Raw genomic sequence first — 72,089 nt, forward strand, 5'->3', positions numbered from 1 at the left:
GGCAGTGCTTGATCATTAAGGGCTGAGAGGTTAAGTGTAAGACCATTTAGGATAATACCTGATGGGCTAATCTTGCACCTGCCCACAGTCCCTGGGTTTTTATAAGATGGCTTGACCTAGGGACCACTTAATGTAAATGTTGGGCCCATAGGGTCCATGTGATGGGCTCAGGGGTTTACTGAGCTTTTCAGTGAATTCGACTGGGTCTTGTAATAAAGGCTGGGCCGAACCCATGTGGCTGGTGTGTAGATCAATGCTTAGGTCCCACGCCATACAAAGAAGCCCAACTAGGCAGCAGATTGGAAACTAGTTAAGCATTGTACACTTAAATGGGCCAAAAGCCCATTTCGAGCTGGGCTGATGTGATCACCCATCTATGGGGCGTATCTGGGATTAAAGTTAGAAAAGGATTGGGCCTTTTAACCTTATCCACTCTGGGAGACCAAATTCAAATTAGAGTTGAATCTAGTAACCTCCTGATAAGATCAGGAGTAAGCTAACTTAATCTGCAAATAGGATTAAGATCATCCCCTATCCAAATACTGATTTGGATTGGGATAACTCCTAATTAGGAGGTTTCTTAATCAAGAAGAAAAGAGGAGAAACCCTAAGAGAGATTAATATCAGATTTTGAACCTAGGGTTTGAGAAAGCAAGAAAGCATCCTGCGAATAGAGATTGGATCTCATACAGACTCCAGAAAGAAGAGAAGCTATTCAGCCATCTTCGTCCCAGGAGTTCTCCTCCAGCTGTCGCCATTCTTCCTTACAAGATTTGATCTTTGAAGAAGAAAGAAATCAAGAAATTGTTTCTTAACATCAGTTTTGTAGAAAAGACTGAAAAGATCTGGTGCTCAGAGTTTCCAGAGGATTCTTGCGAAGGATCCAGTGTGTAGGACACACTCTGTTGGTTCCGTTCCACATACAACTGTGTCATTTTCAGCAGGAGCGGATCTTGGTATCCTCTTTGGGCGTGAATACCAACTATGGGAGATACTGCTTCTCTGGATCAGGTATAATTCCTCCCTTTTCCTTTTGGTTCAGATCTGGTTCGATTATGGTTCAACTATGATCCTTGAATATTGTATTCTAAATTTAGGGAATATGATTCCCAGTTGGAAGAAGGTAGGAAAATTTTTGAAATTCGCCCACCCATTCCGCAACCTTCATGGCGTCCATTAGATGGATCCTACCATTCTTTGGTTGAATTCGGATCACCCCCTTATCCGATCCAATGTGTTATATATTTATAAACATAAATATATATATAATACATATATATATATATGTTATTTATTTATTTATAAATACATCATTTATATTTTATTTTTATAAATTTGTTATATTATTTATATTTTTATAAAAAAACATGTATATATATGATGAAAATAATTAAAAAATACTTTTTTTTGTTTTTTCTTTATTTAAATTGGTATATTTTATTTTTTCTTTTAATAACTTGTTAATTTTTAAAGAAAATAAGTCAGATCAAATCAGATCCGAAGATCTGATAGGAATAAAATTCGGATTGAGTCCTATCAGATCCAACATGAATAGTGTTAGATCATATTCGAATCCGATCCAATCTGTTTGCATCCCTAACAGTATCCTCCATCAACAGAGCTCTCTCATCGATGTTCTCTGGGGGTGGCTCCAAGTTGACGTCAACATGTTGCTTGCCTTTCCCTTTTAACGCAGCCACATAACATTTTTGTGACTCGAGCTGGTCATCGCACATCACTTCGACTCCATGGTCTGTTGGGAACTTCATCAACAGGTAGTAGGACAATACCACGACTTTGAGAACGTGCAGGATAGGTTGGCTTAGAACGCATTGTAGGGCGAGGCAATCGCTACGACCAAGAAATCATGGTTGAAATTCACTTGGTTTGGTGCCAAGCCCATTGTCACTGGTACATTAATTCGGCCTAGAGGTCATACTACTTCTCTACTAAATCTGACGAGGGGGACATTGGCTAGAAGTAGGTCTTTCCTTTCCAATTCCATCTGCTCGAACAATTCTAAGAAAAGGATGTTCATCGAGCTGTCAGAGTCGACTAGAATCCGTTTTACCTTGAAATCATTTATCACTAACTTGACAACAAGGTCATCATCATGTGAATACTGGATCCCGTGAGCATCATCCTCAGTGAAGTAGATAACTTCTTCAACACGGGGGTGCTTCAACGGGTTCTCTTCTTCATGCATGAGCTCCTAGACTGAGTTCTTGCTTGCCGACGTGCTGCAACCTACACTATGAACCCACTCGTGATCATTGATGACACCACGGAGGGGCCGCCCTGCTGGAGGTGGGTCACGTGGAGGATGGTCTCTGGTTTAGTCCCTGCTCTGCTGTAGCACTTCTCTTGGTTGGTTGGCAAGTCGGTCATGGTCTTCTTGCTTGATGAATTTTTTGAGGTAACCTCAGCGGACCAGCTCCTCAATCTCGTCCTTGAGGTTATGGTAGTTCTTGGTGTCGTGGTTGTTGTTGTGGTGGAAGTGGCAATACTTATTATGGTTGCAATTTTCTGGGTCTCCCCTCATCTGAGGATTTGCTGCTCCTATAGGGAGCCCTGCTTCTTCTACATGGTGACCTACTATGCCGATTGCGGGGGGACCTACTGTGCCATGGTGATCTGCTCTTCTTCCTCTGTTTGTTGCTCCTTTATTCATCTTCTTATCTCTTTCACTTTTTGCTCAGCTCTAACCAGGACCCGAGCGCTTCTTCGGCCTTTGTGAACTTGGCTGCCTGGTTGTGGAACTCCTCCATGGTGGCTGGAGGGTTTAACTCGACCTCCCAACGCAAGTCAGGGTTCCAGACACTATTGACTATCGCGATGAGTTCAATAGTCGAGTTGAGGTTTGGGATCTGTAACCACTCCAGGTTGAACCTCTTGATGTAGTCTCGGAGCTTCTCATTGGGTCACTGGACTTTAGGAGGCAGGTCACCGATTTCGGACACCACTTGTCGGTCGCTAAGTGGGTGGTGAAGAGATTAGCAAATTGGCTCCAACTCTTGATTGAACCTGCGACCAGTCCTGAGTACCACATCTGAGTTGTACCCCAAAAGTGGTCAGGAAGGCCATGCATAGGCTCACATCATTGGCCCCATGAAGTAGCATCAAGGCCTAGAAGCTGTCAAGGTGGTCAATCAGGTCAATTGTGCCATTGTAAGATTCTAAGTTGGGGGCCTTAAAGTCTTTAGGCCGTGGGGCCATGAGGATCTCGGTCGTGAACAGCGAAGTGTGGGATATGTGCTATGCCGACAAGGTAGCAATCTGGCTTGCTTTTTTTCTTTCTTCTTCCTTCTTCGCCTCCTCGTCATCCTTCAGGGCGAAGTGGCTCCTCCCTGCGACACAACGTGTACATCTATGGCACCTCCTCCTAGATCCCTTAATTGAGTTAGTAGTCTCGGATATCGCAGCTCAACTCGATTCCATAGCGAGGGCTTGGCTCTGATCACTATGACGACGAGGCAAATCCAGTACCTAGTTCTGATTCTAGTCGTCGGGCTCCTAATTCTGGTTCGCATTTTGACCAACTACCTGGAGTTGTTAATGTTGTTGTTGTTGCATCCCAGCCATTTCTGCGAAACGACCCTCCTCCTTTGGAGGGTCGGGATGCTAAGTAGGGTCAGTGGCATAGTGAACTGCCCAATGGTAGCGGTGGGGACCTCAATGTGCATTACAGGCTGGTCCTGCCTCCTTGTGATTGCACCGTCAATATGTGCATTGTTGGCATTGCTAACGGGGTTGTTGCTAGAAGATGCCATTGATTATTGCTAGGGATGTGGTGAGAATTGGCTTTTGTTTAGCGGTTCCCATAGACGACTTCAATTGATGTTGCACGATCTGGTAGCTCCTTGTTGGCAAATAGCTCAAACGTCGGGCTGGTGAGGGTGCCTAGCTGAGCTGCAAAGAACAATGTCAGAGTGTACGGGTTGTTATGCTCAAGGTGGGAACTCCGATGCTTAAGTTAGCAAATTGGTGAATAGCTTAGAAAAAAAGAAAGCTAGTAGACTTCGAGAGCTAAATCACGCATGCCTTTTCTACGGAAGGGGATGCCTTTATATAGGCTAACTACCATGAGCTCCATGAAGCTTATCTGAGATTTTCAGCCCGTCTGATTTGGAGGTGGTTCCATGTCCAAAGACGGATTCCATGTAAGCTGATAACACTTATCTAGTCTTGTCTGAAGCAAGCAGGACCAAGATCAGCTCTGTTGATGTGTCATCGTAATCCCAGGGGATTCGAAGATGGTAACTTGCTCAAGAAGGAAGTCACTCATCACATCAGGTAGGTCACTAGCTGGATCTGGGCTGGGTAGACAGAGTTAGGTCACCTCTTCACGCTGACCTGACATCTCCCGAGCTATTCGTAGGTCATCTTGCCGAGGTGGTGCCAAGGAGGTTGAGACAGGTGCCAAGTGTTTGAGGTCTGCTTGCATGGTGTCGAGATGCCAATTGATGGTTCTGTAGTGCCACATGTCATGATATCATTGGAGGACCAAATCACCCCTCATCAAGAACCAAGCCAAATCCATATACAAGTATGGAACGAAGAGTTGGGTGGGATATCCAACAGATGGGACGCAAACTTGGTGTAGAAAATGATCAAGCAAAGTTGCTTCATGTTGTAGCTGGCCTTGTTCTCCTTGGATGGTTTGAGGAAGCACCCAGTCTTTTATCAGAACTGGGAGTAGTGGATCAGCTACTGGATTGCCTGCATTTTTCGGTTCAAGAATCAGATCCCACGTGTTGTCTTGAGGAAGATAATGAAGTAGAGCTTCTATGAGAGTGTTGTGAGATCAGGAAACCAGAAGAGACCCAAAGACTTACCCAGAATGATCTTGTTTGATTTCTTGCTATAGCTGATTTTAATTGGCCCAAGAAAAGATAATTTTATCGGAAAACTCCATAGCTTTGCCATTGCCAACACCTATGGCCATGCACACTGAGAACCCCCGACCCTTCTTTATGTTCTCTAGGTATTTGAAGTTGATGAGTGAGCTTTGTCCAGACTCATGAGGATGGAAAAGTACTTTCCATGCATGGAACCGCCCATGCCGATCCAAAACAAGAAGAACAATTGCCTAGTATTAAGGATAATGGTGACATGTCACCAGATAATCGCATAATCCATACATGAGATAGACTTCACTCTACTTAATCACATGATCCATACATGCGATAGACTTCACTCTACTTAATCTCTAACTGCTCTCTTATATTGATAGTTCTACATCTCTCCCTAGATAGAGTCCTAGTGTAACTCAAACTAATCTCCTAACTTGAGTATTGTACACAAACTCTAATAGTTATGTTGTATTCAAACTTAATCTATTTATCTACAAATAGACCAAGGTTCGATTAACCCAACCATTCAAACCATTCTCAAAATTTTGCTTCTTTATTTCAAACTTGGTATCAAAGCAAAATTCATCATGTTGTCGATTAATAGTTCAATCGGAGCAGCCATCAACAGTCTTGGATCACACATTATTTGCCCATCAAGCTGAATTGCAACAATTATCTTCTTTGGCATGCACAGCTTCTACTAATTGTCAAAACCCATAAACTCATGGGAATGGTAGAAGGAAAAACTCCTACTCCTCCTGAAGAGATCGATGACCCAAAGGATCCATCAAGGAAGATTTTCAACCAAAGTCGTAGGTATGTATCAGCCATAGGTATGTCTTCATAGAAGGCGTTCTTGCGCAAGTCGTAGGTATGTCTTCATCAGCCGAAGTATGGGGTGCATTAGAAGATTCGTTTGCTTCACACTCGAAATCCAAAATTCTTCAACTAAGGAGAGAACTTCAAAGTCTCAAGAAAGGTACTCTTTCTATTTTTGAATATATTAAAAAAGCCAAAGGTATTTCCAATAATGTTTCAGCGGTTCCTGAACCTGTTTCGAAACAAGATCTTGTGCTATTTATTTTGGCTAGACTTGGACATGAGTATGAATCAATTATTATTGCTATTACTATTCAATCTGATCTTGATGAATTAAGAATTTTGGATATTGTTGGTCAATTACTTAACCATGAATCTTGGCTCTGAGAGAATCACTCTGTTAAGGCTGATGATAATGCTTCTACCAATCTTGCCTCCTTTGGCAATAAGAATCACTCTCAGCAGCCGTGCAACAACACCTAGTGTGGCCAAGGCAGAGGTAGTCGTGGTGGTTACACTGATGGCTCAGAATGTGGTAGAGGGCGCAACACCATTGTTTGTCAGTTATGTAACATTCATGGTCATGGATTTTGGAATTGTCATCGCCGATTTGATATTTTTTATCTTGGTGGTGATCGTCAATCTGCTCTGAATCCCACTTCTGAACCATCAGATGTTCACACTAGTAATTCATCTAAATTTGATCCAGCTTGGTATCCGAACTCAAGAGAGACATACCACATCACATATGAACTCGACACCCTTCAGGTTCGATCAGACTATGGTGGGCCTAATCAGGTGAAAATTGGTAACGACGCAAGTTTGCAAATTAAGAATATTGGTTCTTCTGTTATTTCTCATGGGGATCATAAATTTCATCTGCAAGATATTTATCATGTTCCACCAATTACAAAAACAATTTGCTGTTATTTCTCATGGGGATCATAAATTTCATCTGCAAGATATTTATCATGTTCCACCAATTACAAAAACAATTTGCTATCAGCAGCAAGTTTATGGGTGTGTCCAATGTGGAGCACGACACCCTAGAAGAGAACTTTATATTAAACAAAGGTAAAAGGACTAAATTGTCCTTAGAGTACAAGGGAGGATAGTTTACAAGAAGAAAATAAAATACAACAAGATGTAAATTATAGAAATAGCCCTCTCAACTAACTCTCTTTATCTCATCAGTTTGTCCATAGGAAAAAGTGTTGTGCCCACGTCATAGCTTTCGTCAAGAGATCCGCAAGTTGGAGCCTAGAGGACACGTGGGGAAGAGAAATAGTACCAACTTGAAGAAAATCACGAATAAAGTGACAATCAACTTCAATGTGCTTTGTGCATTCATGGAAGACTGGATTGGAGGCAATCTTGATGGCACTGGCATTATCTGCAAAGAGGGGAACTGATGGCGGTGACTCCTGTAGTATATCATGTAGCAGAGCCCTAAGCCATATAACTTCACTGCATATGGAGGACATGGATCTATATTCAACTTTAGTAGAAGATTTCAAAACTGTAGATTGTTTCTTACACTTCTAGGCAATGAGGGAGTTACCAAGAAAAACACGCCATCCTGTAGTAGAACGTCTAGTGTCTGGACAACCAGCCCAATCAGCATCAGCATAGGCAGTAAGGCCGGTGGATGAGGAAGAGGAGAAGTATAAGCCATGAGATAAGGTTCCCCTCAGATACCTAATAACCCGATGAATTGCAGACATATGAGGTTGTAGTGGAGATGAGACAAACTGGCTCTCTATTTAGACTGCATACGATATGTCCAGCTGAGTGATCGTAAGCTATATTAAGCTCCCCACCAATTGTCGGTATAGAGTAGGATCCTCAAGAGGAGAGCCTTTATCCTTGCTTAATTTCAAATTAACCTCTAAGGGAGTATCAGCAGTCTTGGAGTCACTGAGATTAGCCAATTTGACAAGATCCATTGCATACTTATGCTGGTTGACAAAATAGCCGTGGGAATTATGGCTTACCTCAAGTCCCAAGAAGTAAGTTAAGGAGCCCAAATCCTTCATCTTAAAGGATTTGCTAAGGAGTATTTTCATATCAGTGATTCCCTCTACATCATTTCCTATAATACTTATGTCATCAACATATAGGAGGAGAAGAGTCACACCCTGATTCTGATGCAAAGTGAAAAGAGAGTGATCAAAAGGGCTTTGAATAAATCCTGCATCAATGATCACAAATCTGAATCTCTCAAACCAGGCTCTGGGTGCTTGTTTCAGGCCATACAGAGACTTCTTGAGACGACAGACAAACTGAGGATCAATGCCATATCCAGGAGGAGGTTTCACGTAAACTGTTTCCTTCAATTCTCCATGAAGAATAGAATTTTTCATATCCATATGATGAATTGTCCAGTCTTTAATTGCAAAGATGGCTAAGAAAATTCTGACTGTAGTTATTTTTGCCACAAGAGCAAACGTCTCCTCATAATCTATCCCATATTCTTGTTTATAGCCTTGTGCAACAAGTCTAGCCTTGTATTTATTTAGACTTCCATCTGACTTCAACTTTACTAAGTAAACCCAACAGGTTCCAATGAGAGAGGCTTCAGAAGGAGCCTTGACTAATTCCCAAGTGTCATTCTCAAGAAGAGCTCGGATCTCAGAGTCCATGGCACCTTTACAATGTGGGATTGCTATAGAATGTTGATAAGTCTAGGGAATATCTGTGGTGGATAAGACAGCAGAAAAGGAACTATGGTCTGGAGAGTAACCATAGTGGTTAGGAGGATGAATAAATCTAGAAGAGTGGCACAATGTGGGTGTAGTGGGTTCAGGTGGCGGGTTAGAATAACTTATAGAGATGAATGGTGTAACTGGATCAGCAACTGATGTTGGAGAAGGCGGAGGGGGCATTGGAGCTAATGTGAAGTAGGTCTAAAGTTGCTGCACAGGTGATGTTGGAGCATGTGGAGGATCTGTAGAATCAAAGTTGTACAACAAAGAGAGATATGTGCTCCAGAAAGATGTTATTACGGGAGATCCTGACACGACGAGCTTTGGAATCGTAACACAGGAATCCCTTACGGTCAAGGTTGTACCCCACAAAAGCACATAATGATGCCTATGTAGTCTGCATGTCGGTAAAGATCCCATTAAGGAAGCATAGAAAGAGGGGGAGGAAAGAAGGAAGAGAACTCAAAATATAAACAAATAAAGACATGCTAAAAGAAGCAAATCTTAAGTAAATCCTAGTGTTTTACCATCTTTCGTTGCCGCTTGGATCCAAAGATGCTTATGCCCATCGACTACAAACACAGAATTTAAACTATGTATTTATTGACTTCTTAAAATTAGAATAGGTATCCCATCTTATGGAGTGTGAGGATATGAGCTGTGTTGATGGCAAAGTTGCAAAACACCATTATGTTGAGAATGTTGATCTACTAAATTAGGTTCTAATTAATAACACCTTGGACAGAGGAAAAAACCATTGATAGCAAGCAATCTTATTTAATATTTATAGGTCAAGATTTAATTCAAGCCTTGCTACTCATCCTTTTTCCGTGGCAATCTTGATAAGTTGGCCTACATCTTTCTAATGAATACCTTAAACCCCAAGTCCATTAAAAGAAGCAAATATTAAGTAGCTCCCAATGTTTTACCATTTTCTTTCATTTCTACTTCAAGCAAGGCAATGATGGCATTATCTCTAATGGAGGGAGGCTTCAAAGTAGGAGTCGCCCCATACAATATACATCATCAATTTTAGAGAATACCATTCTGATGTAACCGTTTTTGGTCACATACCATTTTTTGTGATGTATAAATTTTTTAGCTAAGTACCTCATTGTTTGACCCGGCGGTGACGTGCCTTGGTGATGAGCTACTTAGTGGCGAACTGCTTGGTGATGAACTGCTTGGTGGCGAACTGCCCGGTGGCGAGCTCCCTGGTGGAGAGCTACTTGGTGACGAACTGCCGGGTGGCGAACTGCCTGGTGGCGAGCTACTTGGTGACGAACTGCCGGGTGGCAAACTGCCTGGTGGCGAACTCCCTGGTGGCGAACTGCCTGGTGGTGCTCCCTGGTGGCGAACTGCCTGGTGGTGCTCCCTGGTGGCGAACTGCCTAGGGGCGAGCTGCCTGGTGGCGAACTGCCTGGGGGCGAACTGCTACTGCCTGATGGAAAACTGCCTGATGGCGAACTGCCTAGTGGCGAGCTGCCTGATGGTGAACTGCCTGGTGGCGAGCTGCCTGGTGGCGAACTGCCTGGTGGTGAACTCCCTGGTGGCGAACTGCCTGGTGGACTTGTCACTTGACTTGCTCCTAGGCCGCCTACAACTCAGAGGATGGTGGAGCTCCTTGGTGCAGTGCAACCCGACTACCCTCCGCGTGAGGTGATTTTCTCTCCTTTGTAGGCGGCGGGAGCTGAGGGACCTATGAGAACTGAATCAAAGGACCCGGGGTTATCTTCCCGGCGGGGACTCTCCGATGCCTAAGTTAGCATTCTGATTACAAAGGGATTGGAGAGAAATGAGAGAGCTAGAGAGCGGGGGTTACCCTCCTTTTTCCCCCTCCTTGGCTTTGGGGGTCGGAGTCCATATATAGTGGTGCCCTCGCGTGTTAGTTGGGTGAAAAGCCTTCAAACGGTAAGACATCATATCCCGTCAGAACCGGGGTACGGTGATGAACTCCTCGAGGTTGTCAAGCTGGCGCTTGTGTCAGGCTGGCGCTTGTGTCAGGCGGCCAGGTCAGCGCCTGGGTCAAGTTCTCAGGTCGACGCCTGTGTCAGTCGGCGGGTCGGTGTCCAGGCCAGGTTGCCAGGCTGGTGCCTGTGCCTGTCGGTGGGTCGATGTCCGGGCCAGGTTGCCAGGTCGGCGCCTGTGTCCGGGCCAGATTGTCAGGTCGGTGCCTGTGTCAGTCGGCGAGTCGGTGTCCGGGCCAGGTTGCTAGGTCGGCGCCTGTGTCCGGGCCAGGTTGCCAGGTCGGCGCCTGTGTCCGAGCTAGGTTGCCAGGTCGGCGCCTGTGGCAGGCTGATCTGGCCTGGTCGCGCAGGTCGCGCTAGGTCGCGCGCAGGCTGCGCCAGGTCACGCACAGGTCGCGTGCAGGTCGCGCCAGGCTAGCCAGACCGGTGCCCGGGGGGGGACACCAACTTGGTAAGTTGTTGCCTGGGTGTTTACCTAGTTGTCACGAGGTGCCACATGTCGCAATTTCACAAGAGGACCAAATCTGCCCTCATCAATTGCCCCCCACTCCCGAGCTGAGAATAACTCAGTGAAGGGAGTAGATTTCTTTTGGCCCGTAAGTCGACGAGCTATTAAGTTTTGATCCAATTCCTTAGGCTTTGGGAGCTGCCTGTATGTGGCGAGCTGCCAGTAAGACGAGGGGGTCTCCGCCAGTTCAGTAGTGTAGCCCTTAGGCTCTAGGGCAAATTATGGTTCACTTTTGCTGATTTTGTTCCTGTTGAGGAAGCGACTGGATATTTAGCAATAGTGTGGCCCGCAGGCTTTGGGAGTGACTCGTAGTCTACTCTTCTTTGACTTTTGCTCGTGCCGGAGAGGCGATCGGGCCTTAAGCAATAATGTGGTCCGTAGGCTTTGGGAGTGACTCGTAGTCTACTCTTTTTTGACTTTCCCGTGCCGGAGAGGCGACCGGGTCTTAAGCAGTAATGTGACCCGTAGGCTTTGGGAGTGACTCGTAGTCTACTCTTTTTGACTTTCCCGTGCCGGAGAGGCGACCGGGTCTTAAGCAATAATGTGGCCCGTAGGCTTTTGGGAGTGACTCATAGTCTACTCTTTTTTTACTTTTGCCCGTGCCGGAGAGGCGACCGGGTCTTAAGCAGTAATGTGGCTCATAGGCTTTTGGGAGTGACTCGTAGTCTACTCTTTTTTTACTTTGCCCGTGTCGGAGAGGCGACCGGGTCTTAAGCAGTAATGTGGCCCGTAGGCTTTTGGGAGTGACTCATAGTCTACTCTTTTTTTACTTTTGCCCGTGCCGGAGAGGCGACCGGGTCTTAAGCAGTAATGTGGCCCGTAGGCTTTGCCTGTGAGGTGTCGAGCTATGATTGTGCTGCATCAGCTTCGTAATGCCGGTCACCCACTCCTACAAGAAGCTACTAGGAGCTCGACCTTCGGGGGCAGCACTACTAACTTTAGGTCCCCAGCTCACACGGGAGCCTTGGAAGGCTCGACCGGTAAGGGCGCCTATGTAGTCTGTTGGCCGTCAGAATCCACGAAGAGCTCATCTTTGTAGGGGGGACCTTGCGGAGAGGACTGATGAGGCATTATCTGAATTGAAAGTAAGGTTGGTAGAGCTACTTAGTCTGTTAGCTCCCTGCATAGTTTTTGAGTTCATAAAAAATGTAAACTATAAAGTTATAGCTTCAAAAATGTGAGGACTTAGTTTTGGTAAGATGAGAACTTAGCTTTTGTAGGATCAGAACATAGTTTTTCGTAGCGTGTTCCCACAGATGGCGCCAATTGATGTAACTGTTTTTGGTCACATACCATTTTTTGTGATGTATAAATTTTTTGGCTAAGTACCTCGTTGTTTGACCCGGTGGTGACGTGCCTTGGTGATGAGCTACTTGGTGGCGAACTCCCTGGGGGAGAACTGCTTGGTGACGAACTGCTTGGTGGCGAACTGCCCGGTGGCGAGCTCCCTGGTGGAGAGCTACTTGGTGACGAACTGCCGGGTGGCGAACTGCCTGGTGGCGAGCTGCCTGGTGGCGAGCTGCCTGGTGGAGAGCTACTTGGTGACGAACTGCCGGCTGGCGAACTGCCTGGTGGTGCTCCCTGGGTGTGAGCTGCCTGGTGGCGAACTCCCTGGTGGCGAACTGCCTGGGGGCGAACTCCCTGGTGGCGAATTGCCTGGGGGCGAACTGCCTGGTGGCGAACTGCCTGGTGGCGAACTGCCAGGTGGTGAACTCCCTGGTGGCGAACTGCCTGATGGCGAACTGCCTGATGGCGAACTGCCTGGTGGCGAACTGCCTGGTGGCGAACTGCCTGGTGGAATCGTCACTTGACTTGCTCCTAGGCGGCCTGCAACTCAGAGGATGGTGGTGCTCCTTGGTGCAGCGCAACCCGACTACCCTCCGCATGAGGTGATTTTCTCTCCTTTTGTAGGCGGCGGGAGCTGAGGGACCTGCGAGAATTGAATCAGAGGACCCAGGGGTATCTTCCCGGCGAGGACTCTCCGATGCCTAAGTTAGCATTCTGATTACAAAGGGCTTGGAGAGAAATGAGAGAGCTAGAGAGCAGGGGTTACCCTCCTTTTTCCCCCTCCTTGGCTTTGGGGGCCGGAGTCCTTATATAGTGGTGCCCTCACGGGTTAGGTGGGTGAAAAGCCTTCAAATGGTAAGACGTCATATGCCGTCAGAACCGGGGTACGGTGATGAACTCCTCGAGGTTGTCAGGCTGGCGCTTGTGTCAGGCGGCCAGGTCGGCGCCTGTGTCCGGGCCAGGTTGTCAGGTCGGCGCCTGTGTCAGTCGGCGGGTCGGTGTCCGGGCCAGGTTGCTAGGCCGGTGCCTGTGTCTGTCAGCGGGTCGGTGTCCGGGCCAGGTTGCCAGGTCGGCGCCTGTGTCCGGGCCAAGTTGTCAGGTCGGCGCCTGTGTTTGTCGGCGGGTCGGTGTCCGGGCCAGGTTGCTAGGTCGGCGCCTGTGTCCGGACCAGGTTGCCAGGTTGGCACTTGTGTCCGGGCCAGGTTGCTAGGTCGGCGCCTCTGTCTGGGCCAGGTTGCCAGGTCGGCGCCTATGGCAGGCTGATCCGGCCAGGTCGCGCAGGTCGCGCGCTGGCCACGCGCAGGCCGCGTGCAGGTCGCGCTACGCCAGCCAGACCGGTGCCCGGGGGGACACCAACTTGGTAAGTTGTTGCCTGGTTGTTTGCCTAGTTGTCACGAGGTGCCACATGTCGCAATTTCACTGGAGGGCCAAATCTGCCCTCATCACATTCTACGATAGTTTACCTACAAAACCAAATTAAATTAAATAAATTTATATATAGAGAAATAGAACAGGGTAAAAGAAGAAGGGCGGAACCCCTGTTTTAACATCCGACAATGAAAATTCTGTCTATAAGACTGTAACCCACCTCAGTTAAACTTGTTGCAGAACCTAAACTGAATCTACAATTTTAACTGCAAAACCAAACTATTTTGACATCGAGAAGAATAAGGGCGGAGCCCCTGTTTTGACGTCCAAAACAACAACGGAAATATTGTCTGTAAGTCGCATTAGTTTACCTATTACAAAACTAATCCACCGTAGAGCTTGATTGTTGAAAAACCCAAACAAAGATTTGAAAGAGAAGACGGAGTGGGGCTTGATTGTAGGAATAGAATAGAATGGGATGATAGCTTAAGAGCAAACTGAGTTTATTGTGGAGCTTGATCGCTGGAACAGGACGATAGAATGGGAAACGATGATAGCTCGAGACCAAACTGAGTGAGAGAGACATTTGGAATACCCTGGCGGGAGATGCTTCATAAGTCCAAACGCCTCTTGCGCGTCATTGGACTTCATTGTTATTACGTGGATTTAAAAAAAAGAAAAAAAATTCAAATTTTGAGAAATTAGGAAAGGGGTAGGAGAGACGTGCTGACATGGTACGTCCAATTTTAAATATATAATTTAAAACTTGATTTTTTGATAATATAACCTTAATAATGACACTAAAATAGTCAATTATTTATATGCATTTTTAACCAAAATTACCTTATCGCTCAAATTTATCATTTTAAGATAAAATGTAATAAAAATTATAAGAAAATTGGAAAATCTTTTTTTTTTTAAGGCTTAAAGCATATTTCATTCCTTCAAGAAATTTATACAAAGAATTATCAACAAGGCCAACAAAAAATTCAGATACAATAATTTCTACAACCGAAAGAATTTCTACAACCAAACAAAGGTGAATTAAAATCACCAATAGAAATAGACAAGCACAACTCCAATCCACCACAAGCGACAAGTGAAACTGTAACCAACAAGGGAGGTCGCCAATCCGCAAAAGACGGAAAAGCCCCATACATTACAACTGCTACCAGAGACTGTAACCGCCATCCATAACTGCTTTCGTCCGAGAATTGTGCCATGAACTGCATTTGTTGGAGAATCATGAACTGACTCAATCATGGACAGCAAGATGTGAAGCAACATCCACCGGTGTCAATCGCTCGGCAAAGGATTCAAGAGAAGTAACCCCAAGTCAAAACGCTTGTAGAAAGAAAAAAAAAAGTACAAAAAAGAGGCGAAAAAGAACAATGAGAAAAAAAAGAGCAAACAAACAGGGAAAGACGACAGAAGAAAAGGAGAAACCAAATGGGAGAGCAGAGAGAAAGAACAAAGGTGAAACCAAATGGGAGAACAGAAACGAAGAAAGAAAGCGAGGGAGGAGGGGAACAAAAGGAGAACAGAGAGAAATGGAGAACAAAGAAAACAAAAGAACAAAGAGAAAGGGAACTCCCGGAGGGAGCCACCCCAAAATAAAACTCTAAGGCGGAAGCAGACAAGGAACTGAGAGAACAAAAGCCCCAAGAAAACTCGAAAGGAAGCCTCTCTCGAAACAGAGAGAGAACAATATAAGTGCCAGAACGTAAATTTACAAATTCAATTACATTTAGAAATGGGGACAAAATGACAAAACCAGAACCAACATAATCGGTTTGGTTCGGTTCGACCAGTCGGTAAGAACCGACCTATTGACAGTCCTCATACCGCGGAGAGCCTGCAGTTCCGCGGGTTGGAACGTTTCTGAGACGACCTCTCTTCACGTCCGCTTCTCCAGTCTCCACCTATTTGCATTTTCAGAGAAGGAGCTTTATTGCTGCAGCAACCACCATTGAGCGGTATGTTTTCCTGCTCCTCATTCTCCTCCTCATACAAAGTTAGCATCACCTAGGGAAGTCCCAAGTTGTAGCTTGCGGCTGCAGCAGAATGCCAACCATTTTTACGCCCTAACGGCTTCATTTGGAACTAAAATCTGGGCGTAATGCGTAGTATGCAAATTGCCTCCCAGTACCATTGCGAGTAGGTTAGGGTTTTTCACTTAAATCTCATCTCCGTAAACCACGAGACTTGACTGATTTGAATTGAATATCTCAAGGTCGCGCTCTACGTGGGAATTATGACTTTACAGGAGGCTTTAGGATTTTCTTTGTTCGGATAGGTAATAATTTTTCCTTTGTTCTGTAGAGAAGATTTTAGGTTGTTAATTGTGCTTTAGGTAATAATTATTCTCTTATTTCAGCTCTATAAATCAGTTTGGTAGGTTTCTAATCGTGGCTTCTCAGAAAGAGTTTTATATTAGTTGATTTTGATCCGCAGGGTTATGCTTAAGAAATAGAGGCTGATTTAAAGTGATTTGTAGTAGTATTGTGCAACTTTAGGTTGTTCTATCCTCTTAGAGCCTATGAATACATCCATTAGAAACGTCCTTATGTCTTGTTATGTACTGTAGAAGCTTTCCTACTTGTTTGTGGGTCAGTTAAAGGTTTTGTTGTCAACCTTGTGGCTCTGAAGGTTTTGAAAAACTTGGTTGTTGCTGGACAGGGTTGAAAGGTTGGTGAGTTCATACTATGTCTTGTTAACAGTGGGATGGTTGGATATAGTTGGTACCCAATTGTGGTTCTGGTGCTGTAGTGGGCTTGAGTGTTTCAGCTTGATCAATCAGGACTACAAATTACTATGTCAAACTAACTTGTAACAGCTTACACTGTAAATTATGTATTATAGATCAATAAATGCTTTGATCGCTACTCATAAAAAATAGAAGAACTTTGGAGAAAGAGAGATACCTATCACCCTGTTGTCCTGTACCAAAAAAAAAATCTATAATTCAACAGTGCATAAGCTTATTACAGAGTTTTTGTGAACAAATAGCTTCTGTCACCTACTTGTAATGTCACATTGTTGAATTGTATCATGTGTTTGCATCCATTTGTAACTCACTCACTTGCCACTTCCTAGGGTTACATCATGAACTTGTTATCTATTTCACCTTTGACCCTCAACTAAATACTATGTAAAAAATTAAACCCAGTTTAAACTTTTGATGTGAAAGTTTGAAATTGCAAAAATATCCCTGCTATCTATTTTACTTTTTTGCGTTAGTTAATTTGTTAGTTTGACTTAACTGCTTCATTTTTTGCATTGTTCCAAAGTGGAATTCTTTTTGGTGTGTCTTTTGGTAGGCTTTCTCTGAACAAGTTGAGATCCCCTGCCAACAAAACACGTTCCAACACCTTTCCAACATGATCTGACACTGCACATTTCACTATGATACTGGGACCTGCCTTGTATGAGATGTGTGGTGTCAGATCATGTTGGGGAGGGTGTTGGAATGTATTTTGTTGGCAGGTGATCCGGATTCCCCTCAAAATCCAAACTCCAAAGTACCCTTAGACCCAGGTGAAGGTGGGATTCAATCCCAAGCCTCTGCTACAACCAGCCACAAGGGGGGCGGGGGGTGTTAACTTTGCCATCTGCCATACTTACAATTAAATGGATACAGTGATCCTGGAGACCATAATTATGCAGTAATCTTAATTAATGTCCTTAGACAATTCCATTGTCCCTTAAATATTTAGATGCTTCTTTTAATTGATTTTGCTTTTAGATACTCTTACCTCTAGCATTTGTTTGGAACTTTGCTTACTGATACCCTACTAGACAGTAGTGGATTTAGACACTTTCCTTGCTCAAGCTCTATTGAATGCTATTATATGTTAAATAGTAAATATTTCAGTTTGCATGGTATCACATTCATTCTGTTAGCTTTATAAGGATTTACAAGCTATGTTCTTGCTGTCAAATCCCATAGATGATAATTTGCTTTGCTGTTGCATGACATGGGGCATTTTGGAGGACTTAAAAAATGACTTCTGAGGGCATCTATTTTCTACTTATAAGGATATTCAGTGACATATTCTCTATTAGGTTTACATGGGGTTCCTACAATCAGAGAATCCCAACATGTGAGGGGACTTAACTTTAATGGATAATTAGGAATGGAAGGTGGGGTGATTCTGTGTTTTTCTGCAATTTTTTTTGGTTGAAATATATGATTTTTTTAAAATAGTATCAAATACTGTGTATTTCTACTTTTTTGCTGAAATATATATATATATATATATATATTTCAAATTTGTATCAATTTATGTATTTTTCTGCAATTTCTGATTTTTTTTGGCTGAAATATATAAATTTTTTAAAATTTTTACAATTTTCTGTGTTTTTCTACAATTTCTTCCTTTTGGGGCTGAAATAAATAATTTTGCTAAATTTTTATTAAAACAATTTCTGTGTTTTCCTACATTTTTTAAATTTTTTATTAATTTGTGTCTTTCTGCATTATTTGTTTTTTTCTATGTTTTTTCCGGTTCTTTCCACATGGCATATGAATATGGAATATAATTCTGTTTTTCTAAAATTAATCACTTTGGGTGAATGGGTCAAAGTGGGTGGGTTATGTTGGGCAGAGTTGCAACCCAATAATATGTAATTAATATGTGTTACTATTGAGTGTGGGTGGGTAATGGATGGGTCAGTATTCAACATGCATCCAACCCAGCCTAACCTCCTCCATTTTCCACCCCTACTACTGTGCAAAAGAACTTGGCATTTATGATGACTGGTTGGTTGAAAGTTTTAGGATGTCATCTTTTCTGTTCCTATTTTTTTAAGATCTATGCCTTTCCAAGTCAAATCAAAATTGGAGTTGCTCTGTTCTAGCATTTCAAGTTTGATTCATAAGGCAGACAATTAGAGATAAAGCACTGTTAGCCCCTAATCAAGTACTGTATTTCTTAATTCTTATTACTGGCACACCTTTGCTTTCAGGGTGCTGTGCTCCATTTTTAAATCTTTCCTTCATAAAACCATTATAAATTTCATCTAAGCAATGGTAGAAGTATTGGAACTTGGAGACTGTTTTAACTCCCCCACCCCCACATGCAACACTCAACCTTTGAATCTTAGTCATCTTCAGAAATTCCTAAAATTGGTTTTGTAAGTATGTTAACGCTAATTATGTCATGTATAAGTTTTTATCATTTGCAAGCAATTCCTCGACAAGTAATTGGAGCAAACCCAAATAGAGCTCTTCTAATATGCATTCTTTTTGTTAGGGTAGAAGCCATCACAGTGAATCAGTTGACTTCAATGAGATTTTTTTTAAGATGAATAAATAAGAAACTATATTAATGATAAAAAGATACAAGTGTCTTGAGTGACAAGATGTCACCACCCAGCAAAACAAAAGAGAAGCTACAATATAACCATACTAAAACAGACCAAACTCAAAGCCCATACAAAATTAAACTGACAAAATAGACCATAAATTTGAACCAAAATCTTCTTTTTTTCTGCCAATAAATTCTGGAAGAATTAAGATTAATTTTGATTGATTGTCGCCATTAATTTTTCCTTTCTCTTCATCTTTCCATCAAAAAATCTTCTATTTCTTTCCTTCCACAGCTCCCAACAGACATCAAAAGGAATGCAGCTCCAGATGATTTTTACTTTGATGTTTCCTAATAGCCTTGGCTACGCTTCAAAAATATCTGCACGCTTAGCAGAAGACCAACCATCAATGCTGAAAAGCTTGAAGAAAAAAGCCCATGTTCCTTTTGCAAAATTGCAACTAACCATTAAATGCTAATCTGCTCAGCATTATAAAACCTCTCTTCTTCAGGTTGTCTTGTGTAAGGACACTGCCCATTGACACCAGCCATGCAAAAGCCTTCACTCTTGGAGGAATTGGTTTCCCCCAAATTCCTTTGAGAGAAGAAGATTCTACTTGATTCCTTATTAATGCATTATAAAGAGATTTAACAGTAAATCTTCCATTCTTACACTCTTTCCACCACTTTTCATCTGCCACCTCAGGATCAATTGCCTTTTGCAATACTGACAGCAGCCTTGTACAGTCATCAATTTCCCAATCCAACAAAGGTCTCCTAAAGTATATTATAGAATGGTTATCAATACATTTATTATAATTTTTTTTGTATGGAGATTATAGAATGGTTATGGATTCTCTTTGAGGCTTTAATTTATTATATTGCATTCATTTAAAGATGAAGAGTCTGAGGTTTTTGGGTTAGATGGTTATGATTGAAGTAGAATATCTTCTTTGAGGGCCCCAATTCAATGCTACTTCCAGTAAGATCTAGGATGGTTGATGGGGTCATATTCTCCTTGTTCTAATAATGCAAGTACAACATGTTTTTTTTACAAATCAGAAATAGTGTTTTCAGTTCCATGGTGCACGCTTGTGGATGACATTGTTTTAATTGATGAAACTCTTTTTTTTTTTTTTTTTTGAGAAATGGTGAATATTATTAATAGAAAGGATAAGATAAGGCTGCTGAGGGAGAGATTTCCTCAACAGCCAAATACAAGTAGCCAGTGAGAGTAGCCACTCATCCTCCCCACATAAACAACAGCGGTTAACAAGAGTCATTCCTTTCTTCCTCAACACACCTTAGAAGGATTAAATGCAAAATTAAGCTTATGGACTAATGCCTTAGAAACAAGAGGTTTTAAAGTAAGTAGGACTAAAACAGAGTTTATGACATGTAATTTTTTTATCAGTAACATAAAACTTTCATTAATTAAGAAAAGGTTTAATTACAAAGGTGGGGGAAGGTAAACCCTCTTACCTCACCCCCAAAAGGAAAATTACAGTGTAGCCCAAAACAAATGATTTCTTTCACCCCCTGTTTAGCCAAAGCATCTATAAATGAATTGGCACATCTTTTAACCCATTGGATATGCACATCTATTCCTTGAGTTAACCACTTGAATTGCCTCCGTTCATTAATGTATGTCCATAACCCATCACCTGTCTTCTCCATCCAGCCAATCACCACTTGTGAATCTCCTTCAATAATCAACCTGTTTATATTCAGCTCCTTAGCCCTTTTCACTCCGTCCAACAGAGCCAGAATTTCTGCTCTCAGTGAATCCCCAACTCCAATTACTCCTGAAAAAAGAGCTATTACCGAACCTACCTCCAATCTGAAAACACCACCAACCCTGGATGACCCTGGATTTCCTTCACTGCTCCCATCAAAGTTGAGTTTGATGAAACCTTCCATCGGGGGGTGCCACAAAGGATGGACATTGATTCTGCTTGGCACTGAGACTGCTATTTCCTACCAATTGTTCACAATGGTCTCTGTTGGAACATCATCAAATGGGTTCATTGTCTTTACCCACTGTGCTACCCTCAAAGTAATCACTTCTATAAATGTGTCCCTGCTTCTTTCTTTTTCAGCTAATATCCTTTGGTTCCTTTCCTCCCTAATCGTCCAACAAACCGCTGCCCTGGTGCACCTCCACAAGATATTTCCCCTCTCCGTGATCTGACTACCAACAGAATAGATGAAGAGGCTTCGAATGCTTGACGGGGGAGTCCACCTACAACCAAATAAAGAGAGAAACCACTCCCAAATAGATGAAATAAAAGGGCAGGATATAAGTAAGTGAGGGCATGACTTGCTTAAGATTAGAGACCAAGAGATGTGAATGACATGTAAATTTAATAATAACAAGAGCGTAAATGAAGATACACTTAGGATTAGAGACCAAGAGATAAATCAATGTGACCATTTCCAGTACGTTGGTTCAATAATTCATAACAATGGACAGATTGAGGAGGATATCACCCAAATAATTAGAACATGATGTGCAAAATGGAGGGGCGCATCTGGACTTTTATGTGATAGGCAGATACCACTTAGATTAAAGGGAATTCTATAAAACAGTTGTAAGGCCTATGTTGTATGGAGCAAAGTGTTGGATAATCAATAAACAACATGTCCAAAAAATGAGTGTGGCAGAAATGTGAATGCTAAGACAGATGAGTGGAAAAACTAGAAAGGATAGAATTAGGAATGAAGTCATCCGTAGGAACCTAGGAAGGGTGCATCTGGACTTTTATGTGATAAGCAGATACCACTAAGATTAAAAGGAATTCTATAAAACAGTTGTAAGTCCATCTTATGTTGTATGGAGCAGAGTGTTGGGCTGTCAAGAAACAACATGTTCAAAAAAATGAGTGGCAGAAATGTGAATGCTAAGACGGATGAGTGGAAAAACTAGAAAGGCTAGGATTAGGAATGAAGTCATCTGTAGGAACCTAGGAGTAGCTCCAATAGGTGATAAAATGAGAGAGTAGACTAAGATGGTTTTGTAACATGCATAGAAGATCAATAGCTCCAGTTAGAATAAGTGATCTGTTACAAGTTGAAGGGGCTAGAAGAGCTAGGGGTAGAGCAAAAAGGACATGGGTAGAAGTAGTTAGAAATGATTTAGACACTAATAATTTAACAATGGATATGGTGTTAGGTAGAATGGATTGGTGAAACAGGATTCATGTAGCCAGATCCCATATAGTTGGTTAAGGCATGGATGATGATGATGATAAATAGTGTTTTCAGTTGGGTTTTGGCTCTAGACAATTGATTAAGCAAAAGACAACTCCAGAGTTTTGATGTAAGTTGCAGTTTCTGGGCCTAATTCAAGCCAAGTTGAAATCACCATGAAGCAGTGCATGCTCCAAGTTCTTCAAAAAGCATTTAACCTTCTCCAAGTTCTTCAATCCTCAGTTTAACATTTGACAAGGATTCTGTACTGTAGTTCTTATAAAAAGACTATTATATGTATGAATCATCAGCTACATGAATCCTGTTTATCCATTCCGTTCTGTTTAAAAAAGGTATGTATATGTATCAATAAAACTTGAATTTATTTCTTCTTTCTTTTTAGTATGTACGTTATCTTGAGTTGTCAGGCTGAGCTAACATAATTTTTCAGTGGCACTCAGCTGACAATACCATGCAAAACGTAAGAAGCGCTATCCTAAGGCATGTTAGAGTTCCATGTTCTGCAAAGCAATCATTGTTCATTGAAGAAGGGAATGCATTAGGCAGACTGAGACGTCATATGTGTGCAGTAACAACTTCCAGCTCTGATGATATAACGACCCGAGTAATAGGACTGGTTAAGAAATTTGATAAGATAGATGCAGCCCAGGTAATTAGCTTCTACTTCTATTCTCTTCTTCTGTATATCTGATCATTGTTATTTATTTGTTCTCAGATGATAAGAGTCTAAAGGTAGCATAACCAATTGGATTGGGTTTGAGCCTTATTTGTTTGTCGAAACCATAATTCAACCAAGTAATGTCGTGCTTCTAATATGAGACTGCAAGTTTAATTTTGATCGCAGCTTACCAACCAGCTTCATGCATGGCCCAGGGCAAAATTACAAAATGGAGAAAGCTGATTCCAATTGCATTTGAACTTTTAGCAGGTTACTGAAACAGCTAGTTTTGAAAAAGACTTGTCCTTGGACAGCTTGGACAAGGTGGAGCTTATCATGGCCTTTGAGCAAGAATTCTCCATTGAGATCCCCGATGAGGCAGCAGATAAATTTACTTGCTGTGCTGATGTTGCCAAGTACATAGCATCTGGAGGTGGAAACAAGATTCCAGAAAATTCCTAATGGCTGGAAATTTCTTTTCAGTCCTATATATTAGGACTTTTCAGGTGTTACCATAATCTTGTCCGACAAGTAACAGTGTAATCGTCGTTTAAGCACTCACTATGATTCTTAAAAAATACTTTCATATCATTTATTCATGGATATTGTCAATGTGACCAACTTTCTCCTTGTTCCAACGACTTGTTCTGTAGCTACATTACTTGATTCTTTGATAGGGTTCAGGTCCGTTCGAACCTGAACTGGGAAATATCTCTGTCTGGCTTTCCTCGAGATCGGCTTCAGTGCAAGGTCCGTTCGAACAGCCTTTACAGCCTTGCACTGGGAAATATCTCTGTCTGGCTTTCAGTATCTGTTTCATTTGCATTTTCTTTAAGAGCTTAAAACTATGGAAGCAATGTAATTCAAAATTGCTAGTAAACCCAAGTTTCTCTTGCCCGTGGATACTTGTTCCAATGGGTTCTCTCTTACTGCTGCCATGCAAGGTTCAAAATATCAATACAGGGCAATACGTCCTATCGGCGTACCGGCCTGTATTGGTACTGTTTTTTTTTTTTTTTTTTTTTCTGGATCAGAGGGGCTGGTCTATCCTCTGAACCACTCGTCGACCCAAAACACCCTTTGTAGGGGCATATAGGGAAGCCTCTGATACGATTCGTATCGGCCAATATTAACTGATATGTGACAATATTTTGAACCTTGCTGCTATGGAAGCTCCAACTGCGAATGAGAGAATCAGGACAATAAAACAGCTCCAGAAACCGCTCATTTTCTTTGTTTATGAGCTCGTTCTTTTTTGTTTCCGAACTCCAAATAAAATTGAAGGCGCAACTCAAATTGTAAATCGTTAGGAATAGCAGAGATGAGTCGATAGAAATTAGAATTGTCATTACTTGAGCTTTCACATTACGATTCTCCCTAAGACCAGGATTTATCAACGTCAAATTCGTCCCGTAGTTCAAATTATCGTAATGCCCCAAGTACGGAATATTTTCATCAATGTTTACTTGAGGTAGCATGTACAGAAACAGAATTATATCTGAACCTCTAATATATGCCACTATGCATATATTTGTTTGTGGGTATGTCTCAGAGAGAGAGATTGCAAATTTGAGTACCCATCTAACCAAGAACCTTATTGTCACCATCACATTGGCAGATTTCATAGTTATAATAGGAGGTCGACGTTTCAGTCCAATTCTGATTCTTTCTTCTAATTTTAGGTTTTAAAACCAATTCTTTAGAAATTGAAATGAAAGGATTCAAAAGAAGAAAAAAAAAAAAAATTCTATTGTAATCTTTTATATTTTGCATCTTATCGAATTGTGAGCCAACCACATTCATAAATTATTGGAAAGCAACTTGTCATGTCCAAACTTTGCCAGATCTGCAGTTTCTATCCCAAAACTAATAATAGAAAAGCAATAAAACTTATATCACTGGAATTTGAGAAATTTTCTGTTGAATGAATCACATCTCTTATATGATATGTCATGTAGGTGCATAAATAGAGGCCGCGTTCTGCGCACCCGTGGGTGCACTGGACGCATGAACTTGCGAATGAGAAATTGACACGTTGACCAGGCCAATATTAACGTGGTCTAGTCGGCTCAATTGGACGGTTCACGCGGATACGAACCGGTCTGGGACAAAAGGGCCTCATTTCTTCCTTTCTGTTTTGCTCTTTCCACCAAACACTACCCATACAGCAAACCCTTCCTCCATCAGCGGCGATAGAGCTCCGGCGGTTCATTGACGACGACAAAAAGACCTCCGGCGGTGACGTATTCTTCTTCTTCGACAAGTAACTTCGGTGGTAAGGCGAAGCTACTCAAGAGGGAGACACCAAAGGTTCGAAAGAGAGTATTTGTTTGCCCATAACCCAGCTGCTTGCACCATGATCCTTGCCACGCACTCGGCGATCTCGCCAGCATAAAGAAGCATTTCAGAAGGAAGCACAACAATCACAATCAAGCACCTGGGTGTGTGGCTGTGCAGCTGTGCCTGAACGGTAAGGTCTCTGGTGTTTCCACTCCCCTGTCGACTGGAAGAAAAGCCGAACAGACTGCCACCGAGAACACTACGCCGTCTGAAACCCGAACTAGCACCTAGTGCTTGAACGGTGATGTCTCTGGCGTTTTGAAATGGTAAGGTCTCTGGTGCAAAGGCAAACCTTCTATTACTCCTCCATTGTCGCCCCGAACTAGCGCCTAGCACTACCTGAATGGCAAAGCTTCTGATGCAAAGGAAAACCCTCTATTCCTCCTCATCGCCCATGAAAATGCGATGGCATGGACTTCGGCTTCTTCCGGCCATAATTTCTGGATGGATTTATAAATTAGGGCTTTAGCTTCTTCAGGGCTTCAAAAATCAAAAATCAAATTCCATAGATAGAAGAACACATTGCCACCAGAGGTCTCATTGCCACCGTCGATCAACCACCGGAACTCTATCGCCACCGATGGAGGAAGGGTAGGGCTCGGTGGAAGGAGCTCTCGAAGGGAAACAAAATCGAAGAAATTTGTCTGTGTTCCAGAACACGAACCGGTTTATTTTTGCGTGAACCATCCGATTGAACCGATCGGAGCATGTTAACGCTCAAACGGACATTAACATTGGCCTGATCAACGTGTCATTTTCTCATTCGCAGGTTCACCCGTCCGGTGCACCCACGGGTGTATGGAACGCGGACTCTTAATTGGTTTTTTTGAGAATAAAAGGAAAGAGCAGGTCCTTGTTGTCTTATGCAGAAGCTTTCACAGGCCCCCACCCCAAGACCTTGCTGTATGTTGGGAGTTGGGATGGTCACACTGCTTCATATGGGTCTCATCTGCATTAATGGGTGAATGTTCAAAGTAGGAATACCGCAACCATCATTTACAGCAGAGGTACAAAAACATTCCCCAACACAATGGCGCATGGTCCCCCTCTTGAATCATCCACGATGAGAATGGGGAATTGGGAATTGGGAAGGGACATCCCCGAGTTTCATTTCCCAACATGAGTCATAGAGACTCCATGCTCTAGTCAAGATGACGAGCTTCTCCAAGTTCACCTTCAACATCTCTGTATAAGTAAAGCCATAAGCAAAAGCGCGTCTACTTTTTGAGTTTTTCTTCTCTAAGGGAAAAAAAAAAAAAGATATCGTGTTTTCTTTTCTTTTTTTTTTTTTTTTTTGGTAGAAGAGATGGTGTTTTCTTATTCTCATCACACAAAGACATCCTTCTACCCGTGTCCACCTGCTTGCACTTCGCAGGGTGATCCAAGACGTATCAATCCTTAGACTGTATTTGGTTCCAATGCAAATGAATTTATTCGGATGCAAAACTGTAGCAGTGCAAATGATTTGACTGTACTTATTTTATTTAATTGCATTACAAATGAAATAAATTAAGTCATGAAGTATAATAAAACAAAACACAAAACCAAATTAAATGAGAATATACATTTTTTATTTGTACTCCCATTTATTTGTACTATTGTAAATAAAATTGCACTGCAAACAAAAATTCTAACAAGAAACAACAAGATTTGTATATGGGTTTGGTCATCAAACGAAAAACAATTGACATCTTTCTAATTTAGAGGGTAGTTTTGTGGTATGATTTGGGAAGTTAGGGTGTTTTTGTATGTCTTGGTATTACCCTAGTATGTATTTACATTATATAACAAAAGCTGGGCAATTAGATGGTGGAGATAACAGTAAGCTTCGTGAACTGTTACCAGTTGAAGGGGATAGAACTTAGAAGAGATGAAAGAAGCTTGAAAAGGATTTGCACTCAACAAGACTCATCTTGGACCCCACTCCATATATAGTTGGGACGTGGCTTAGATGGTGATGACGAGATAATTTTCCAGTTACAAATTCTTTTTCACTTGAGGATCTTTTTGTGCAAGCTTAAGAAACCAACACGTCTACAGATCCCTCCCAAACCTTCCCTCCTTTTGTTTTATACATAACTGGATTTAATTTAACCAACTGGGATGAAGTTGCACCGTTTTAAAGCCGCACAATGAATCGGTTAGGGGTCTGGTTTTTGGGTTGAACGGTCTAATCATTTAAATCGAATGAATGACCCGTTCAAACGGTTTAACCACCCAGGTCAATAATTTGCCGATCAAATCAACAATTCTAGGGTAAAATGGAACAATCATCTGATCGGCTTCCGATTTTTTTGGTCTGACAATCCGGTCCAATCCAATTTTAAAAACCATGTACTTAAGTTTAAAATTAAAAGCTCCGAGAGTCTCTTTTTTTTTTAAGTCTCATCTTCTCAAAAAAAAATCCATACTTGATGAAAGCGGATTTGGCCCTCCAATGATATTGTGACACATGGCACCTCAGAACAACTAGGTGACACCTTGAACCACTTTGGCAACAACTTGCCTTAGCCAAGTTGATGGTGTCCCACCACAAGCACGGCCCGGCACAGGCATAGCCTGGCAGCCTGGCGCCAACCTGGTGACCTGCGAGGTGTTTTCGTCGACAAATTCGGCATGCATATCCTAACACTCCCACGATCCGGAGGGTGGTCAGCGTGCATGACGGTTACCTCCAGGAATCTCGAACCACTTAGACGACCTCGCAGAAATCTCGGATATGGTGCGTGAAGCCCACGCCAAACAATGCCTATATAAAGGCACCAACCCCAATGGCAAGGGGGCGAGCAAGCAAGTCTCTAAAGAGCAACGAAGCTCATCAATCCAGCTCGCCACCTGTTCAGCCGGGCACCTCACAGGTAGCTCGGCACCTGGTCAGCCCAGCACCTCATAGGTAGCTCAGCACTTGGTTAGCCCGGCACCTCACAGGCAGCTCGGCACCTCATAGGCAGCTCGGCACCATAGTCAGCTCGCCACTTAGCCTGCCCAGCTCAACTCAGCTCGGTAGCCAAAGTTCTCCACTTCGGCCTGAGTCATCGACCACTTGGAAGTAGACCAAATGACGAGATACTTAGCCAAAAAATCAATACATCAATAAAAATCGATTCATCAATACTCAAGGAAACCCACCTCTAGATTTCTTCTGTTTCCCTTTTTTCTCTTTTCGTTTTCATTTTTTGACGATTTCCTTACTTACCAAGAAGATTTCATAATGTTAGCAAAGGTGTGTCAGAACATGGAGAACAGTGCTGGTGGACTAAATCTAAATGTTTTCACACTTTTTATATCCTACACGTACTACAGGCATGTAATAGCTTAACCCTTTTATATTTTTTTTATATGCTAAAGAAGAAAATACTAAACAAATATAAAGCTTTGATTTTTGCTCTAAATAATGGTTGGGAAAGAGCTGTTCAGTATTTTCTGACGCTGAAGTGGCAATACAGTCTATACAATTTCAAGGGAAAGTGCTACATTGGAAACATAATGGCATGATGAACCAAATTTTAGCAGTTTATGAAGGTTTTGTGAACCTTAAATATATTTATATTTTTAGAACCTTCAACAAGCCACTCATATATCTATATTATATATAAAAGTGTGGATGTAGTGTGAAACTTTTTTTTAACTAAAATTATCTTTTATTTCTTTGTTTGATAAAGGGTATAAAAGTGATTTTATTATAGCTTTAATGCCAAATTTTATGGCTACTAAAATGCTCTTATTTGTATATTTAATCCATCTCTAATTGTAAGGGTTGAAAATGTTACTTCAATTGTTACTTTCCACCTCATTTAATCTCCTATCATTAAGTCCTATACTTAAAGTATTAAATCTCATTTTCTCTTATTAAATCATATATTTAAGTTTTTTTTCACTAATAAATGCTACCAAGTAGATCCATGTCAATATTTTTAACAATACCAACCCATATATTTTAAAACTGTCTCAAAAATAAAATCATTCTTTATCCAAATTGTGGCTAAATTCAACCATTCGAATCAAATTGATCAACATATGAAGTCATAGTTAGGTAATAAAATTTTTAAAATAGAAATAAATATAGAAAATTACAAAACTTTAGAAAAAAAATTAGACACATTTATGATATTTTTATTAATCAAATTAAAAAAATAAGTGTAATAAACAAGAATTATTTTTATTGATAATGAAAATGAAATACATAATTTATAGGGATAAATAGACTGTACTCCCCCTTAGAAATCTGAAATTATAATCACCTCGCAGTCTACTAGTAGCCTTCCCCCCTTATAAATTGCATCCTGCCCATGGATTTGGCATCAATCCACAGTCAGGATTCATTCCACCCCTAGGGTGGAGCTAAGATTTCTAAGGGTGGACTGAACAATTAAAACCCCTAATTTATAACTAACGAAAAATGAAATATAAAAATTAATAATAAATAGTTCAATTTTTGTGTTAAATGTGTTAACCTTTAACGTCATAAATAAATAATAAAATTAATAAAATATAAAAATAAAAAATACATAAAATTTGCTACAAAAAGCATACAAACACATGTATAATATCATATATTTATCAAATTAAACAAAAAGTAAGTGTTACATATCAGAAGTATTTTTGCACACAAAAATACAAAAAAGTTATAGAAAAAATTGAACACATCTATAGTTCTATATTTACACTACTATTAAAAATATGAATAAGACTGGGGAACTTTCTTTTCACTAAAATACTCATTTTTGAATTTAGTCCCTATTTAATTGGAAGGTTTAAATTGTAAACTGAACTACTACTTTTCATTTCATTCAATTCTCTCCATTTAAATCTTACATTTTTTTATAAATGAACAAAAGAAAAAAGATAAAACATTACAAAGAGAATAATCTAGCCGAACAGGTAGGCCTAACAACAATACTTGAAACTTCACAACTCGATCTGATTACATATTTGGACGAGGTGTTTATGTAATCAGATTTGGATTTTGCAATCTACATCCGACTAATAATAATAAACAAAAAAGTATAAAAACAAAAAAAATATAAAATACATAAAGTTATAAAAAAAATTTAGATATATCATTACTATCATTATCATCATCTAGAATTGTCACGTGCAAAGCACATGCACACTTACTAGTTAGCACAAAAAGCCAATTATTTTGATGATCACTTTTGTTAGTGGGAATTTATTTATATATCCATATTGAGAGAATATCCCTTACTATGTTTGAATGGATACATAGGGAAAGGGAAGAACTCATATGTGTGTGTGATCATGTTTTCATAGACCACTAGGTCCACTAACTAGTCCATTGGCCTACCTAAACCCAAAAACAGAAAAGACCTAGTAGGACTAACCACCCCGTTACACTATATATCTTTATCTTCATTCTTATGCCATCTTCAGTAATTTTGTTATATTACAAGCTATTTAGCTACCCCGCATTTGTTTTTTTATTCCCCTCTTTTTTTTTTCTTTTGCATCTCACAAACAGTTTGAAAAAAAAATTATTTTCTTAAAACATAAGACATGAAATCAGAAATGGTGATGCCGGTTTCTAACAACACACTTCCAACTTTCTTCTGTCACTACAACAAACTTTGGGTTTTACAAAAGAAAATGAAAAAAAAAAAAAAAAAAACCATATAGAACACATTTGGGGGTGAACACGGATTTAGTTAGAGCAAGGCCCGTTCAAACAGCTTTTATGTTCTTGCATTGCAACTATCTCCACATGAAAGTATATAGGTAAAGAGATATTCCCAATGCAAGACTGTAAAAATTGTTCAAACGATATTCGAACGGGCCTTACACTGACTGAAGCCGATCTCATTTGGGGCCACCACCTTAGATCACTTTCCTTGATGACCAGAAAATCCCTTGTTTGTTTGAAAATGGTGGAGATTGGAGAATTGCCTATCTCATTTCTATGGTGATTATAACTGGACTAGGAGCCCATTTGGGAGGGATTAGCTTCATCTTCATCTTCATATGTAGCTGTTTTGGGTTCTACCTCCTATATGTCATGGACCGATTAAATAAGTGTACAATGATTTGGCTCTAAACAAATTTTAACCAACATTGCTTATATACAGTTCAGTAGGCTTTTTCTGAATGCCCCCTTACTAAAGCCAACCAATGCATGAAAAATTGAAAACCTTCTCAAACGGCACTCTTGTCTTCTAGTTATAGCCCTAGAGGTAGAGGTGAGCCTAAGCGAGCTGTGTAGATCTTATGCCTATAAGAGAACTTTAGGGAATAGTTTATGTGTTCTGTCCCAACTACCTCCTAAGGTCCTGCCCTAAAGGACCAGGAAAGGTACTACCGTCGAAGCTTTTAGTTAAAATTAATATTATCAGAAGAAAATTTTCATAATATAAAATAAAATTTACTTTTAAAATGATTTAGTTTACTTGGATATTCGAAATATATGTACATAAAAAGAGCACCTTGTCGAATAAGAAGCTGCCTTTCTTAAATGTTGTTTGAATATTTTATTTGGGGCTTTAATACTAAATTAATATATTTGTGGCTCGGACCATTAAAAAAGGACCATCTATGTACGAATAAGAGATTAAAAAAGAGACCTAGTGGTAGTGGTGGTGAGTGTTGGTGACCCACCCATTAATTGTGTTATTGGATACAATACCCAAATTTTATGTCCCCACTCTTTTCCATAAAGTACATTGCAATTTCATTCCATTTGATTCAAATAATTAAATCTCAAACGCCCCATCTCAAAAATAAATAAATAAATAAATAATGCGGGGGAAGGAAATTATGGAAAAAAAAAACATCATTTACTATTTTTTGTGATATTTACCAATGTTTTAAAAAATGATCTAGAACTGGAACCGTCTGCCCATCAATTTTTAAGTTGATGGTTCGATCATCTGGTCCAAACAAATGGCTTGTTCTGATAAAATAAACTAAAAAAATAAAAAAAATAATTAAAATTAAAAAAAAGGCTAAAAACCATTAAACAGGTCGACGGTCGACCACTCAGATCAATAGATCATTGACCGATTCAGCAGTTTTTGATTAAAAATCGGATTTAGGATAAAACGAAACCGGTTGCTTAGATGAACGATTCTCAGGCCAAACGGTCCTCAGTTTGTGATAAATTGTCAAAAAGATAACAATACCCATGAAAAAAAATGCTGATACTGAAAGAGTTTTGATCAATCAAAACTCCATAAATTTTTATTTACACCATCGTATAGGCTATGAATTATGATACACGTTAATTGGTTATAATATAAGTTGTTTTCTTTATCATGTCTTTTCAGTATTATAGGCAAAATCCCCATTATTCAGTTAAGCATTCATCAATTGTCATTTTCTAAGTGACCAGAATACCTGTTGTCAAATTTTGCAATATCATTTGCGCTTGCTGGTTGGATCCACAGCCAGTCTCAATTCCAAAATTCCAGTTTTACCCATGTTGCAAAGTCTGACAGCAACAATACCCATAGTAAGTTTAGTCTTAATCACTTACATTTTCAGTGAAAGAGAAGAGAGCCACCATTGAACACCCAATTAGATAGGCACACACAGTAAGCACATAGAGAAAGTATTCCAAAACTTTTTTTAACACTTGTCCCTTAAAATGCCTCTACCCTACCCTTAAAACAAATTAAAAACAATTTTTAATACAGTTATCAGAATATTTATTGAATACTCAATGAATGTGCTTTTTTTATTTATTTATTTTGGTAGAAACTCATTTGAGTGTTCTTGGTGCTTACAATGATGTGCTCACTAGATCCGAATCCCTTGTTGTATTTTGTTATATTAGCATTTATTTGGTCTATAGATATGCAATTCTAACCAGCTCTGTGTATAATTAACAACCTCTGCAGTCTGCCCATTTGAGTGTCCTTAATTGGCTTGCCAGTTTACCACCACCTTACTCAACCTGACCTCTAATATTATTAGAGAGAGAGAGACGATTGTTATTGGATCCAAGTGGTGTTATTATTAGGGCGGTAAGCCTGCAATTTGGATTGAAAATTTTTTAAATTTCAAAGAACCCTAATCATCCTAACCCTAACGTGAGCGTGATGATGTAATTGAAAATTGAAAATTTTCAAATCGGACAATCCGACTTGCAGCTCCAAGTCATTATTACTCCCACTTCAGATATTCTATGATAACCACAAATGGTGAATGGATGAAGAATTGAGTGTAAAACATATTTATGCGTTTCAAAAAATAAAGTTTACCTCTAAAAGGCATCATCATTATTGGCACTTGGCACAAGATGAGAGAGAGAGAGGATTGGGGGATGCGTAGTGGAGCTAAACCATACCAAATGAGTGATGCTAATCATACCATTTGATCCAATCTCTCTATTAGATCGCCTTAAAAGCAACAGTTTCTATACCGTAATAAGACTATAAAGGGAAATTTATCGATTAGTACCCTATAGGGATTAGTGTTATTTTGGTTCTCAAAATGTTATAATTTAGTATCCAAATTTTTAAAATGTATCAATCCAGTACCTGTCGTTAATCACCTGTTAAGTGATATTTGAAAAGATATAAATGTATTTTGAGTGTCATCTAATTCTTTTTATCAATTATCTAAATATTGACAAAAAATAAATAGTCCTAAATCATTGCTTCTTCTATTCAAAAAAGCTAGGGTTATTTCTTAGTGGGTATTCTGCTGACCCCAATTTTTTTTAGTAGAAGAGGCAAAGATTTGGGATTGTTCATTTTTTTTATCAATGTTTGGATGATTGATAAAGAGAATTAGATGACACTCGAAGAACATTTATGTCTTTTCAAATACCACTTAACTGCTAGTAAATGGATTGGTTAACAAAAATATTAGATTGGCCCATTTTGAAAGTTCAGATACTGAACTTTCAAAGTTCTGGGACTAAAGTGGCACTAGGCCCAAAAGACAGGGTACTAATCAAGAATCTTCCCAATTATAAAAGCATGACATAATGTTAGGTCCAACCCCCCTTTACGGTGCCTTAAACCCCATTGATATAATTCATTGAATGGGGCACAAATGTGAAATGTCTTAAAACACCCCAACCAGCAGAATTGCTAAAAGTAATTAAGCACAAAGTACTTTGATAGGCTCTACAACATCTTCTGTTTGCATTCAATCTACTTACTGCAGCTTTTGGCTACATCCGGTCAATCAAAATCGGCCACATAGCCCTATTTAATTGAGGCCCTTTTACAGTCCGCTCCACCTTGGAATTGGGAAATTGTTAGAGTGATGGTTGTGCTGGCCAAAGATGCCACGTAGCTATCTTCGCAGCCGCTCCCCTTCCAGGCCACGTCGACGCTACGTGTAACGGAAGAGCACGACTAAGAAGGAATGTCCTGCACAAACAAGGAAGCGAACTCCGCTGGGAAAAGGAAACCTCCCGAAGACCTCAGTGGACGCCCTCATCTCTACAACCTCGGGAGCCCTATCCATTTGGGACACGGACACCCAACTATAAATAGGTATTCCCCGCTCGAGGTAAGGGACCTTTTGGAACTGCTCTCTTTGAATACTCCTTTGCACTATCTCTTCAGCCCGAACCAACGCTATTTCAACCTTCTCAACCCGGCCACATCCTTCTCAATCCTATTGACTTGAGCATCGAAGTACCTACCTGAGGAACAACTCCTCAAGGCTCTAACCTTTCTCCTAGTTGCAGATCTCAGTCGCGACTTTGTCCTTCCACCTCGGCCTTGTCCAGTTCGCAGGACTATCTGATTGTGTTCTCGAATCAGACAACGTCAGATTGGCACCATCTATGGGATATGTACAAAAAGTCATTTACCAAACCCCTTTCCATGCACTAAAAGCAACCATGCCTAAGAACACATATGACCACTCCAAAGCCCGTTCCCCATCTCGGGGATCCCACTCACTTCACAGCTCCCCGCCTCGAGAGCCCTACCATCAGGCAACAATCAACCTCGCACAGTTCCTCACCATGCAACAGAAAGTTGACAATATCCTCACCATGATGGAGACGTTGGGACAACTAGCGCACACCCCCAAGCCAATCGCTATATCGTGGCTGACCCATGCACTAAAGACTCCAAAAGGCACCATGCAGGTAGGCACGGGGCCTAATATGACCACGAGTGTCTACATCCATCTCGGAGGTCCAACCCCCCATCTCAGCCTCGTGTGTGTGACGCCCACAATAAATCACATCACTCTGGCACAAGGATTCCAGTGCGAGAATGACTTGGCCAGCGCATACAACAGCCCCCAATCTCGATGGTCGAATCCAACTCAATCCGAGATTGGCAAGAAACTCCGAAAGTAGAGAAGTACATCAACACGGCGCCGGCGGAAAGGGATGCAGAAATCAAGGACCTATGACAACAATTGGCCGAGCTGGAATGTAGCCATGTGGATCGCAGTGCGGCCCCTCCAACGGCCTAACCAACAGAGCAACATCACGATCAGCAACCCGTAAAAGAGTTTGTCTTCATCCAAGAGATCGTTGACAAGCTTCCCCCAACCGGATGGAGACCTCCTTAGTTTGAGAAGTACAATGAGGCCTCGGACCCAAACGACCATATTGGAGGGTTCAAGGTGATAATGATGTTGCACGGCTCCTCCAAAGGTCTCATGTGCAAGGCCATCGTCTCCACCCTCCACGGAGTCGCCAAAACCTGGTACTCCTCCTTCCACCGTAGTCCATAACCTCCTAGGATTAGTTGGAGACACATTTCCTAGCGCAGTTCACCGCCAACCAAAGACACTAGAAAACATCGGTCAACCTCATGCAAGTACGACAGAGGAAAGGAGAAACCGTGAGGGAATACTTGGCGAGGTTCAACGTCGAGGCCCTTCAAGTCCGAGCTCTAAACTAGTTAGTAGTTGTAGTAGCCATCATGAACGGGCTGCGCTCCTCAATTTCATCTTCTCGCTGCAAAAGAACCTTCCGCCCAACCTGACGACTTTCATGAAGCATATGCAAAAGTACATGAACGCCGAGGAAGCCAAGGCACTACGAAGGAGTGAAGAGGACCAACATGATCGAAAGTGAAAGGACAATGATGAGTGCAAATTAGACAAAGACAAGACCGTAGACCGAGGACCCATCGCCGACATATAGGAACTTTACACCCCTGAACACGCCACAGGCCGAAATATTGATGCAGATTTGTGACCACAGCTTTGTCAAGTGGCCCAAAAAGATGAAAAAACAGGGCAATAAGAGGAATTAGGATCACTATTGTGATTTCCATCGAGACTACGGCCATGACACCGAAAGTTTCCATGACCTTCTCCACCACCTGGAAGACCTTGCTCGACGTAGATACCTCCGTGGGTTCATCGATATCAAAGAGCATAAGCCTAGAGAAGAGCTGCACTACACCGACGAGCCCCAGCACGAGATCCCCCGGTCGGGGTCATTGCCGTCATCTTGAGTGGGAAGGCCCTTAAAGGGGGAAACTAAGCGCAAAAGACCTACTCTGAGAAACTGGAGAGCCAAAGCTAGAGTGTACTGACAACAATCGACACCAAGCACTAACGGCAATCGAGTTGTACAAACTCAATAAATAAAGAATTTTCTTCAAACACAAACAACCAAATGCCTACATACAGTCCGACCGAACTTCGTGCTGATCAACGGACACAACGCTACGACAACCTCATCAAAAACCCAGCCGACCTATAACGTCCAAAGCATGACAACCATCACATGAATGACCCAACCAACCATAGACGGTCGAGGCCAGAACAAGCCCTCGATGAGCACCACGGGAATGACGTCCCCGCAACATAATGGTAAGAGGACGACCATCGAACTCCACACACCCTCCCGACTAGCGGTCGGAGTAGAGCTAATCGAGGACCACGGCTAGCCAAGTCAAAGAGGGTAAAGCTCTCCAAGACCAGGTGCCACTAAGCTCTCCGGCAACGTTGAGAGCTTCGAAACACCTCGGCCAACATGAGATTAAAGCCACTAAGCCAAAGACCTCGACGAACAAAAGTTAGAGCCAAAGACCTCGACCAGCATAAGATCGAGGCCACAAAGCCAAAGACCTCGGCCGACGAGAATCATAGCCAAAGACCTCGCCCAGCGTAAGACTGAGGCCACAAAACCAAAGACCTCGGTCAAGCAGAGGTATCCCTCTTACCAATGCTGGGGCACCTCTCACTGATGCTCAAAGATGCAAAGTTTCCCTGGTCGAGATGAGGTATCCCTTTCATCGATGTTGGGGCACCTCAACTCGTACTCCTCGAGAATGTAGTAAAGGGCCCTAATTCGGGCCACGTTTCTGAGTATCAACCTACAACACAAAGATGCGAAGCGGTTGTTGAACCGCGTAGGAGCACAGAGCCCCTCCTATGACATAATGTCCACTTCCTCCGCCGCAACACCCTCACCCTCAGGCCCAGCGACCTTGGCCCCATAGGCATCGGTCTCGCAGGCCACGAGCGCGGTGGCCTCGGGATGAGACCCCAACTTGGACTCACTACTTGACGTGCAAGAGCTAGACAAAGAGGAAGAACAAGAAGACAAGGACGAAGATGAAGACATCTTACCAAAGAGTTATACCGCAAGACACCTGAAGCACCAACTGAGGACTAACTTTCGCTGAGCTCCTATGATCACTCACTTAAAATGACAAAGCAAAATGGCTCACCACCTCCTCTTTTATAGGGAGGACCAACGGTCCAGATCTGCTCAAATCAATGACACCAATTCGACGTTGCACTTCGCACGCGTGTGACCTCGGGAAGATGAAACGACACGTCTACCAACCTGTAACGAAAATGGCACGAGAATTGAACCATCCTATCCACCCAGCGAACTAGTCTTACCCTGAGCCAGTCAACTCGAAGAATCTAGAATTCCTCGGACGAGGACCGCAAAACTCTTCCAAGCCTAGCCGCAACTGAGCACTACACTCCTCGACTTCGGAACTAGGAGAGTGGTATTTGGGTGATGGGTGAGCTGACCAAGGATGTTATGTAGCTATCTCTAAGTCCACCTCAGGCCACGTCGGCACCACGCGTAACGAAAGAGAACAACTACGAAGGAGTGTGGACAAGGAAGCGAACTCCGTCGGGGAAAATGAAACCTCTCGAAGACCTCGACGAACACCCTCATCTTGACAACCCCAGGACCTCTATCCATCTGGAACACGAACACCCAACTATAAATAGGTATTCCTCACTTGAGGTAAGGGACCTTTTGGAACTGCACTCTTTGAATACCTCTTTACACTATCTCTTTGGCCCGGACCAACGTTGTTTCAAACTTCTTGGTCCGGCTACATCCCTCTCGATCCTACTGACTTGAGCATTGGAATACCTACTCGGGGAACAACTCCTTGAGCCTCTGACCTTTTTTCTTGTTGTAGATCTCGATGTGCGACTTCATCCTTCCACCTCGGCCTTATACGAATGATAGATTATCTGATTGTGTCGTCGATTCGAAATACCTTAAATTGAACAACATCATAAATTATTTCCTAAATATAGAATTTAGCATCCTTTTCCCCTTGATAGAGACCTGTATGATCGAATTATGAATTCTTTCCTTAAGGCTCTGTTTGGTTTGTGGGATGGGGATAAGAAAAAGGGAATATTCCCTTTTCTCTTATTTGGTTTGAGAGAAAAATAAGGATAGAATGGGAAAGGCGTGGGATGGTAGATCCCAAAATCATGGAATCGGGGTCGCACCAAAACAGCGCAACCCCGGTGGAAAAACTGGAAAATCACTGTTACCTCTTACCATCATGATGAACAGAGGAGGGAAGGCCAAGAAAAGCGAACTAGCGACAAAGAAGATGAAGGAGAGAAACAGTGTGACTCCATCTTCCTCCCTTTCTCCCTTTCTCAGCGATGACGAACAAACGCCTGTCTCTATCCCTGGGTTCGTCTTCCTCTTCTCTTTGTCCCTATCTCCCTTTCTTAGTGCGACTCTGTCTTCCTCTTCTCTCTTCTCCCTCACCGTCTTCTCTTTTATTCCTATTCAGACTATGACGAGCTCAACGGGAGTCGCCTTTGTTCGAGCTTGCAGAGCAGCCCTTATTCGGTTCTCGATGTCTATGAAGACGAAGAAGAATGAAAACTCAAAATTTTTTACTTCAAAATTCGCCCCTTTCAGAGTCCACAAATCTGTCGAGATGGAGCTTCAATGCAACCTATCAAAGAAATCAAGGAAGAAGACTGGTAACCAATTTCCTTGATCTCTCAGACTCGAATAAGGAAACCCTTCTCGTCGATTTGTCGTCTCTGTTCGTGAAGTTCCTGGCGAAGCTCATGGCGAGAGTCGCCTCAGTTCATGAAGCTCCAAGTGAATCGTCTTCATCGTCGACAAAGCTCCTGGCGAGAGTTGGCGAAGCTCCTGGTGAGAGTCACCTCTATTCATGAAGTTCTCGTACCTCTGTTCGTGAAGTTCATGAGGAAGGACGAACGAAAGAGGAATGTGAATAGTAATTTCCCATCCCATTTCATCCCAATATACCAAACACAGAAAAATTAAATTTTTATACTTTCCCATCCCATCCCACCCAAATCTTCCTACAAACCAAAGGAGAAAAACCCATGTTAATAATAGAAATATTTCAAAATGTACGGCATTTCTTCTTTTATATATATTTCTTCTACTATTTTGTCAAGCAGCTCATAGTCTCCAACAAACAACATGTGTAAATGATGGCTGTACCTCCCAATGGCAAATAAACACGCCAGCCATTGATACATCTTCTAACGGTTTAAATCAATGCAAGTCTGCAACGGTTATTTGTAATTGGGACGTGTACTCACTGTTACACAGAATCGGGATCGTCCAGACTGCCACGTATTTTTTATGTACGGTTTAGGGATTTTTTTCTTATTATCTTAAAAAATAGGCAAAGCTAGATGCATGGATATGATGACAAAGAAAACTCTTATGCCATTTGATGGAGGAAGATTTGTCCCGACCTCTTGGCCACCCAACACATGGAAGCAACCGAGGGTGATCTGGCAAGAGCAACAGCTCGGCACGGCAGTACGCTCAAGGCACGAGTTCCGAGAGGAGGAACCAGCGGTTCGAGCTCCCCAAAAGGAGCCCAAACTCTCCCTTTGACCCCGGGCCTTACGAGGAGCACAAAGGGCAACAACCCGAACTGGCTCACCCTAGGGCAGTTCGGACCACACTTCTATCCAAACACAAGACTTCACCTCGCACACCACTCCAGCACTTCGTCTCCAGGCCGCCGAACTAAACAACCGTACCTGACACCAAAGGAGTCCGTATCCTAAGGCGGCGCACCTAACTGACTTAGGATCTGACGCTTGACAGCCGCACTTCAACGGCCACCTACCACCGCCACCTCCAGTTACAGAGACGGCTCCGACAAAGAGAGTAGTGGCGGTTGTCTGCCCCAGCAGAGGTGATGACACCCGAACTGGCAGATGTGCAGAGGTAATGATACCCGACCTGACAGGAGCTTGGGAGTGAGTGCGCGAAGTGGTTATAAAATGCCCTCCTCCCCCCAAGAATAGAGGTACGTGATAACTTTGCGCCATTTGGTTTCTTATCTTGCCTTTGAGAGAATACTAACTTGAGCTTCGGAGCACTCTCGCCAGGTTCCTCCCCGGAGACTACTTGCTTTCTTCCCCGTTTCAATCACCTTTCGCTCCAGTCAAAGGCAAGATCGTTGACAGGTAGGACCGACTGGATTGCGCTCCATCAATTGGCGCCGTCTGTGGGATACGCTTCTAAAAGCCTCCCTCTAAAACTTTCATAACACATTTTTTCCAAGAAACCCCAACACCCATGGCTTCTTCCAGCAATGTCGGACACGGAGATGAACGCCAACAGGGAACAACATTAAGTCCCCATGGTGTGCATCGGACAGTTCACCACCCCCCTTCCGGTGGATGGGATCCCTAGCCTGAATGCGCCACGAACAGTGGCGCCCGTGAATCTTCCCGCCATGAACGTCCCCCTTCCTCCCTCTGTTGGAACCACCTTTGCTGAACCAACCATTGTTCCCCCAGCAACTAGCCAGAACTAGCTTGATGACCTGGTGCATGGCATGCGGGCCATCCAAGCCCAAATGCAGCAGCTTCAACAACATCAAATCTACCAGCAGCAGATGCTGCACCATGTATCCCAATACCACTACCAGCAGCAGTTCCCCCAACTGCCTCAAAGTCAGCTCTCACCTTGGCACCCCGCTGTTAGGCGAGCCAAGCCCTCCCCTCAAGGTGGGCGCCCCCACCAGGAGGCTTCCCAAGCTTGGGCCCTCCAACCTCAGAGCCCCTCTAGAAGCCATGCTTCATCCCCCGACAGGAGAGAGAGAGCGGCTGCCCCCGCCTCGCCACGCGCCAGCAGACCAGGAACCCGATCCATCAAGTCAGCATCACCTCGACGCTCTCAGGACGGGCCCTTGCACACTGAAAACCGGTTCAGCGCCTTAGCTGCAGACTACCTCCAGCAGTCCAAGCCCATTGAGCTCGGGAGCACCGAGGCAAGCAGTGCGAACGCCGGGCCTTCCAAGCAACAGAGGTGCCGCCGGCGAAGCCGCCGAACTGCAACCCGCATCCTTCCCGAGCTTTGAGGTGAAGAAGAAGCGAGCTCGGAAGAGGTAAAGGCTGCCCCAATCCTCAGTCCCTTCCCCCTTGTCATCAGAACTCCTTGTAGTTCCTATGCCCAGAGACTTCAAACTCCCCCCACTCGACAAGTATGACGGGTCCTTTGACCCCAGCGACCATGTCGATGCCTTCCAGTCCCAGATGCACCTGGCTAGGGCCAGCGAGTCCTGTATGTGCGTAGCCTTCACTACCACTTTCAGAGGAGTGGCTCGCACCTGGTACAGGAACCTGGCCCCCGGGTCAGTAAGGAGCTGGGCCCAGTTCGTGCAGATCTTCACCGCGCACTTCGTCACCAGCAAGCGGTGCCCCCAAACCGAGGAGAGCCTCCTCGGCATGGTCCAGAAGGAAGGGGAGCCCATCCGCAGCTACATCAAGCGGTTTAATGACGCATGCCTACAGATCCCATGCTTGGACCCCGCAATTCAGCTCGCAACAGCCAAGATGGGGGTAACACACAAGGAGTTCAAGTGGCACATAGTGGCCAACCAGCCCGCGACCATTGCTGAGTTCCTTAAGCTCGCGGACAAGTTCATGCGAACGGAGGAGGAGATCAACCAAAGGACTAGGGGCGGGTTTGAAAAAAGGAAGAGAGAAGAACTCCCCAATCAAGGAGACAGCCGGAAGGATCCAGCTCGAGCGCCGAAACCAAGCCAACCGTTCTGAGCTCCCATGGCAGGTCGGACAGACTACACGCCCTTGAACACGAAGCGGGTTGAAATCTTGATGATGATCAAAGACGCCCCGTACGTAAAGTGGCCACCTCGCCTAAAAGGGAACCCAAACGAGAGGAACAAAAACTTATACTACAATTTCCATAGAGACCACGGTCATAGTACCGAACATTGTAATAATCTCCGAGACGAGATAGAGGGACTCATCCGTCGCGGGTACTTAAGAAATTTTGTATAGCATAATAATAATAATAATAATAATAAGACAGGTCGGCAAGGGGAGCACGGTAAGGATGCTCTCGATTCCAGTAGCAAGCCGGCCGAACAGTCACAAAGACAGCCTCCGGAAGAGAGGCCAGTTCGGGGAACCATCCACGTGATAGTGGGAGGTTCGGTAGTAGCGGGTTGTACTTCAACAGCGGCCCAGGCGTCATTTCGTGAATCTTCCCGAGAAGAACAGACAAACGGAGACGAGCTACGTACCAACCTCGATCTACTCGACGAGGTAAGAGACCTCGTCGGCGACCTGGTTACCAGCAAAGAGTAGCTCGGTACTACAATGCCAGAGTAAAAAAGCGGCACTTCCGCGTCGGCGACCTGGTTCTCCGTAAGATCATGGCACCCGAGCCCGGCGTGGGCAAACTTGGACCGAATTGGGAAGGGCCCTACCGAGTAAAGAGAGCGCTCGGGGGAGCATACAAGCTCGAAACATTAGAGGGCAAACAAGTACCCCGAGCGTGGAACGTTGTTAACTTAAGACGATACTACCTATAAATCACCAAGCGAAGTGGACTAAGAGTCGCTACCAGAGCCTAAGGGCTGGAATGCCGAGCTAAAAAGCACATCGGCACCATAAGACTGTCACCTCTTCGGCGTGGGCACGCAAAGGCAAAATGCTAACACCAAGCTGACAGGCAAAGTGCTAACAGCGAGATGATAAGGACCTCGGCATCTCACCATCAGAGGCATATAGTCAGTTCGGCAATATAGTCAGTTCAGAAAAAAAAGGGTGACAGAACAACACTTAACCAAAAGAACATTTCATTACAAAATACTCTATTTACATTCCAAAAAAAAAAACATTCCAGCAGTCCGACAATCCCAGTCCTCACCCTCGGAAGGCACTTCAACGATACCCGAGGGTCCTGCCTCATCCTCAGAATCCGGTTCACCATCAGCCGCGTTGGCCATCTCCTGAGTAATACGCGAAGTAGTTATAGCACTGATGTCAAGCTCGGGGTACGTGTTCCTGATCATCCACTGGCTCAGTTTAAAACCCCTTCTGTACGAGCCCACCATCAGGTCGTCAAACCGCGGCGAGGCGATATAGACTTCAACGGCCTTCTTCTTGGCATCCTCGATGCCCTGAGAAAAGATCTTTGTCATCTCCCTAATATCCTCCTGAAGGTATTCGACCTGATGCTGCAAGTCCAGCCTCAGGTCTGCCATGTGCTTCACCACAACTCCCATGGCCTCGGTGTCTCTCTGAGACCTCGCCAGCCTGGCCTGTGCAGTGCGAGAAGCCGCTTCGGCAGCGCGGGAAGCCTGTTGGGCAGCTCGTGCCCGCCTCGAGCTCCTTTCCGCTTGGGCCTCTAAGGCATGGACGGAGGAGTTCACCTACCAAAAGGAAAAATAATGAGAATGTTAAAAGAACAATAGCGAGAAAGGTAATGACAAGGAGCCCGACAAGAAGTCGCTGACTTACCACCATGGCATAAGAGGCAGCACGCCCGACTACGTGGTTAAAAGGAAGCTCGGTCCACGTCGCAACCTCCTCAGGGTAAGCGGCCTCCCTACTTTTTTGAAGAGCGTGGTTTGGCGACAGCACGCTCCTAAACTCACCTTGGCCTCCCGAGCCTGAAGGCCCAGCCCGGGTATAAGCAGCCTCGGCGTAAGGGGCCCCTGCCGATTCATGTACTAGAGGGGCCATCTCGGGCTCCCTGGGAGAATCCATTGGCGGAGAGCTCGGTACCTCGAGCTCTGCATCTCGAGGCAGTTCGGCACGAGTCCGTTTGGTAATTCACTTCCTCCTTTTCATGGCATGAAAAAGGTTCCCACCGCGAGTCTTTTCTACGTCCATCACACCTGCAAAAAGAGCTCAGCATCAGGAAGACGAAAGAATGAAAAAGCAAAAACAAAAGGCAAGCCTCTGAGCAAGGAACCTACCCGAACTTAGGCCGGCCTGGATGAGCTTGGCCTCCATCAGATAATGGTGGCATTTTAGCCCAAACCGGGCCCATTCCCGGAGGCCCTTCGCCGTCTCCCTATCTAGCGTAACACCGGGGTCAGGGGCAGCCAACCCCCACCCGGTTTGGAACGGCCACCCCATTGCACTTCGTACCCCAAAGTAGTCTCGTTTTCGCGCCGGGACCTTGTTGGGAAGATTGTGTAAAAGCTTGAACCCCGGGCGAGGAGACAGGTAGTACGCCTGCCTACGCCCGGGAAGGGGACCCACTTGCTTTTTAAGCATGAGAGAATGGAAGAGAATATCTCCAGGTCTAAAGGCAGAATGTGTTCACAAAAGAGGGAGATAGTCCCAACCAAATTGCGGATAGAATTCGGGTGGAGCTGACCAACGGTGACGCCGAAGTGGTTCATAACCTCGATGATGAGAGGGTGGAAAGGTAGGTGCAGCCCAACGACGAGCTGCTCCCAGAATATCACGATCTCGTCAGGACCGTGTTCCCAAGGGAAGTCGCCCGAGGGTATCAAGTAAGTATACTCCCTAGGCATGTTGAACTGGGTGATAAGGGAGTAAAGCCCCTCAAGCGTCATGGTTGAAGGCCCAAACTTGTCTAACGTCCGACCTCGATGGGAGGAGGACGCCAAACTACTCGAGGCGACTCGGCCTACAAGTTCAAACTCTTCCTCGAGCTCTACCTCGGGCTCACTAAGGTTGTCAGGGGATGCAGCTCGGTTCGTAGAACCTGCATCTGACCCCCTCGAGAAACTGTCTAAGTTGTCCGAGCTAGACATCAGGAGGAAAAGAATACCAGGAAGAAAGTATTGACTCACCCGGAATAAGCTAACGGACTACGGAAGGTTGACGCGAGCTAAAACTCGAACGCAAGCGAAAACTTGGACGCGAGCTCAAGAAGCGAACGCAGGAGAACGACGATGGAAAGCGACTAGGGGTCTCCCACTATTTATACCCACAATGACCGAAAACCGACGGCTCTGATCGAGGCAAATCCAACGGCCCACGATCAAGCTGACCGCACGCCTCCTAAGACCGAGACGTGACTGGACGCACATCTTTGGAAACTGAAGCAGCGCCGGCGCACGTCTCCCAACATTGAAGGCAGCAGCGGTGCATTTTTCAAATTTGAAATAACGCCCGTTGTCACGTCTCCCAGCATTGAAAACAACAATGGCGCGTTTTTTGAATTTGAAATAACGCCCACCGTCACATCTCCCAGCATTTAAAGACGAATTGGCGCGTTTTCTGACTTTTTGGCGCTCGAGGAATCCGAAAATCTCCTGATATACGCACACTTCGCGCCATCAGTCAACCGGTTTGAAGTACGGGTCAAATCCACCCGTCACCTCGCAAACTCCCCGCACCAGGGCAAGACCCTTAGCGCGAGGAGTGGGGGGCAATTGATGGAGGAAGATTTGGCCCGACCTCTTGGCCACCCAATACGTGGAAGCAACCGAGGGTGACCTGGCAGGAGCAACAGCTCGGCACGGCAGTACGCTCAAGGCACGAGCTCCGAGAGGAGGAACCAACGGTCCGAGCTCCCCAAAAGGAGCCCGAACTCTCCCTTTGACCCCAAGCTTTACGAGGAGCGCAAAGGGCAACAACCCGAACTGGCTCACCCCAGGGCAGTTCGGGCCACACTTCTATACGAACTCAAGACTTCACCTCGCACACCACTCCAGCACTTCATCTCCAGGCCGCCGAACTGAACAACCGTACCTGACACCAAAGGAGTCTGTATCCTGAGGCGGCGCACCTAACTGACTTAGGATCTAACGCTTGACAGTCGCACTTCAACGGCCACCTGCCACCGCCACCTCCAGTTACAGAGACAGCTCCGACAAAGAGAGCAGTGGCAGTTGTCTGCCCCAGCAGAGGTGATGACACCCGAACTAGCAGAAGTGCAGAGGTAATGATACCCGACCTGACAGGAGCTTGGGAGTGAGTGCACGAAGTGGTTATAAAAGGCCCTCCTCCCCCCAAGAATAGAGGTACGTGATAATTTTGTGTCATCTGGTTTCTTATCTTGCCTTTGAGAGAATACTAACTTGAGTTTCGGAGCACTCTTGCCGGGTTCCTCCCCGGAGACTACTCGCTTTCTTCCCCGTTTCAGGCACCTTTCGCTCTAGTCAGAGGCAAGATCGTTGACAACTAGGACTGACTGGATTGCGCTCCATCACCATTAATTTGAAAAAGTAAGGAACGGGATCTGCTTCTCACTCGGGGTGCCTCACATGCGAAGCGGGATCTGCTCCTCACAAATGGGCGCTTCACAGGCACATCCACCGTGCATTGGGAACATCTTCCGTCAATAATGACTAATAAGCATCGAAGATATTTCCAATGCATGGTAGGATATGCGTGTGAGGCGCCAAGTGTAAAGAGTAGATTCGGTCTCCTCGTATACACATCCAGTGTGCCTTGAGAACATTTCTGATGAATAATAATTTATAAGTACAAGAGATATTGTACAAGAGATATTCCTAATATATAGTATGATGTGTGTGAGGCGCCCTGTGTGAAGAGCAGAGCCGGTCTAGTAAGTAAAGCTTATATAAAAGACGACAAGAATATTGCTTCCAAAATCACCCTTGGCACCACCAAAGCCTCGATGCCCATAATAGGCTCATTGCTGAGTGAACCGACGTGTCATGCGTGGAGAGACCAATTGGCAGCCCAGGCTGTCCAAAAGTTTCTCTTCAAAAGAAGCCGTGGCAAGAAAAAAATGCAACTATACCAAACAAGGGAATTATTTGGCATGTTTTGATTGGCCCGTGTAGCCTATTGCTACACTGATGCAGTAGCTAGAGTATTTTTGTATGCCACGTGCAACAACGATGTGGCCAGTTTACTTTTGTTATTGTCCATCAAATCCGACGTGACCACTTGGATGGCCACGTCTTTTACTCTTTCTCGTTTCAGACACCCCCTTCAAATTTCAGTGTGCCCGAATCTTATACGGAAACGGGAAGCCAGACGATATTCAGCCAATCATGATGTGCCACGAGAGCTAAATGCTTGGGTCAGTGCACGGAGCTGAGACATATAGTGTACCGTGGTTGGCACAGTAATTTAATTACGAATAGAACTGTAGATGATTAGAACTCGTGAACGAGTGATATTAACAGCTTTGTCTGAACGATGATTCCAACCCTTGCCACAAAGCGCAACTGTTTGGATGTGCCGAGATTTACAGCCCAACCTTTCGATTTCTCTAATCATATTTTACATGCAATTGCAAGGTATGAGAAATTGCTGTTGTTCCTCCTCTTCCCGATCTCCCTCCATCTCTCGTTTCTGCTTGTTTTATGGGAAGAAAGAAATAGATCTCTGAGATCAGTGCTAAAATGATCTCGAGGAGTTATAGTTGTTACCATTAAATATGACAAGACCTTCAGAGGAAATAAATGGATTCAAACTTACTAACGCTTGACTGGTTTTATGTTAGGTGCAGAAAATGGATCAGAATTAATAGTTCTGCGTCTGCCCTGTTGATAGAGGTGCAGGAAAGGTCGACATAATTAATTTGCTGGTTTCCGCTAAAGGGTTTTGTTTGATATACTGGAAGGTTGCAGAAAATTTCTTTCTTGTTGATTCGTTTCAATAACCTTGCAAAAAGGAGTCGACAATCCGAAGATTTCTACCAACTTGGGGTAATAGCAGGAAATAAATACATATTGCAAACCTCACCTATATCTAAAGATTGCTTTGGTTGATGAAGAAAAAAAAATACATGGCCTTTTGAAGAGCTTCAGAAGTAGAGGAACCCTTCCTTTAAAGGAAAACACATTTCCGTTAATGGATTTGCATTGAGTTGCAGAAAATGGGTAAAAGAAATGGCTTTGTGGATGATGGGTCTTATACCCATCCTTGTCGAAGCTCGCCGAGAGTGAAGATGATAGTTTTCTTGGAGTTGCAGATTAAAAGAAAATAATCTTTCCCGTTGATGGATTTTTCATGCAATTTGGAGGGAAAGTGCCATGTGGTGAGCTCAGACGTTTGCACATGGCTTCTCCGATTTCTAAGCTGCGAGGCTGCATACTGATACAAGAAAACCAAGGTTTGGGTTTTTCAAGGGAATCAGTTGCAGAGAAAAACCCTGATTGGCTTTGAACAAAACAAAAATCCGGTTTTTTAAGAGCAAGGGGAACTGTGTATGGAAAAATAGCCCGGTAATTTTAGTTCAGACCCAATTAAAAAAAAAAAAAAAACTTTTCACCTCAACTTACTTCCTTTTTGAAGCCAGGTCAGTTACATCTGTCCCCCCGAATATCCAAGAAAAGACCTCTTCTGAGATGCAAATCCATTTTTTTTTCTTCTTATTGTTGATGCTTATACTCATTGATGACATCGGTTGATCTGTGGTTCTCGTTCCTTTCTTTGACAGGCTGCTTCTTTTACAAAACAACAGAAGGCTCAAAACCCATATAGCTTCTATTCTCTTGCATTTGCTTCCTTTGATATCATACTTGTGTAAGAAAAGCGGCTTCTATTGGAGGTTCTTTGGGGGTAAAAGGATTGAGGGTTTAGAACCGCTTTCTGCTATTCACGTTCCTTCAGATACCCATTATCTGCTTAGAATTCGACGAAAATCCGTCGGTATCCTTTTCCCTTCACATTCTGTCTTTTAGCTTTGTTTGCTTTACACGAGTAGCAAAGAGATTGTTGCTGAAATTGCATCTCTGAAACGATTCGTCAGCTTTCCTTCTCTGTCTCTCTCTTTTTCTTTTTTTTTTTTTTTTCAGATAACCATTAGTCTCGCTTGCAGTTTAGTTTCTTAATCCAATAGAAACTCACCCTGTTATTTCGCTGTCTTATATTCGTGATATTTGATAACAGGTGAAAGTGAAATTTGTTTTCTTCTCTTCCTATCTTTTCAGCTATTGGGGGGTGACAATATGGCCTCTTTTCCTTCCCAGTAGTCATTTTCATAATATCTGAGCAAGAAATAAAGAGGTTTGACAGAAATGGTTTGCTTATCTTTTCCTCTCTCTTCACCTATGTGATGGGGACTTTTGCATCTTTTCGGCAACCAGTTATTCTTGTTTCAGATCTCCTCTCCTAGTCCAACAGAAGGTGTTCATTAATTTCTTCCCCTCTTTAAGTGAATCTGGGTGATTTTTTTTCCAATGACAATGACAAAATTAATCCATAACCGAACTACTTCCCCTTTGTGCATCTTCACTCACCCACTCGTCCGCGTTACAGTTCTCGTATTTTTTATCCTTTCTGGTGTTTTAAGTTCTGGTATTACTTCAATGCTTCTTACTTCTATCCTTTTGATTTTATCCACGCTCGTCTTCACTTTCACAAAGCAAAAATCGGTATTTGTGGAGAGCCCAGTGAAAAATGAGGTTCTTAGTTCTGACGGGGAAAACCAGGAAGGAAGAGAGGATGTGCTACCAGAACAACACCAAGAAGTCAAGGTTGTTCCGCAAGAAACAGAAACCCAGGATTGGAGCGGAATGGCTGAGCTTCATGACCATGTCATCAGGTCGCCGGATTTTCTGTCGGAGAGTGAAAGCATAGATCACTCATCCACGGGTGGAGAGTCAGAGGTTGACTGGTCGTCTCCCAGCAACATGGGACAGATTCCGGGATGCTCTGATGATTCGATTTCAGACGATGATAGTCTTATTGAGATTGAGCTCCCTGACGGTCATTATGTTGGCCCGAAAGAAGAACCGAAGTTAAGACAGACGTTTAATTTGCCAGAATTCTTGCCGGAGTCAGTTTTCCGACAACAGGGCCTAATGGAGCTCCTGGCAGAGATCAATGATATGTATGAAGAAGAAAACTTGATAGAGATCGACATCTCCTTGGGTTCCATTAAATATTCAAGGTTAGAGATCGAAGCATGATTTGCAAGCGTTTTCTAAGCTGTTTTGGTCTTCCATTTTGGGTTAGGGTTAGAGATCTTTAGCGTTTGATCTTTCTTGGTTGCTGCTATAATGCTCTCTGTAATTCATCCTTTTTTTTTTATTGAATTTGCTTTATCACAAATACAGGCCTTGGATACTGATTAAAGCGTTTGTACCATGGTCTTTTTTTCTTCTTTGAAATATACATCCCAAGTGTTAAAGACTTGAAGCTGATCAACTTTATAACGTGTCTGTAATACCACATTAAATATTAAAAGTAGAAAGTATCAAGATGTTTGTAGAAAAGACGAAGTCATGAGATGCTGATGTTCAACATCAACTTGCATTTTCTTTTCTCTTAAATATACTTTAGATATGGTGGAATGCCGTGTCCTGGCCACAGATCATTCAAGCTTGAAAAAGGGTTTTTCAAATAAATAAACAATTTAATACTGCCATTAGAATCAATTGTGATTTGTGATGCATTAGTGAGCCATGATGGCCATGGAGAAGCAGCTACAGAGGGTAGGGAGAGGAAGAGATAGATCGATCATCTTGGTAGAATTTTGGAGCAGGTGAGGTTATGATTTATGAAATTCTTAGGCATATTACCCATTGACATAGCAGTAGCAGTAGCAACGAGGACCCCCCTCAAGGCCTCAACTGAATCAAAGTTCAAACTCTTTTAAGTTTTAACTCAATCACCCTGCAAATTAATGATCGATTGGGAGACTACTCATTGTTGCGTAGCTGCTAAAAAGTTGCTCTCCAATCTCAGATTGAGTACTACCGAGTGACCTTCTCAGTCGAGTACCACCGTGGATGTGGTCATATTCCTAAGGTATTAATAATGCTTGTGCCCGATGCAAGTGCACTGTCCACCCCCTCCAACGCATTTTAATTTGTAGGCTCTCAAAATATATGGGGCATGATTTGGCATAGTTTTCAAGAGCAACAAAAATAAATAAATAAATAAAACAAAGAAACACGATTAACTCTGGGTTCGTTTGGTTCGGAATCAAAATTCCCAGTCTGTTTTGTTTAGATAGAAATGGAAATAAAAATTGGAATCAACAGGAATAGGATTTCATTACTAAGGGAGGGACAGGAAATAGTGATGGAAGAATGTCATTCCAGCAAAAATGGAAATGGGTTCCAATTCCACCCAACCAAACAATTGGAATCAGAATAACCTTTCCGATTCTGATTCCAAACCCCTATTCCCGCGAACTAAAAGGGGCCTTAAATACTATCAATCAATTACTCTGAAATTTGTGTAGGCTAAAAATCAAAATGCAATAGCTTAACTCTGAAATAAATATAGCTAATAAGGGTGAAAAATAAACCATTGTTAATCTTTTGTTGGTGGAGTCTTTTGGTCCATCGTGCTTGCTTCATGCTCATGTACTATATTAGCTAGAATGATTAGACTTCACCACTGGAATGGTACTTGATGGAGAGCAATCTGATGGCTCTCACGTGGCAGATGATTCGGATGTCGAATCGGATATTTATCCTATCAGTGGCTGAGTTGAATTGGGTTGAGATAAGGTTGGTCGAGCTATGTGATTCTACAAGAGAAAGATTTAGTGTCTGCGTTACTTTTACCTAGGGTGGGCACTCCGATGCTTAAGTCAGCGAAAAGTTCTTAGAAGTTCTTAAGATATTAGAGAGTGTCAGAGCTTAATCGTGTGTACCTCTTCAGGTAGAAATGAGACATTTATATAGGTGCGAGTGGTCAGAGACCTCTTGTAACGGGTCCTAGGTTCTCATAAAGCCGTTTCCGTTAAGTCAGGATAGTAATGACATTGGTTACGTAATCTGCGTAAAGGACTAAGGTTCGTCCGATTGGCTCTTATGCGTGTGATGTGGGTAGGCAGGCCCAACGATGGACTTATTAATAGTCCGGAGGTAGGTCACCCCTTATTCGGAGGTCCTTCAGGTCGGCCCCACGAGGAGCTACCAGCCAACCTGCCGAGGTGATATGCTTACTTAGCGTCGAGGAGTCACTTGAAAGCCATGTGTCTTGATGTCATTTCGAGGACCAAATTACCCCTCATCAATTGGCCCCACTCCTAAGTCAACGTCAGCATGATAAAAGGAGTAGCTCTCAATATGGTAGTTGGTCTGGTTGGTTCATAAGTCGTTCGGCTCGCTCCCCTGATATGGTTCGAGATTAGGCAGGACTACGGCAAAATTCAAATTTTAAAATTTTGAAAGGGGCACACTAAATGGGCGTGCGAAGTTCAAAATTCAAATAGCCTACGCACGATAGTGCCTTCTCAACCATTGACTCACCAACAGCGCACCTCAGTCATTGATTTTTCTTCCCAACAGACTATAAATAAAGGGTCCCCACCGGGGTCCCACTTACACTGTTTTTGAAACTTTCACTGAAGGAGAGCGTGACCGGTCAAATGAGAGCTCTATCGAGGTGTTGCTACTTGTTCACCTGTCGGAGTCTGTTCGTCACTGGTGTCGGCCTTCTGTTTCCCATCAACTAGTGAGTCACTTCCTTTATAGCTATGTCTTTTGGTCCTTCTAAGGGCAGATCGTTGAACTTTAGGTGGGTGAGAGGGGAGAGCTCATCGTGAGACCAGGAGGGTTCTCAGGCCGAGACCTCGATGTCTCAGCCAAAGGTGAAGGTGGAGGCCCAAGAGGAGGAATCCCTATTCGGTCATTCCAAGCTAACTGGTGAGTGTATAGTAGAGTTGTATACCATATACCAGATACCCATTGAGTTCGATTGCATCTAGCCCGACCCTGATCACTTCCCATGGACTCACGACCAAGACAAGGTCTATGTTTAGGTCAGTTCCACCCTAACAGGGTTCAAACACTGGTAGGGTTGATTTCCTTGTGTCATCATCACAATTTTCCTTTAGACTTAGATTTTTTTCTGAGTTGTGTCATGAAGAAAGCCCCCCACGTACCCTATTGTTTTTACCTTCCTTTCTGCCGCGGCTACAAGCTGTTAGACTGCTTTCCCTCAAAGGTTAAAGATTGGAAGAACATATACCTATTAGACGGCTTTCCCCCACGTACCATATGGCAGAGAGATTGCCAGAAATTTAGCGTAGAGTTTGATGTAGAGCTGTGACTTGAGGTTCAATGCCTCGCACGCCGGAAGTTTCAAGTAGAAAACTTTTTGGCCAAGTATATGCTTATACAGGCTTCCTTGAGCCACGTAGGTAGATCGGCTGACACTCCCTCTATATTTTGCTTTTGGAATTTAATTTTAACTCAACTAGCATCTCCCTTCTCTTTTTCAGATATGGCGAGCACAGAATCACTTCTGACAACATCAAAGGAGAAGGCATCTAGGAAGAAGAGGAGGGTTGAGTGCCATTCGCTCTGAATGTCATCGACCATGAGGGAGGCGGCGACCCTATGAGCACTGATCAGGTCCCTATGGATCCTGCCACCTCTCAATTTCAAGTTAGCCAAGAGGAACATTCTGCCGGTCCTTACCCTTTTGACATACCCCGCTTCATCTTGAACATCTACGTATCTCTGCTTGACCACCTTAACGATCCTCAGGTGGATCTTTTGATGGGAAGAGGTATGCTCCTCCCCGAGGAGCATCCTCCAGGTTCGTCTCTTTGCTTTCTGAAGCTTCTATTCTCTTGTTTTGAGACCCTTGTACTAACTGTATTTTTTCTTCTTCTGGTAGGCAAACACTATGAGCCAGGTTCTCCTAGATCAAGTCACCTCGGGCTGGAGAGAGAATAGTGAGCTACAAGCAAACATTGATGCTTTATAGTCTAAGATGCAGGGGATTCAGCTCAGCACTGAAGAAGATCGCCAACGATTCATCTAGCTGAGTGGTGAGATGCAGTGCGAGTTGAACAAAGCCAGGGAGACCATCGCTACCCAAGAATGCCAGTTGGAGGAGAGGCAAACGAAATATACCGAAGATATCTATTGGGCCGGGATTGTAGCTATTGGGCATTTCTATCATTCCCTCGAGTATGCCCAGGAGAAGGTCGATAATGCAATCCCGCAATGAAAAGAGGATTTAACCTTTGTCGCTGCTACTTGAAGACTTTGCACCCCGACTTTGACTTTGGCACTTTGTTTGCCAATGACGTGCCAGACGAGCTTGCTGTGCAAGTTGATCGGGAGCCTTTGACTCCTGATAAAGAAAAGGAGGTAGTCAACAGAGAAGAGCGCGGAGGGGAAGATGATGTCAACGACGAGCTGTAGGGTGGTCGTGACAAGTAGGTTGGCCATGATGTCAGGTGTCCTTTTTTTATGATGTTTCTGGGAGCTTGCGTTCTCTTGTAAGATGTTTCTCGGGGACTGCGTGCTCCATTTACAGACTTTACTATTTGAGGGTTCAACTCTTTTCCTTTATGTATCTACTCTATCATCTTAACGAAATTTGCTTTAATACATGATGCCCTTTCCATCTAACTAAGACATTGTGTCACATGAGCTATTTTTGACCGATGTATCTGTAGGAGTGGTTTGGCTTAAGGGTCATAGGGCCAAAAAGGCAATTAGGGACTCCCCTCAAATATTATTTGGCCGAGCTATTGGGAAGTTGGCCTAGGTGCTTTAGTGTTGAAAGCGATTTGGCATCACTTAGGCTTCTTTTGGTCGAGCTACTAAGAAGTCGGCCTAGGTGCCTCAAAGCTAAAAAGCAATTTGGCATCCCTTAGGCCTATTTTGTCAATATTATTTGGTTGAGCTACTGGGAGGTCGGCTTGGATGCCTTAGTGCTAAAGCGATTTGGCATCCCTTAGGCTTCTTTTTCATACTTAGTGAAATTTCACAAATTTGCAGACTTAGCTCAGAACACTTCTTTTCACAGATAGTATCTACTTAAGTTGTCTATATTCCATGTGTGGGGTACCAGCTTCCCCTCCAATGTTTCGAGATCGTATGCATTTTCACCAATTACTCTAAAGACTCTATAAGGGCCTTCCCAATTCGGACCTACCTTTCCTACACCAGGCTTAGGCACCATAACCTTCCTGATTACTAGGTCCAAATGTAGGCACGATCACAAACTTCTTCTATCAAATCAAGGTCGGTCCGTAAATCATCCTCATTGGTTTCTTTGTCACAAGTCTTGGATTGTAAGGTTAGCACTTCGATTTCCTTTGGGATCACAACTCCAATTCCGTATGTCAGGTTGAAAGGTGTTTCACTGGTTGCCGTCTTGATAGTTTTTTGGTAGGCCCATAACATGCTGGGCCACTCATCCACCCACAAACCTTTGGCTCGGGAAAGCCTTAAGGTCGCGGAGTACCGCCCGGTTTGTTACCTCGGCCTAACCGTTAGCTTAAAGATAAGCAACTAAGGTGAAGTTTTGTTGTATGCCCATCTTCGCGCACCAATTTTGAAATTTGAGGTCTTCAAATTGTTTATTGTTGTCTGAGATTAGTACTTTTGGTAATTCGAATCTGCATACGACGTTTCTCAAAAAAAAAATTGCATGTTCTGAGTCATAATAGTTACCAGTGGCTTAGCCTCTGCCCATTTTGTGAAATAATCAACTGCCACAACTAAAAACTTCATATGCCCAATCACAGGTGGAAAGGGGCCAAGTATGTCAATTCCCCACTATGCGAAAGGCCATGGGCTAGTGAGACACTTTAGGTTGGTTGCAGATTGATGTAGGATATTGGCATGCCTCTGGCACTTATCACATTTCTGCACTAGGTCGATCACATCCGCTTTCAGTGTAGGCCAATAGTAGACTTGTCGTAATGCTTTTTGGGTGAGCGCCCTACCCCCTAAATGTCCTTCGTAGAGACATTCGTGAATTTCTCGCAGCACTTGGTCCGCTTCAGCTCGACGTAAGCAGCATAGGTAGGGGAGCATGTTCGATCTCTTGTACAGTTACTCGCCTATGATCACGTAGCGAACTGCTTATCGTTCTACCCTCCAGGCCACGTTGCATTCTTTTGGCAGGGTCCCGTAGCGCAGATAGTCAATGAGCGGATCAATCTAGATCGACTCTGTCGTCAGTATAAGGATGACCTCTTATGCCACCCTTTATATTGTTGGGTGTGGCAGGTCTTCTATGTGAATCATCCTTTTAGTAGAGTCGATTGCATTAGCCAACTTTAAAAGTGTGTCGTCTTCCGTGTTCTCTGATATTGGAATCTGCTGGATATTCCAAGAGTGGAAGTTGGGCAAGAGCTCCCTTACCTTGGCCAGATAAGCTGACATGGTGGGCTCTTGAGCCTCATACTATACATGCACTTGGTTAATTACTAATTGGGAGTCGTTGTACACTACAAGATGCTTAGCCCCGTCTTCCTTCATTAGTGATAGCCCGATTATAAGTGCCTCATGTTTATTTTCATTGTTCAAAGCTCGGAATGTGAACCGGAGGGCGTATTCCAGCTTTATCTCACCTAGCCCGTAGAGAATCAGTCCAACCTCACTTTTGCACTGGTTGGACGAGCTATCCACATGAAGGATCTAGGGCTACTCATCACAGGTTGGGGCTTCCCGGGCTGGGGCAGGTGCCGCACTAGTCGATGCTTCCGAAGTGGTTACTAGCTCAACAACTTCATGGGTCGACGAGCTGAAGGTGCACTTGACAACAAAATCTGTCAGGACTTGTGCCTTGATTGCTAGTCGCAGCTCAAACCAGATGTCGCATTTACTAAGTTCAATTGCCCATTTCGTAAGTCTCCCTGAGACCTTGGGCTTTTAGAGGATTTGCCTCAAAGGTCAGTTAGTCAAAACCACGATAATGTGGGCCTGTAAGTAAGGTCTTAGCTTTTGGGCTGCTAACATTAAAGCGAACGCTAGTTTTTTAATGTTCGGGTACATAGTCTCAGAGGCGTACAACTCTTTACTTACATAATATACTGGTCGTAGTACCTTTTCTACTTCCCTAGTAAGGATCAAGCTGGTGACATCATTACTCACAGAGAGGTAAAGCCTAAGCTCGTCTCCAGGCTCGGGTTTGGTCAACAAAGGTGGCAAACTTAAATACTTTTTTAGCTCGTCAAAGGCGAGCTAACACTCTTTGGTCCACTCAAAGTCTTGATTCTTTTTAATAGCCTTAAAAATGGTAAACACCGCCCAACCGACTTAGACATAAATCGGTTCAAGGCAGTTATTCGGCCAATTAGTTTTTGCACTTCTTTAACTGATTTGAGAGGTCGCATATCTAAGATTGCCTGGTTTTTTCTGGGTTGGCCTCTATGCCACGTCAACTAACTAAACATCCGAGGAAGTTGTCAGATGTGACATCAAAGACAAACTTTTTTCGAGTTCAATTTCATGTTGTACTTTCTTAAAATGTTAAAAATGCAGTCTAAGTCGACAATTAGAGAGTTTGAAAACCTAGTTTTTACAACCATGTCGTCTACATAACATTCCAATTTATTCCCAATTAAATTTGAAAAAACATTGTTTACAAGGTAATGGAAGGTCGCTCCAGCATTTTTTAGACCAAAGGGCATGAATTTGTAATAGTACAAGTCCATTTTAGTTACAAAAGCAGTTTTTTCTTCATCAATGGGGTCCATCGAAATCGGATTGTAGCCATAATATGCATCCATGAAACTCAGCAGCTCGAACCCTGAAGTCGCATCTACCAAGCGGTCGATTCTTGAAAGTGGGAAGCTATCATTCGGGCAGGCTCTATTAAGGTCTGTGTAGTCGACACATATACACCCCTTGCCATTGGCCTTCTTCACTCCGCGGCCAGCTTCTTAGAGGGACTATGGCCGTTTAGGCCACAGAAGTTTGAGGCAATAACAGGTCTGTGATGTCCTTAGATGTTCTGGGCCGCACGCGCGCTACACTGATGTATTCAACGAGTCGAAAGGGAATCGGGTTAAAATTCACGCATCGCATGTTTAGCCAGGATTCTGACTTAGAGGCGTTCAGTCATAATCCGGCACACGGTAGCTTCGCACCACTGGCTTTTCAACCAAGCTCAGATATTGGACCTCTCCAACGAAATCTACTATAAGTAGCATCCCTACTTCCTCGTCTACTATATTCCATCTTTCTAGGGCAAGGTTCATTTTCCTCTACTGGACTGGTTTGATTGAGGGGTCAACATTTAACTTATGAGTTATTATTTTAGGGTCAACATTGGGCATTTCTGTTGCCAACCAAGAAAAAACTTCTAAATTATTGAGTAAGACTTACCATATTGGAAACGCACTAGTTCAGTTAGGCAAACTCCTATTTGTACTGTCTTCTCCAGCTCGGCCTCTGAAACCGGCACTAGGACAATATCTTCCATAGAGAAATCTCACTTGTCGATGTTCTCTGGGGGTGGCTCCAAGTCGACGTCGTTGGCTCTTTTGTCTTTGGCCTTCAACTCTGCTACGTAGCATTTATGAGACTCAAGCTGGTCCCCTCGCATAACTCTGATGCCTCCAATAGTAGGGAACTTTACCACCAGGTGGTAGGTTGACAGTACTGCTCAAAGGGCGTGCATAAGAGGTCGGCCCAGGATGGCATTATAAGGGGAGGGTGTGGCGACCACAAGGAAGTCATGATTAAACCGTACCAAGTTGGGGGTCGAACTTGCTACAACCAGTACCCTAACCCGGCCAAGGGGCCGAACCACCTTTCCGCTGAAGCCAACCAAGGGTACGTCGGCAAGCTGTAGATCTTTCTTGTCGAGACCCATTCGCTCGAATGTCTCCTAGAAGATGATGTCGGTCAAGCTCCCTAAGTCAACCAAAATTCTTTTTTACTTCAAAATCATTTATTGTCAATTTCACTACCAGAGTGTCGTCGTTCAGATACTCTATGCCATGTCTATCATCTTCGGTGAAATAGATTATCTCTTCTCTGTAGGGGCATTTCAACGGGTTATCACTGTCGTGTTCAAGGGCTCAGACTGAAGTTCTTCCTGCTGAAGTTGTACACCTTACTACAATTGACCCTCTTGTGATCATGTTAATGACCCCACAGCTGGGCTGCTCTGTTGGTTGTTGGTCTCGGGGAGGCTGGTTTCTTTCTTATTCCCTACTGGTATGTGCTGCCTCCCAGCATTGCTCGACAGGTCAGCTTGCTTCTTGTCTCTTGATGAACTGCCTTGGGTACAAATGGCGAATCAGTTCTTTGATCTCGTCCTTGACGTTCCTGCAATTTTTTGTATCGTGACCAATGTCACAATGGAAAGGACAATATTTGTTTAGGTTTCTATTTGTTGTGTCGCCCTTCATCCTGGTCGGCCATCTTACATATTCTACTATTTTTATTTGCATAAAAATCTCGCCCCTTTTTGCATTTAGGGCAGTATAGGTTTTATTATACATAGGTGGGGTTCTGGACCGTCAACCTGATCCTGAACTCCGATGGGAGGATTTGCTCTTTCTTCTCGGCGACTTGCTTCGCCGGCTACAGGGTGACCGACTCCTTTTGGGCGACTTACTCCTTTGCTGCAACTTGTTACTTCCTGCTTCCTCTTCTGCTCGCTTCCTTTTTTTCGAACAACTCTAACCGTGATCCTAGTGCCTCTTCCGCCTTTATGAATTTGTCAGCTTTGGCGAGGAACCTCTCCATAGAAGTTGGAGGGTTCAGCTCGATTTCCCAACGCAGGTCAAGGTGGTGGACGCCATTTGTTGCCACGATGAGTTGTAAGGCCAGGTCAAGGTTGGGGATTTGGAGACGCTTCAGGTTGAACCTCCTAATGTATTCGCAAAGTATCTCATTAGGTCGCTAACTAAACGACATTTAGTAGGCAGGTCGCAGACTTGGGGTGCCTTTTACTGGTGGAGGAGTGAGTGATGAATAGATTGGCAAGATGATCTTAGCTTTTTGTGGAGCCAAGGGCCAATTCTGAGTACCACAGCCAAGCTGTGTCTCGGAGAGTTGTTGGGAAGGTGATACACAAGCTCGTATCATTGGCCCGTGCAATTGCATTCGGGCTTGGAAACTATCAGCATGGTCTACGAGATCTGTTGTTCCATTATAAGATTCAAGGTTGGGTGCCCTAAAGTTCTTTGGCTGTGGGGCCATAAGTATCTCAGGGGCCAATGGTTAGGTGCGAGATATAGGCCGCCCAGATGAGGTGCCTGCTTGGCTGGTTGCTTTGCTTTCGTCTTTCTCGTCCATCACACTCATAGGCGAAGGTTTGAATGATGTTTACTTTGAATCACTTTTATGCTAGTTTAGGTTATTTGTGTTTAGTCATAGTCAAGAAAGCATAAATAGATAAATAAATAGTGTTTGATTCCTTTGTGCTAGTTTACTTTTGTTTTGTCTTACCTATTAGTACAATCGTAGTTGATTGAAATACTATTTCTTCATGTTCACATGTGGGCCCCACTTATTGGACCTGGGAGAGGGGTGCCTAATCCCTTCCCTCTCCCATCTGAGTCTTACCCGGATTGGTGTAGCCGGTGCCTCGGGCTTTGGAGTCATTATTAAAAAAAACAGTTTTGAAAATCATTTTTTGAGGTCCCATCACCTCCATTTCCTCAATTGATGGGTGACAACTAGCAACTCCATTCCCAATCCAAGTGAGTTGTTTCTTGACACTCACAAATTGGTGACTCCACTAGAAAGTTCTTAGACCATTGGTGGGGCCCACATGGGGCCTATTTGGCTTTATTGCCATTTTTGTGTATATTGCATGCTTATCTATTAGAATAATAATTGCTTATCTCTTTATGTTTGTTAGATAGTTCTTTGTTGCTTTATATTTATTGTTTCTCTATCTACTTATGCACACTTTGAACATCATCCTGCATTAGATCTAGGGTCCTACTGTCCTATAGGAGAGGGTTGAAAGCCTAAGCCATGGGATCTGAGTACCTATTGGTCGAGATGATGTTTCTCAACCAGCTACCAACCTAACAAGCCCATTTGTCCAATGGGTGGAGGTTTGAAGGGTAGCTACCTTGTTCGAGCCGTTTGAGACTAGTGTCAACCCTCCCCTCATGCATCACACTCCAAAATCAAATAGAAAAATTAAAATAATCAAAATTCCCATTAAAAAACCAAAATCAAATAAAGAGTCAAAAAATATAATAAAAAATCAACAAAAGAGAAAAATTAAAGGGCAAGTTTTTAAAAGAAAAAAGTAGAAAATATATAAAATGTATAAAAAAATAAAAAGGGGGTAAAATAACAAATTTCTTGAAATCCAAAAATAAAGTGTTAAAAAAACACACAAACAATTAAAAAGGCAAAAAAAATTGAAAATACAAATATATAAAAAATCAAGATAATAAATAATGAAATAAGGAATTCAAAAAATCAGCAAAAATAGAAATACGATCAAAATGAAAAAATGGAAAAAGAGAAAAGTAGTAAAAAAAGAAAAAAAGGGGAAATTATGGGAGAAAAAAAGAAAAAAATAACAACAAAATCATTTAAGTAAGAAAAATTATGCATATTTCTTTTGGATAATTAAGAAAAATTAATCATAGCACAAATATATAAAAAAATAATGAAAATTTTCAAAACAAAAACAAAAAAAAAGCTTTAGTAAAAATTAATAACAAATAAAAATTAAAAAATTAAAAAAGAAAGTTATTAAAAAAAAAGAGAGAAAAAAGACAGGTGAGGAAAGAGAAACCAAATCATTTAAGTGGGAAAAGATTAACTATATTTCTTTTGGAAAATCAAAAAAAAAAAACATAAATCCAAAAGTAAAAAAAAAAATCAATTTAAGTTAATCAAGAATTAAAAATCTAAAAACAAAAAAAAGATAATTAATAATTAAATAGTGAAAATCATAAATAAAGAAAATCCAAAAGTAATAAAAATAATAAAATATAATGAAAATGAATAATGGAAAAGAAAGAGAAAGAGAAACAAGAAGAAGAAGAAATTTGAAACATATATACATTAAAAGGAGAATTAAAAAAGGGGGATAAAAAGGAAGGAAAAGTGAAAAAAGGAAAAAATCCAAAAAAAATGAAGAAGAGAAGGGAAATATTAATAAAATGAAATAAGATAAATGATAAAAAATAAAAATAAAGAACAAAAAAAAACAAGGCTAAAGGGGTAAAAGTGTATGGAATAAATAAAAATTAAAAATCATAAAATTCCCAAAAAATCAAAAGATAAAGAATGGGTGAGTGAGAGCAAAATAAAGAAAGGAGTTGCTAACCGGCATGTAGAAACCCGATCCCGAGCCATGGCAAAAGACTTAATCAAGAATGATCCTACAACCGCCTTCTTATATGTAGGTTTGTCTATTTCGGTGGACCCAAACATACCAGCCTCGGTTCCATACAACAAATACCTCAAAATTCGAGAGCAATTAGAAGATACAATAGCCCAGTTCGCGACCTTCCGCGAAGAGCATACCAAATCAGTACCGCCTCTTCCTCCCCCAACAGATCAAAGCACTCGCCCGTCAGCATCAGGAACATTTCCCGCCTTTACACCTCCGAGCACATCAATAACTTTCTCACCTTTCACATCATCTTCTTTCCCAACATCCATCACACCCAATATTACCTTTACACATCCCCCTTTTGTGTTCACTACTTCGTCACACCAGCCTTCACCCCGACTAGCCTTTACCTTTGCAAAACAGTCCTATTGCCAACCTTTAGTTTTTTGGGGCAATCCTATTCCCAGCCTTCTCCAACCCTTTTCGGCAAAGATAATCCCAAGTTCACTATACCATCTCCCCTATTCCAACCCCCCCCCCCCCCCAAGGATGACGTGGAGGGATTGAAAGAAGAGGTGAGGCAAGTGAAGGGAGTGCATAATTTGGGAATCATGGATTTTAAGGAGTTATGTTTGTACCCGAATGCCAAACTGCCAAAAGAGCCTAACTGGGAATGTGGTTTGCCAATCTTGAGGAAGAGAAAAAGAAATCATGGAAACGAGTATTTGAAGCATTCTTATACCACTTTTCCTACAACATGGAACTAGTGCCGCATCAAGCAAATCTTGAGTCCATGACTTGGAATCCTGGAGAATTTTTCCTAGATTATGCTTATAGGTGGCGTGAAATGGCATCCAAACTGCGACAACCCATGCCCAAGGAAGAAATGGTTAGGCTTTTTGTCAAGACTTTGAAAAATCCCTACCACACTCTGTTGGTTGCACAACTGCTTAAGGACTTCAGTGAAGTGGTGAAAGGAGCTATCATAATTAAAAAATCTCTCAGGCATGGACGGATTAGCACAATGATGATTGGAGTAGAGGCAACCATCTCTGAGCCAAAGAAGTCTGGGACCAAGCACCAAGAAGGGAGTGAAGTACAGTTCATATCTGGCCACCCAGCTAGCTTTGTAGCCACAACTCCGTCTAATCCTTCTTTCAGGGTGCCTACTCCAATGCGTCCATAATCGAGTCAACAGTAGTGCACCCCAAGGGCGCAACAAGCTCTCCAAACAAAAAAGGAGTTGTCCCCACTTCCTTGTCCATACTCTTAGTTGTTACCTACCTTGGTTAATGATGGGTATCTAGAGTTTCCTAAAGAGATACTTCCCTCGGCGTGTAAACCAAAGCATTATGATGAGAAATGCTTATTGTGACTATCATAGAAGCCCGGGGCATACCACTGCCAATTGCCATCAGCTCAATATTGCAGTTCAAAAGCTAATCAAGCAAGGTCTCATTGCATTACCTGAGCCTCAAGAATCAACTTTGAACTAGGTTGTTCTCCCTTTCGTCAACATGTTGTGAGTATCGTTTTGGGTCAATTTTGGGTATTATTTGTGGTGTCAAGCTAATTGTGTGAATTTGAATGTAATCTCTAAGGCAGAGGATCAATGCTCTCTACCCTGCCTCTAGCCATCGAGTGCCTTCTTTCATTAATTGCATTTAGTTTGTTATCCTCTCTTTCTTGTCACTCCAAGACATTTTGAACTATGTCCGACCTGATACCTTTCAAAAGGGTGCGTAGAACAACCCATCTCATGGGTCCGACCACTTCCACAAACAAAATATTATTTCCCCCATTTCTCTTTCCCTTGCCTGAGATGCTTACTTATAAGAGAGCGATTAGTCCGTTCAGGGCCATCTACCCGTAGAAAAAGGCAGAGTTTGCCTCCTTTCAGAGTCCCAAAAGCATGCCTGGGGAAAGTTAGTTGTTGATCAAGAGCTCTATAGTTGAACTTCCTATTGACCTCCGAACCTGTAATAAAGCCATTATCTTTGTCGAAACTGGGGCAAAATTGCGACTATTAAAGCATAGAACATTCCCCTTGAATAATGCCTAAGCCCGGCACAGAACAAAGGTACCATCATAACCTAGTGCTATGCCGATTAATCAAAGAACAAACTAGAGGCCATCCTTAGTTGTTTTTTATTCCTTATGACCTTATGAATCATCAAAAATCATTTGTTAATCAATTGAGCTCATGTACTAGACCTTTTTTCTCGGTGAACTAGCCAAACCCACAGGATGTACCTCAATGATCATCAAATGGCTACAAAATGAAAAAAAAAAAACAAAGAGAGAGAAAAGTGCCTAATTGAACTTGCTCCACCAAAGGTATCTTAACTGTATATAGAGTGATGATGTAATAAGCCAGGCATGGGCCATGCTCAACATATGCTTCTTCAATACGCAACATGCAGTTGATAATGAAATGAAGGGAGGCCTTCCATGGCCACTTGTTTGACCTTGGGCATTTAATCCTAATAATATGACGTAAAGTCCCCTAGTTCACCCGTTGATCCTTTTTGTCAACCTCTTCTTCACAATAAACACTTCCTAGCGATGGGTGTCAAATCAAGAAGATTGCAGTTAGGATAATTGAGCAAGAGTTCAAAGAAATGAGAAAAAAATGAGAAAATTGAAAATGAAAGGAAGAAAAGTGAGGAAAATATCAAAAAAAAAAAGAAAGAAGAAAGGAAAAATGAATGAACTGTTGACAACTTTGTTGAGAATGAAATACTCAAGTAAAGTGGGGCAGTTACCAAGGAAGATCAATACAAAAGTAAATTGACAAACGAAGAATCAAGAAACAATCAGAAGAAACTGGGGCAGCTAAGATGATTTTATCATTATAGAAGTTTTTATGATGACACCCAAATGCTAATTTTGATTTTTCCAACCCATTTACATTTCATCTCAAAATAAAGTCCTCCCTGATCAATAAGAAGGAATGGTTCATGTTTATAAGGAATATAAAGAGCAATCTCCATCCATTTATCTATGAATAAAGCCTTGATAAAAAATAAAAAAATGGAGAATAAAGAAAAAAAAAAGAGAAGACAAAAATATGATGGTAAGAGTAGACCCTGAATTAAATCCCTAAGGTGGCGATTCGAGCATCTGATGCCCATATTAATTTTTATTTGAGCCTTTTAACCCATCATTTGTAACCTCCATCCCATACCATGTTTCGTCCTAATTAGCAAGACTTCCTCGATCTTTGGAAAATCAGTAAATCAACACTGAATGGACCTAATTGGCTGGCGATGAAGGATCATAGTTGTAGCTCTCTCCATTAAAGTATCAGCTTCATAGCCCACCATTTTCGTTAACCAAAAAAAAGAGAGAAGAAAACAAAAAAAAAAGAAAAAAAAATTGGGGCTGACCCCCTGTAATAAATCCTTTTTTACAGTGAATCCCTTGTTCAACAACTTATAATTCCATCGCCCATTTGGATGTAGTTACTCTCATAAGAGTTAAGATTAAAGGCACTTTTGCCATTGAGTATTTAAGTTTTTCCTTCTTATCATTCCCATATTTCATGTCCCTTGTGCATTGCTTGATAATTGAATACTTGTACTATAATTTGAGGAGATGTTTTGACCTTTTTAGTGCATGTTCAGATTCTATCTTGGCTTTGCCACCTCATCATATCCATTTCCTTGCTTATATGTTGGTTATTTTGAGCTCTTTCATGTAAATCATTTCCAAAAATCCCTTCGAGTGTTTATCTCACACTTCAGTTCATGCAAACCATTCAGCCTCTGTGCTTTGACCCACGTCTGTCTTCCGTTGGTCATGTCAATCTCTATGCTTTGACCCACGTCAGAAAATCTCGTTGGTCATGTCAGCCTTTATGCTTTAACCTGCGTCAGAAATTCCATTTGTAAGTCTCCTTTCTTTGACCGACGCTAGTATTTTAATTGAGTAAATAGAGATTATATAAATGATAATAAAAAAATAGAGAAAAGAGAAAGAAAAGAAAAACAAAAAAAAAATAGAAAAGAAAATAAAGAATTAAATGAAGGATAAATAATGTCTGAAACTCTATAACAATTATTTCAATTATGTTATGTCAATAAATAGTTATAGTACATCAATTTCAAGTCCTTTATTAAAACTTAAATTATGTTATTAGAATCTTTCAAAATGTTTTAAAACAAACTAAAGAATATTTGTTAGTGTTTTGTAATTGTGCTTTGGAAGAATTTTGAATATCTAATTTTCATAGATTTACCCTAACTCTGTAAGGTATTCACCTAGGAGAGGCCATTTTTCGAAAAAGTATACAGTTTTCGCAAATTTACCCTAACTCCACACAGGTTTTCACCTAAGAGGGGTTGTTTTTCAAAAAAAAGTATCCAATTTTCGAAGGTTTACCTTGACTCCGCAAGGTTTTCACCTAAGACTTTAGAAGGGGCCATTTTTCAAAAAAGAAGTATCCAGTTTTCGCAAATTTACCCTGATTCCACAAGGTTTTCACCTAGGAGGGGTCATTTTTCGAAAGTATCCTATTTTCGTAAATTTACTCTGTCTCTACAAGGTTTTCACCTAGGAGGGATCATTTTTCAAAAAGTATCTAGTTTTCATTGACTCCATAAGGTAAACCAAAAAGTTACTATTAAGGTTTCTTTACAGCAAATGTACCCTAATTCCAAAGGTTCTTGATACCTAGGAAGGCTCACTTTGCCAAGAATAAAATGGCCTAAACATGATGAAATGATGCTACACGGGAACTCCTCTTCGTCTCAATCCTCTTTCCCCGTCTCACCCCTTTTCCAAGCTTACCCTTCGCAAAAATCTCTGTGTGCTCCTTTTAGTCTTTATTGTTTTGTAGTTTCCTACCTCAAAACAAAGAGGGGCAGCTGTCAGCACCCGATTTTTGCTCGGTCTGCCGCCTGAACCTCTAATTTACCTCAAACACCCAATCATACCCTTTTGATCCTTCTAAAATACCCAAAAATCCCAACTTTTAGCCTAAATGCCCCCAAATTCACCGTTACACCTCTTTGATACCAATTCGATGGCCATGAACAATCCTTATCAACACCTCGACCACTAGATCTGACACCACCATTAAACTCAAGACATCCTGAAATACCTACTCATAAAATTTTAGGTCTGTTTACCCCTTCATCGAGTAAAGATTCCATTTTGATGCCTCTTGTTAGCCTAAACCCTTAGAACTCAAATTCCCTTAATCTTAACACATCATAACCGATCAAACCACCCCATTAAACTTCAGATACATCAAAACACCTTCCCATAAAGTTTTAACTCCAGATTCCCCATTTGCCCTTCCATAAAACCAAGATCCTAAAATTTCAGCCTAAAACACCTTTGTTTACCCCTTCACCATACATAGATTTCGTTTCGAGACTCTAGAATGACCGGATTCCAAATCTTTTAGATCCAAGTCCAATTGGCACAATCTACCCTTACCAATCACCTCAGACTACCCAAAAACCCTACCTTGTGAAATTTCACCCAAAACTGCCTTTGTTTGCCCCTTGATCACACATAGATTCTGTTTCGAGGTTCTAAATTAACTGTATCAAGCCCTTTCCAAATTTGCCTAAATCGAGCCCAGTTGGGTCAATCCAACCATATCAATCAACCCAGAATGTCCAAAAACCAACCACCCTACCAAATTTCAACCAAAAATACCCTCATTTACCCTTTCATCTAAAAATATTCCATTTTGGTCAATTTCACTAACTCATACACACAAAACCCCTATTTGTGGTTAGACCAATCTCAACTCTCCATTTTTTGGCCCAAAAATCCCAACCATCCATCAAAGAACCCCAGTTTAGCCCCTGGGGCCAATTTAACCCAAATTTCCCAAAACTACAAAAGCACCCCTTAAGTTACCCAAAATTACAAAAATGCCCCTCGATCCTAATATAAAATAATGACATATCTTCTTCATTGAACCTAATTCATTGTTCCTCTTCTCTCTTATTCGAACACTCGAACCAATGGCAAAGCGGCAGAAATCTCCCTCCACCTTTGGCTTCTCATTTATCTCACACACACTCTCTCTTACATTCTTCTTCTTCTTCTTCTTTCTTCCAAAAAAAAACCCCGAACGCATTGTTCACCTCCCCTTCCTCTCGACACAACGGTGGTGAACCAATGGTAGATCTGAACCAGGAGCCCTTTCTATCCACCTCTCTCTCTCTCTTCCTTCTTCTTCTTCCTCCTCCTCCTATTCTTCTTTTTATTTTTATTTTTATTTTTTAATCCATAGTATACTATTCACTGGCATCTTCCAGCGGCGAACCAAAGTGGCGGTCAATTCTCAGATCTCCCTCTCTCTATTTCTTTCTCTGCCTCTCATTCTTCTTCTTTGAATTTTCATTCCATCGCCGCTATTTAGCATTCAAAGCTAATCAGAGCAGCGAAACTTGCTCTGATCTCCATCATTTATTTTGCTCTCCCAATTCCCCCATCACTCTCTCTATCATATTCTCTCGATCATCATTCTCTCTTTCCTTTCCCTGTTGTCATCCCTACCTGCCACCATCTTGCAACTTTCAACAATGGCGGTTGTCTTCTCCGTCGCTCATGTGATCTCTCTCTCAATCATCCTCTTGATATTTGTTCCTTCTCTCCACCTCTCTCTCTATTTTTCCCTTTCCCCGAATCAGCCATGGTGAAGCTTGACTTAGAGTTAACTGAGATTGGTCAAAAGTTTCAAACAACCAAAAAATGAAGGAGACTCCTTGTTACAACATCCCATCTTAAGCCAGATATCATCAGGTAAATGCATTTCTTCCCCCCTCTAGTAGATTCATTTATGTTATCCTTTGCTAATCTTGGAATCTGGGAGAGAAAGAACCGACAGAGTTGGTTTGCCAAACCCACTCCTGCAAGTTCTTAGTATCGACCCGGTCCAACCATGGTTTTCATGTGTTTTTCTTTTTTTAAATGATACTCATAAATCTAAATGCATTATCTTTTATTCTTCTCTCAATTTTCGAAATGGTTGTTATAAATAGAAATACCATGTGGGCCCCACTTATTGGACCTGGGAGAGTTGTGCCTAACCCCTTTCCTCACCCATCCGAGTCTTACCCGAACTGGTGTAGCCGGTGCCTCGGGCTTTGGAGTCACTATTAAAACAAAGCGGTTTTGAAAATCATTTTCGAAGGTGCCATCACCTCCATTTCCTCAATTAATGGGTGGCGTCTCCATTCCTAGCCCAAGTTAGTCGTTTCCCGACGTTCACTTCAAAAATAAACATGGATAAATTAGAGAAACAAAAGTGTTGTCCAGGAATACTATAAACCTCATCAGTTAAGGAGCAAACATCACCTTCTCTTATTGCTATAGAGACGCAAACAAATGTTCAAACAATTGAGCCAATATGGACCTAGGTCAATATGATCGAAGAAAATACCTAAATAATCCACCTTTTAATATTTTAAACTTTTTTGGTAGAAGATATGACTGCTTATCCTTAGTGGAGGAGATGTAAACTTTTTGCTAGTTAATATAAATCTCTATCTTTTATATATATAAAAAGTTATTCATTAAAACACTGAGAAATAGGTCATTTAGTTCAATTACTTCAGGCCACTAAGACTATGTTATCATTGTATCATACCGTTTGTATAAAAGCCATTGTATCACTATCCTTCATTTCACTTCTGAAATCTTGTTTGTTTGTTTATTTTATAAAATCTTGCACAATGCACACATTCGGAGCTAGGCTAGCTTCTAGTTGGAGGTGAGCATCTGGCTAGGTTGGGCAACGTTTGGGCGGGCTTAGGTCTAGCCTATACATCATGCAAATTCAACCTTTGACCAGGCCTAGACTCAAATTGACTCCAATCTTTCGTCTCCAAATCCAACCCAATTATATAGGACTTTCTTGGGATGGGCTCAAGATGCCCCAAATTTATTACCTTTTGTATATTTAAGACACTTTATTTGCACACATGCATAACATTTGCTACAAACATGGTAAGGGGAATCCCTTCCAATCCCCTAATGAAGCACAAATACATCAAACATTTGAAATAAATTCAGCAAGACTAATGTAATTGGTATTTTATATCAATGGCTGATGTGTCCATGTTTTATTAGCAGGGTCACATGGGACTATGGTAGTGCTACAATTGTGGTTACATCTAATATACTCTATAAAAATAGAGTATATCTTATTTATATATCTTAAATATATAGGTCTACATTTTATAATATATGATATGATATCTGTAATTCTATAAGTATACATATGCAATACATAATGTATGTGAGGCTGGGCCTCGCCAACTCTACCCAATGCTCAACCTTACTTCCAACACATTTCTAACTAGGGATGTCAACAGGTTGGGTTTGGCACGGGTTTTCCTCAACCCTAACCCAACCCTATAGTGCCTCACCCTGACCTTGACCTGACCAGCCTTAGAATACATAATTTCCGAACCCAACCCAACCCTATAGGGTCTAACCTGATATGTCCCGACCTAACCCATAGCATTTTAATTATATTTTTTCAACACATCTTGAAGACCTAAAATCCATTAATTTAAGTTAGGAAGTTGTTTTATAAAATCTAAGATGTCACTTTTTCCATTAATAAAAGAGAAAAAAATCAAAACCAACATGTAAATAAATCTTAAACTTTAAATCTGTATAGTTAAAAATCAAAAAGTTACAAGAATACTTTGTATAAATGCAGGGTATCATGACCCGACGGAGCGGGTTAGCCAAAACCCAAACCCGAATTGAGTTGAATAATCTAAACCCTAAAGCCAAATATATTAACCCTAACCCGACCCTATAAGGTCAGGTCAAGCCGAGTTTACCATTTAACATGATCCATTGGCATCCCTATTTCTAACAAAATATGTGCTTTAGATATCATCACTATCATTATTACACACAGTTTGTTGGCTAAGACCTGAGGAACCATTGACTTCAATGCCCTAATCCACACAGGATGAGATGAACAAGATAATTAATGTTCTCTACACCCTATACAATAAGGTCCAGCTATTTAACAACTATAAGTGAGTGTTGCTACTAAAATGAGTGCCATTTCGTCTCATATTATAATGTGTTTCGTTTGCTTTATTAAGATTGAAGATACCCTACGACATTAAAGGTGAACATGGTAACTACTTCAAACTCCAAACCTTCAGGAAATTTTGGCTTTATAGTATGTTAAGTTTGACGATTCAATATTTTTTTGCCTCTTAAGCCTCCCAAGTAAAAATGTGCATCTTTTAACTTCTAAACCCACCATAAAATTGTTCAAATGATGCAAATTTTCAAAGGATATAACTTTGCGCTTGGATGTCTGATTGGGATGATCTTTTTTATTTTTTGATTTTGGGTAGCTTTTTGAGATCTATGCATCCCAAGGCGCCTTTCCATACTATTTTTGTAAAAGAAAAAAAGTTTCCTTTTGTCCTCAAATTGTTTTTTAATATTTTTTATAAATAAAAAATAAAAAATATAACATAAAAATATAAAATAATACATATATTGTATAATTATACATTATTTATTGATAAAATGTGTTCACACACACACATATATGTCTATACTTTTATATAGAGTGATGATGTGGCTTGGTCCTAACCAATGCGAACTGAACAATCAAAACAATGACTCACAAACTGGAGGCAAAGATGGTTCCACCTCCAATTCGGTTTAAAAAACATTGATCAGGATAGAAAAC

The 72,089-nt window shown here is 42.3% G+C and overlaps 1 protein-coding gene and 1 long non-coding RNA gene across 11 annotated transcripts; both read left to right on the forward strand.

Moving 5' to 3' along the window:
• The first annotated feature begins 14,462 nt into the window (after positions 1-14,462).
• Positions 14,463-23,283, forward strand: MTACP3 (mitochondrial acyl carrier protein 3). Of its 9 annotated transcripts, none has more exons than XM_088894718.1 (4): positions 14,463-15,483; positions 15,741-15,803; positions 22,467-22,675; positions 22,952-23,283. In XM_088894718.1, exons 3-4 carry the CDS (start codon positions 22,478-22,480, stop codon positions 23,144-23,146), a joined length of 393 nt encoding a protein of 130 aa, XP_088750844.1. In that variant the 5' UTR covers positions 14,463-15,483; positions 15,741-15,803; positions 22,467-22,477; the 3' UTR covers positions 23,147-23,283. The 9 variants fall into 9 exon arrangements, with proteins under 9 accessions (XP_088750844.1, XP_010270232.1, XP_088750840.1 ...); XM_088894714.1 differs by having other exon boundaries at positions 14,466-15,483; positions 22,457-22,675; XM_088894717.1 differs by lacking the exon at positions 14,463-15,483 and adding an exon at positions 15,490-15,668 and having other exon boundaries at positions 22,457-22,675.
• A 24,253-nt stretch (positions 23,284-47,536) lies between these two features.
• LOC148803995 (uncharacterized) lies at positions 47,537-50,488 on the forward strand. Of its 2 annotated transcripts, none has more exons than XR_016080399.1 (2): positions 47,537-47,703; positions 47,910-50,488. It is a non-coding gene; the product is annotated as an uncharacterized LOC148803995 (long non-coding RNA). The 2 variants fall into 2 exon arrangements; XR_016080400.1 differs by having other exon boundaries at positions 47,916-50,488.
• Positions 50,489-72,089: the final 21,601 nt, after the last annotated feature.

The sequence above is a fragment of the Nelumbo nucifera genome, chromosome 1, assembly GCF_055504915.1.
Source record: "Nelumbo nucifera cultivar China Antique chromosome 1, China Antique-T2T, whole genome shotgun sequence".
NCBI classification, from domain to species: Eukaryota; Viridiplantae; Streptophyta; class Magnoliopsida; order Proteales; family Nelumbonaceae; genus Nelumbo; species Nelumbo nucifera.

What these genes read in the sequence shown, in the direction of transcription:
- MTACP3 (XM_088894718.1), top strand. Translation starts at nt 22,478, where the DNA reads ATGCAAAACGTAAGAAGCGCTATCCTAAGGCATGTTAGAGTTCCATGT. An exon ending in ATAAGATAGATGCAGCCCAG is followed by an intron (nt 22,676 to 22,951) that starts GTAATTAGCTTC and finishes TTGAACTTTTAG; the next exon opens with CAGGTTACTGAAACAGCTAG.